General features: G+C 40.1%; 1 protein-coding gene across 1 annotated transcript; it reads right to left on the bottom strand.

The window, feature by feature from the left end:
- Positions 1-24,533: 24,533 nt before the first annotated feature.
- TRIQK (triple QxxK/R motif containing) lies at positions 24,534-65,893 on the bottom strand. Its single transcript, XM_082307003.1, has 3 exons — positions 65,818-65,893; positions 35,341-35,426; positions 24,534-25,494 (listed from the first exon to the last, which is right to left on the bottom strand). Exons 1-3 carry the CDS (start codon positions 65,876-65,878, stop codon positions 25,381-25,383), a joined length of 261 nt encoding a protein of 86 aa, XP_082163129.1. The 5' UTR covers positions 65,879-65,893; the 3' UTR covers positions 24,534-25,380.
- Between the last annotated feature and the right edge of the window lie 6,196 nt (positions 65,894-72,089).

Here is a 72,089-nt window from a genome sequence, read left to right as displayed (position 1 = left end):
GGGTTTGGTTGTGTTTTTTGTTTTTGTTTGGTTGGGTTTTTTTAAGGCTCTAGTTGCAACCTATTAAGGAAGTGTGGGCTTGCTGTAATTATAGATGAAATTCTAACTGTCGCTTCTAAAAAAGAGCACAACCAGTTCTTTTTGAAGTGATGTAAAGGACAAGTCCATGAGAAAAAGTCATATGTTGATGTAATAAAATGTTAGCTGCAGAGTTTCTTAAGAGAATGCTCAAAAAGCAAACAGAAGTTGCTTCAGAGTTGGATTTATTTTAATGAGCTTCCAGGAACATTTATGACATATCTACCCCAGCGACCACAGGTGGATATCCCTGCTGGGTAACACTCGGCTGCTCCTGAATAAAACAAGAGAGAGCAAACAAACAGAAGAGACAAAAGAAAAAAAGAAGAGATTTATGTCAGGGTACACTTAATGAACACCTGCACTTCACAGGCCTGGGTAACTATTTACCACCTTCTTCCCTGCAGATAAATATCTACTAAGAAACTACTCCTCTTTCTGTATCATTGACAAATTAAATGAAACCCTTGAAGAGTGCTTGGAGGCAAACTATGCATAGGTTAATTTTCCTTTTTTGTATGCCAGGAAAATAATCATCATGGGAGCACCTAATTAAAAAGGACTCAACCCTTTGTTCACGGTCATGCTTGTTGCTTCATAACAGAATGACTATTTATCTGGACATGGAGAATGCAGTTAAACAGAGCTTCCAACTTTAAGTGATCCAGCTGCTTGGGATCAGAGCACCCTAACAGTTATCCATCAGAAAATCACCTGTGTAAACTTCAAACTGGCCACAGTGAGAGAAATCACAAGGTATTGTTACATAAGGTCTCAACATCCTTTGCTTTACTGCCAGTTTAGGAACTTGGCCCATTTGTCCGGATCTGCCTTCCTTCCTCTCCTCATTTGCGATAAGGATTTATGCGTGGCCATGCTGGGCCTGTTCAAGACATTTATAAGCCCAAAACAAGCTACCCAAAGAGGCTAGTAGCCTATAATCAATCCTTGGCACTTTGCAACCTGAATGCTAGCTATATTTGCAATCCACATGCCACAGCTAATGGGGACCCTGATGTACAAACACCCCACCCCAAGAGTGCTCAAAAGCTAATTCCACGGAGAGTGTAGAAGGGCAGCAAAATAAGCAATGCATTCTAGATAGTGTTCCAAAAAAAGTCCCTCTCAGACCATGGAAAACAACCACTCTCCATTGCACACTGCAAACCAACTGGTAGCAGTTCAACAAGGTGAGGCCATAAGTTCCTCCAGAGCTTCCCAGACCAGAAGCTGAAATTCTGCCACGTTCAGCACACTATTGTTCACAGGCTGAAATCTTTCCCCAGGACAGTGTGCCATCCTGTCCATCAAATGCTTCTGTAAACCACCAGTGCCCTTGTGGTATGAAAAACATGTATGCCAACAGAGGACAACCTGTTTTTCGAAGATGCTTCCCCAAGGACTGACAGGAATTTGGAACATCTGAAAAGTGAAGCTTAAAGGCTAGAGGTAGAAGTCATCTTAATCAAATTCATTCAGGTGTCTAATCCAAATTTGTCATCTGAACATATCCAGGACGTTTATCCCACTTAGCTTGCAGTCCTGACCACAGGCTGGGATGGCAGTTCTTCAGGAGATGACGGTTCCTGTTCAATGAACATAAATGGAAATTAAACATTGGTGTGGAATAGCCATGGAGTGTCAAACTGTTTAGACTTGTTTTAGATTAAGACACTTGCATTTAGGCACTCAAATGTGCATGTCTTAATCCTGGACTGAATCCTGCCCTGAACTTCTAGCCCAGCCTAGGACAATATTGTCTTCATGGGTTGAGGAGAAGCTACATCTGGAATAATCTTCCCCAAGTCCTGCAATCAAGCAGAACTCTGTGTAGTAATTTTTTAGCTCCTGAATAATCCAAATTGGTAATTTTCAGATTTTCAACCTTTATGAGCAAAGAGCAACTCAGAGCAAAATCATAGAGCAGATCTTCCCCAGGTGTTAAACTCCTATTATTTTTTGGTTTTCCTTTAAAATATCCCAGAGGAAATAATTACTTTCTAGATATATTAGTGCTCTTTCCTTCATTCTTTCTATTAATCTCAGTCCCCTCTTTACTTTCTGCTACACCATAAATTATAGTGGTTTTTCTTCATCTTGTCTCTCTCCTTGTTTCATAGCCTCAAATGACTCCTTTTATAAGTGGTTACACAATCTTCTGCTGCACTGCCCCGGATCTGAAGAAAACAGACCTTGTATTCTTTATTTTAAATGCTAAACATGGAGAAAAAGGGTGAAAATTCTATTTGCAAAAGATTTCTATGCTCTAACTACTGAACATGCATTTTCTGCATTCACAAATTTTGGCTACACAGTCAGAGCACAATACTTAGAGAAAACAGCAGTACTGGTATTATTGCATTAATGTCAAAACAAATGTTCCATGCTCTGATGGCAAGAAAGTCAGTCCATCACCAAGGGTCAATTGCTTTTGCTAAAGGTGGCTTAGTTGTCATTAAAACAAATACACTGTTGTGACAAAAGCATCATAGGAATTATGCTCTGTGCCCCTTACAAAAGGAGCCTTGACATCCTACAACAAAACTGGACCTTTAGTACAAAAGGCCAAAAGCTTCAAATACTCTGTGTATGACAGAAGAGAACAGGAGAGGTCAAAGTGCACCTCCTGGTGTCTTATGTCCTCATAATAGCAGCTAGTGAAAAAATGGATTATCTTAGGAAATGGACCATATACTACAAAGGCAGAAAAAGGGCTCTCAGTGTTCTTTGCCAGCCTGACCAGGGTAAATCCTGACCCCAAATCCCCAGTGTGTGAGTGGACAGGTACCCAAGCTGCTTCACAGTCAACATGGGGCACCCCCTGTGCCCTCCCCAACATCCTGACTGACTGGGGCCAAACTCCAGCGCTACTGGGAAGCACATTCAAGAATGTGGGATTCTGTCTCATTTGGGAAGTGTGAATTTGCAGATTCTGTCAAACATATTGCAAGATGTTTATCTCACAGTGTGTTGATACCAAAAAGATACCCACTATGCTGTAGTCTTCACAAACAAAACAATATATTGCTTCAAACTGAAAATAAGACAGTAATTCAATAGAGAAATTTATAGACAACATACAACACTTGAATCCGTTTTAAAGACTACACTTACAGTCCCCCTTGGGTTAAAGCTTTTCTAACACATCGGGGAGAATCAAGCAAACAAAGTCTATATTTTTGCATAGAGTGTTTTATGTTCAATACTTCAATATTTATGTGTGGCATTATTTACCCTACACAAAAATATAGGCTTTGTGTCTTTCATTTATTCAACACTTCAGAATTGCTAATACCCATGGGTTTATTACACCCACAGGTTTATTCCTCTGACAATCCTTACCTCAGAAAATGAAATTTTTACATTTTAAATTAAAGCTAACTCTAATCTGCAATTGTAATGTACTGTAAGAGATTATTATACAGTATGTGTGCCAAAGGAGCTGCCTTATGCTGGTAAGGTACACTATAGTAAGGGCTGCTGTGAATGAATGTTACACATGAGAATGGGGGAAAAAATAAATCAAGTAACTCAGGTGACTAACTATAACAACTCCATACTGCTAAAGTAATTTCAGACATGGCTGATAATCTGCTGGAACCCACCAGTCTCTCCAACCTGGCAAGGAAACATCACACACACACTGCTCACCTGCAAAACAAACACTGTCTTTGTAACTATGGAGAAAAAGTGATGTCCCCAGGGTATCTCCCTTTTTTAATTGCTTTGGCATTAGCTCTTCTGTTGTAGAACAACTTAGCAAGAAATCTTTTTGGATATACTGCATAAACAGAAAATCCTCAGTGCATCAGTTGCAAATGTGCCCCTTCCTATTGAGCCTAGATCTATTCTAGCTGTCGATGTCAATGCTCCCTATTCCAAGAAGCCACTCTGAAACAAAGCTACTAGTGCTCTTCCCAGACCCCTCTGAAGAGCTAGCCTGCTAAGCTACCTTTGTTTAATTCCACTCCCTCACCAAGCAAGCGCCTGCTCCATCACCATCCTCCTCTTCCTCCAGAGCTGGAAGCAAGATACCAGCTATAGCTTGGCTGTACCATCTCCAGGACCCACTTCTATATTTTCAGTGGTGAAAAAAGGAAAGATTCACTCAGGATAACGCTGTACTACCTTATGCAGAGCTGCCTGATACATATCAAGCCTAAATTACTTGCTTTCTGCATCCCAGAGATCACTTCCACAGCCCTGCTACAGGACACAGAAGTTAATAAATCTTCAGAGTGCTACCATTTCTCAAGGTGTAGTTTGTTGTCCTTAATGCAGCAGGAACAACAGAGGTCATGCTCCTTGACAGCTTTAGGTGCCCTGCAGAAAGGGACTGCACATCCCTCCTGAACAACCACAAAGGTTCATAGGATTTGTGGTCTGAAACAGGCCAGATGTTCTCACAGAACATTTCCAGGGGTCGGAGGCAGGGGGTGCCAAGTGTCCTCTTACACTGGTTATGTGCATCGGCTGGCCGATATAAATCAGATACATAATTCTAATATAATTCTAATTCTAATATAAATTAGAATGCCTACCTACAAATGTGACATCTATCTACAAGAAGGGCCAGAAGGAGGATCTGGGTAACTACAGGTCTGTCAAACTGACCTCGGTGCCAGGGAAGGTCATGGAGCAGATCATCTTGAGTGCCATTACGCGGCACGTGCGGGACAACTGGGGGATCAGGCTCAGCCAGCATGGGTTTATGAAAGGCAGGTCCTGCTTCACTAACCTGATCTCTTTCTCTGACAAGGTGACCCGCTTAATGGATGAGGGAAGGATGTGGATTTTGTCTACCTGGACTTTACTAAAGCCTTTGACACCATTTTCCACAGCATTCTCCTGGAGGAACTGGGTGCTCATGGCTTGGACGAGTATACTCTTCGCTGGGTAAAAAACTGGCTGGATGGACGGGCCCAAAGAGTTGTGGTGAATGGAGTCAAATCCAGTTGGTGGTTGGTCACAAGTGGTGTTCCTCAGGGCTCAGTACTGGGGCCGGTCCTGTTCAATATCTTTATCAATGATCTGGATGAGGGGATCGAGTGCACCCTCAGTAAGTTTGCAGATGACACCAAGCTGGGTGGGAGTGTTGATCTGCTGGAGGGTAGGAAGGCCCTACAGAGGGACCTGGACAGGCTGGATCAATGGGCCAAGGCCAGTTGTATGAGGTTCAACAAGGCTCAGTGCCAGGTCCTGCACTTGGGTCACAACAACCCCATGCAACGCTACAGGCTGGGGGAGGAGTGGCTGGAGAGCTGCCTGGCTGAAAAGGGCCTGGGGGTGTTGCTCGACAGCCACTGAATATGAGCCAGCAGAGTGCCCAGGTGGCCAAGAAGGCCAATAGCATCCTGGCTTGTATCAGGAATAGTGTGGCCAGCAGGACCAGGGAAGTAATCGTCCCCCTGTACTCGGCACTGGCGAGGCCGCACCTCGAGTGCTGTGTTCAGTTTTGGGCCCCTCACTACAAGAAGGCCATGGAGGTGCTGGAGCGTGTCCAAAGAAGGGCAACGAAGTTGGTGGAGGGCCTAGAGCACAAATCTTATGAGGAGCAGCTGAGGGAGCTGGGGTTGTTTAGCCTGGAGAAGAGGAGGCTGAGGGGAGACCTTATTGCTCTCTACAACTACCTGAAAGGAGGTTGTAGTGAGGTGGGGGTCAGTCTCTTCTCCCAAGTAACAAGCGATAGGACAAGAGGAAACAGCCTCAAGTCGCACCAGGGGAAGTTTAGGTTGGATATTAGGAATAATTTCTTCACCAAAAGGGTTGTCAGGCATTGGAACAGGCTGCCCAGGGAAGTGATGGAGTCCCCATCCCTGGAGGTATTTAAAAGATGTGTAGGTGTGGTGCTTGAGGACATGGTTTAGTGGTGGACTTGGCAGTGATAGGTTAACAGTTGGACTCAGTGGTCTTAAAGGTCCTTTCCAACCTAAATGATTCTATGACTCTATGATTTTAAGAGTGTCTTAGAAAGGCATGTATGAAAACAGATCCCTTTTTGCCATCCTGTCTTGTTTGACAGCCAGTGACAGTGGCATGCGAGTTACTCTCCCTGATGTGGTCTATCAAGTGTTTCCTGCTTAAAACCAATAAGCTGTGAGAGTGTTATTTGTTCCTCCACCTCCCACTTTTTTAATTTTCACTGCAAACACAGCTTATTTACACTCTGCCTCTTTTAAAAATCAAGTGTCAACTGAGTGCTAAACTGCTGCTATTTGCCAATGTTTCATTAACACCTTATTAGCTTCCAACAGCTGAAGGTGACTGGACCCTCACCTCTGTTTATTTCCTCAAAGTAACAGTTAACTGAAGCATCAGGATAGAGGCACCCCTGTAAATATGACTGAAAACAAATATGCGTGCAGAATGTAATCACGCACAACTTCAGCCAGATCTGCTAACAGACAGTTAATTTTATGCACAGTCACATACTATCAAGTTGGGATCTCAGATTCTTATTAGAGATGATAATAAAGATCTCTATGTGCTTTTTTCCCCTTATCCATATCAGAAACTGGCTAAAACAGAAATATAAACACTGCACAAATTACGCCACTAGTAGCTTCCTATTTCAGTTTAAATACCAGGTAGGAAGGTGTGATCCTCTTGTTATGTAAATCAGCACAGCTCCACTGATTCCCATAAAGCTAAACCTCCAGCATGTATATACACATTCTTCTATACTGAATCCCAGTTCATATAGATATAACTGTAAAAGACAGAAAGAAGGGAAACGAAAAAGCAAAACCCTAGAAATAGGACTCCCAGAGCAGAAAGACAGGAAACATCCTCCTTCAGAGGGATCCCTGAGGGATTAAAACCTTTCTTTAGCTTTCCTCTATTCCCCTGCCCTACTGTCCCTCTTTCCCCCCCCCATCCCTATTCTCATCTAATTTGAAAGGAAAGGGACAGAGCAGCTTTAGATGTATATGTTTGCTACCGCTCTCTCTTCCTCTGTTTTTTATTTTATGAAAAATCTTTCCTGGTGTTTTTTCTCCCACACTTCCAGACCAGCGTTCTGCACACCTGGAAAAAGGAGACAACTTGGTGGAAGGCAATTTACAGAGGTTTCTGCTACCCTGTACCAACGGGTAGGGCCTTTTGAACTACAGGTTTTGCTAATGCTAGAGGAACTGGAGCTGTTCTGGTTGTTCTCCAGTTCATACTTCTATTTTTGATGGCCCATTGGTTTCTACAACCGCATTGCACTTGTATTAGCACTGGGAGCTTGGTTATCAGAGTACTAGTTACCACTTTTCATCATCCAAACAGGAAAAATTCAGATGTTTCCAATGAGGGCGATGTCTCTTCTATCATAATAAGCATTCAAGAAGAACTTGAATGAATCTTTTCTGATTTTGGTAATCATTCTCATATCAACTATAAAATTTTCATACTGTTCTTCATGCATATAATGAAAAAAAGTTCGCTTTCTGAAATATTCTCTGAAAAAGCTGACAATTCACAAAGAAGCTAAGGTGGAAAGAATAAAATGAAAGGAAGTGGCAGGTATTTGGGAATAGATACAAAGAATCATATGGGTGATTAAAAAAATATTAATAAAATAAATGGGATGTTGGTACCACTAACAAAAGTAGTGTACCCCAGTCTTTGCAAGGCTGGAACCTTGAATTATTCTTCTCATCTCAAAATATTATGTTAAACTAGAACATTTAAGAAATAATTGCTAACTCATAACTTGAGCATTCATGTAGCTCATCTGAGATGATCAATATTGTTTTGCATCTACCCAGGAATACTTGCAGGTTTTACTAGTTTTTGTATAGGTAGTGGATAAATTTTAATCTGTTATTCTTTTAGTGTTCTCTCTGTTTATTCTTATTGTTATACACAGACTTTTGTTCAAAGATTTAAACAAGTCTGCAGGGCAGTAAATTTTACTTGAGGAATGGAATGAATGCTTTGCTCTCAGTTCTATCTCCGCAAGTACATTGGACCACATTTTGGTCTCATTAGCACCAATATAAATCTGGAATCGTTCCACTAGTCTCTGTAATGTTACTCCCAATACATGCTGGTTTAACTGAGATCAGAAGCTGGTCCATTGACCTAAGTGGTGTCAGTGGGGATGTACTGAGAAGAAAATTTGATCTACTAAACTCAAATCCTTGAGGTGTTGTTCTAGCAGCCAAGTTATTTAGAAAGAAAACACTGAACTTGAATGTTGACCCTCCATCCCAGCTGGATCTCCATGTAAACTGTGCTCCTGCTGTAGCCTTTTAAATAGATCAGCAATTTACATTTTAAATAGATCAGCAATTCAAATTAGTGAAATGCCAGAATGTAGGTAGCATGGAGGGGGCAGAACTTAGCGCTACCTGAAATTTCATCAGTGTTCAACAGTGTAACTCTCCTTACATTTTCTGAGAGCAGGGACTGGATGTAAGGATTCAACTACTGCACATCTGTGCCCAGAGACGGCAGAAGTGGCTCTTAGGTAAAGGATGGGCAGACATGGACATGACATCCCAGATCTTGACCAGACGTTGACTGGCCATAGCAGGTGGGCTCTGGCCCGAATCTTGCTGGGGAGAAACCTGCCAAGGAAACAGTCCAGACAACTGTGGGAGACGCAACTGTGTTCTGGCCTGGTGTGATTTGCTAGTACAGATGTAGCCCACAAGTCTCATCCAGAAAGTTGGATAACCTGGGAGGAGCAAAGTGTACGGAGCAGGGATGCAATGACTCTGCCGCTGATGCTGGGCCCCAAACCAACACAGGCTCACGGGTCAGAGACCCCAACCATGCTTCGGTTGCCTCTTGGCTGCCGCACGTAGGCACAAGATGACGGCTTTGTGTTCCAATTCTTGCTCATTTAAATGCCCAAACATTTCTGAGAAGAGGAGGTGATTGTTACCCTGAGCTCTGGGGTCTAAAATGGATATAGGTGCCTTTAGGGTTAAGCTGCAATGGCCTGTAGGTTTTTAAATCATATGCTTAGATTTTAGCACCGAAGTAGGTGGTCTGAATCTCACCAAAGATAAATTATTGGCAGTGAGAGTAATGCGTAAACATAGGAAAATTTAAATGGAAAAGCCAATGTAAAACTGTGTGACTATGCGGCATTTGCTTCTAAAGGCCCGGGCCTAAGTCAGTCTGCGTTACACGACAGCTCACCAGGCCCCACCAGAGATCTGTCCTTAGGCCTTCCTGTGGAGCACCCCCCACAACAACAGTCACTTGTCAATGAGGGCCCAACCTGTGCTCCTTACAACAGGCTTGTGGGATTATCCGGGAGCTAGAAGCAGCCAGTTCTCCTGAACCAGTTGCGGGAAAACATAAGACTGACACAGAGTGAGATTTTAATGAGTTGTTTTGTTTGCTTCCTGCTTTTTGCTTTGCTTCCTCATTTATTTGTCTCTCCCTTCAGGTATTTAACCATTGCTGCTGGGCACTGAAAGGACTTTGAGCTCCATTATTTCCACCTTTGACATTCAGCGCTGATCTTACTCTGAACCCACTGGATGATTTTTGGGTGATAAAATGTTGCTGCAGTTCTCAAGGCCGAGATAATTTCCCTCTCAAGAAATGGCAAAGCCTCGGTGCTTATGTTCTTCTACATCGCTTGCTTCACACGGACAAACAGCCTTTAATTGCTGACGCCAATTAAAGGCAGGTAACGCAGGCACGCACACCTTGTCCCCGCAGCGCCGGGTCTGGCTGTCCTTTGCTGAAGGAATACCATTGCATTTTATCTGCCTGCCTCACGCCCTGACACACAGCGTACAGCAGTGTCACGCACTTCAGTGTCTGCCTTGAAAAGCATCTGTGCCGATCACAACACAATTATTCTTAATCCCTCCAGCTCTGATATTTGTTCACCTCACGCCAGGAGGAAGAATAGGGGGCAGTTGCTCGGGATAAACACGAACGACTGTGGGAGATCCCCTCAGGAGCAGCTCTGTCACCGAGGACGTTTGCTTCATTGACAGCCCCGCGCAGCCTGTCAGCTTGGCTGCTGCTCTCTGCAAGAGAAATGGCAGCATTTCAGGCTGTTAAAGGTGTGATTGATGGGTGCTGTCGGTCCCTACCTGTCAGCCCATCGCACTGACAGGAGTGAGATCCCCCCAGGGGAGACAGCCTTACACAATACAGCCCACCCATCCTGTTCAGTGAGACCCTAATGTCCTGCTGCACCGCTCCTGGCAGGTGGTAATCTGCTCGGCGGGGCTGGGGAAGGGCAAGCGAAGAGCTGGGAGCTCTGTTTTTGCTGGCAAGGGCAGTGACATCTCTCTCAGAAGTACCTGGAGACACCGAAGCAGGGCTGCAAGCGCAGCCAAGGCGAGCTGGCTGCTGCAGAGGGCTGGTTCAGCCCGGGGTTAGGATGGATCCTGCTGCCGCAGCTGCAGCTGCAAGGACGTCAGTGGGAGAAACTTGTGGGATGCTGGCACGACTCCACGGCTTTGCATGTGCAACATTAAACACGTGCAGAGGGTTTGCAGTATCTGCTCCTGAGCCTGAGGGATGACAGAGGTGATACAACCATTTACCCCTGCTTGGAGGAATCCCCCATGGATGCGCACAGTGGTGTTGGCACACGTAGGTGTGAATTCCTCACCCCACAGGAGCAAGGCTCAACGTCATCTGACTGTTCCTCTGGTTTTGCATCAAGCTAAATAAAAGTATCCGGTCAGAATAACAAATCACCCTAGGAACCAGGGATTTTTTTTTCTATTTTGTGTTTGCTAGCAGGAGATTTAAGGCTGTTTTTCAACATTGCAGTTTAAAGAGGATCTTTTCATCCACAAGAGCATCTAAATCAAACCTCAGACCATTCAGCCAGTGTCAACACAAGAAAGCAACAGCAAGAAAAAACAGTTGCCTTTCAGCAGCCCCTTCCCTTTCTTGCTGTCCCCTTCTCCTCCTCACCCTCTGACTCTCTGGACTGGCGGTGGTTAACCTTCGGCAGCTTGACCTGCCTCTCCCTGCATCTGGCTCACAGCAGCACCGGGGCTCTCAGGCCAGGAAACCCCAGCGGGGCCGTCCAAAGCCCACTGACGTCAGTGGAAAGACTCCCACTGACTTCAGGGGAGGCTGCCTCAGGCCCAGGTTGAAGCAGAGCTGTCTTTCCTTCCAAACTTGTACTTGACAGTTCATAGGCTGGCGCTGGCCGTGCATTAACTTTTGGGGACTTGCTACAGCGCCTGCAAGGCGAGCGCTGACGCCGCTGCTGGATCACTCCTTTCATCTGATGCCTCAGATACGAGCGCGTCTCACAGCTTCCCTTTCCCCTCCAAATCAAAGCCAGCGACTGCAGCTGCACAGACCAGCAAGTCTGTTTAGTTTCTGTGGGCCAACAGCCACCAGCTGTAGAGGCTGCTGTGCTTTTTTGCTGGATGGGAGCTTTTAATTCCGATAGACAATGTGTACAAATATTTCCTATATCAAAATTGTTCCATATCTTCCTAAGTTAATTAAATGCTAATTTTCTAATGAGGTGACAACAATGGCAACAACCTGATATCAGCATGCTAGCTAGTGCCCGTAACCAATGGGTGAACACAGAACCCTTGTGCTGTTATTAAACTGCGTTCCTATATTAATTAATTACTTTTGCAGCTGTATTATTCTGACGCTGGACAGAAATGTGGATAGTAATTAAACGAAAAAAACATTTACATTATTTGGAGATTGCAGAGTTGCTTTGTGGTATTTATTATTTCACAGTGTTGTTATAGAAACCCCTCACGCGTTTTCATGCCCACTGCATGCTAGTTTAGCAAGAAATGGTGGAAGGAAAACTCAGGATAAAATGTGCAGTTCAATATACATTGAGCATAAATTAAGGTATAAAAGTTTCCTGAGTTGTGCAATAAGAATGAAAAAGCTACTCCGAGTTCAGATTGAAGGGTGGCCATATATCTGTCACATCTTTGTACTCAGAAAAAGACTTAGGTGCTTAAGACCTGGCAGAGGTGGAATTTATGTGCTTACATCCAAAACAGAGATTCTGCTTTCTACTGCAGGAGGTTTCCAAACTCTCCTTGACTTCAGCTGCCAGTACAAAAGCTCCCCAGACATCTTGAATTCTGGTGATACCCAAGAGCTCTTCAGTCTTAAAAAGCTCAAGTTGCCTAACATGCAGTTCAGGCACCAGCTTAGTTGGGAGCCAAAAAATACTTTCCTCTGTTTATCTTCCCCTAGGGCTGGTTTGAGCACTCTGAAAATTCCTACCAAACAGCTCTGAAATTGGATTTTACATAAAACACAATGGCAGCTATCAATTGCTTTTGAAATATGGCCGCTGGAGTCCTCCTCTTTTCTAAGCTACTGCAGTATTTGAATGGGATATGAGAGGCAGTTCAATGCCTTACGCTGCCCAGTCAGAGCTCATTCCTCCTGTGATACACTCTAGTCAGGAGGCTTCATCTCCTTGGAAGTTAGTGTGAGACTTTCTCATCCCTTCTCTACAGAAAATGAGTGGTAATTTCCATCAGGTCTCTGATTTAGAGATGTGACGGCGGCTCCACCTTTGACAGAGATGGTTTAGGCACCCACCATCAAAAGAGCATTCAGATGGCGGGGAAACGGACAAGTCTTCATGATGGCACAGAAATTCAAAAGCCTTTCAAAAAGTGTGAAGGGCATGGGATTTCAGATGGGCTCCTGGCATCCACATCTCTCTGTTCGCTGATCAATTAAGGCAGCACGCTCCGTCTTCGTGCACCTGCACGTCCTGTTCATGAACCCTGGGTACCCAACCAAGGATCAGGGACTGAGAAATTGCATACTGCAATGCTAGAGTGTTGCAACGGGTAGAACCTTCATTGGTCTTGAATCCTTGTAAACCCTGGAGTTTGTATTTGGGAACTTCCAAATATTTTTCTGCCATCAGCCAGGATGGTTCAGAGGTGCAAAGGATAGATTTTTTTTCCCCACAGTTGGAGAACAGGCTATGTTAACAAAGACTGATCCAGATTTTATTAGGAATTAATTGTATGCACCATGTTTAGATAATCAGGTAGCGTATTTCCATGTAGAGCATTTTATAGCCATTCTTTAAATGGTATGAATCTTGTCACAGTGAGCAACAGGTGAGATGCACCTGTAAACCATTTCTCTGAGTGCTTCACACAGTCGGTGTAATGATGTCCTACAACTGAATAATAAAGCCTGCCAGGAAAATGAAGCCATAATGTGAAATTCATGTTCAAAACTGTTTAAAACAATTTGTTTACCGAATTCAGACAAATACCTCCAAATTGTTTTCATTACATTTAGTGCTAGCTGAGCCAAGGGAAAAAATACAACATTGATAATAAACTATGAGTCCATTCACATTAAGCAATAGGTAGACAAATGCCTTTGCTGTATTCCTCTGTGTGCTTCTTTCAACGCCAAATGTGGATAAATAAATTCTTATTATTCACTCCTAGTAGTTGACAATGATGATGATGATGATAATAATAATGATAATAACAAAATAATTTACAGTTAAATATGTTTCCTCCCAAGTCATTCTACAAACTTTGCAAAATGATGCGGTGGGACCACTTTATCCAGCTACTGAAACGCAGTCACCTCTGGAGCAAATCACAACACCTGCTTAAACACGGATAATACCATGCAGTGTGACAGATTAGGACCAGGAGAAGGGAGAAGTACTGTAGCTAAGTCATAATGACAGGGAAATTATTTAAGTTGAGGTTTGTAGGAAAACCACAGCTAAAAACCCTTAGCTTTGGAGAAAAGTTCTATGGGGTGTTTAGTAATTATTAGGTTTTTGAGATTTGCCTCATCCTAGTGGCAAAATCTGAAGCTGTACAGCTATCCCAGCACCATGCTGGAGGAAGGAAAAACCTGCCAGTGGCGGGCCAGCACTGCATCTTCCCAATGGCTGTGTAATGTGCTCTGAGCAAGTCTCGGGATGAAGCCTGCCGGCACCATGCAATGAGCGAAGTGAACCGCTTTTTAAGATGCCTATATTCATCCCAACCTATCATTTTTATCTTAATGAATTTAGTATTATTCAGCGTGGTGGATTTAATTAAAATATTTTAAAGTATTTAAATTATTAATTATTTAATAATTAGAAATAAGTATTTTAATCCATGACTGAATAATGTATACAACTAACTATTCAATTTATTTTTTAGAAATGAGGGTCTAGGTTTATTCTTTTCCCTATATTTTCAATTCAGAACTATTCAGAGGTTGCAACTTTACCACACTGGCTTCTTGCAAAATATAGCGAGTGCAAAACATCTTATTTTATGTAGCCCAAGAAAACACACATGTGGGTGGGAGACAGAAAGTGAAACAGTCTCCTAAAGTTCTGCTAAAATCTCAGCGGTGGTTAGAGATACAGCTGCGTGAAAAACATCAGAAAAAAACAAGTCACAAGTCATAAACAAAAAGGGTATAATTATGCCAGAGCAAACTTAGAACCTTTACACCAAAGGCTGAATTACTCTTTGAGTGTGCCCACAGAGTCTTTTGCAATGCAATATTCATGCCTATTCATGCATATTCACCCTTCACACGGGCAACAAACATGGCCTATCCTGGGAGCGGCTGGGGACAGCCCTTCAGAGATCACGGGCCCGCAAACCCGAGCACAGCCAGAAGTAAATTTAATATTGCCATGGAGAAACAAATACTGCATTTTTGGTGCAAAAGTCACCTGTGGTCCCATTGTGGACAGGGAGCAGACAGCCTGGAGGGCAGCAGCCCTTTGGAGGCACGTTCACGCGTGTGCAACTCCAGACTGCCTTCCGCTCTCCAGAGACTTCTGGTGTGGGCAGTTGTTCACTGGACGTTCAGGATCAGCTGAGAATCAACCCTAAAACAAACCAACCTCTGAGTTCCCTTCATTTGTGACTGGAGTTGGATTTAGACACTGTCCTCCTGACAGCTTAGCATATAGGCTCTGTGGCCCCTGGGGCTCCTGCTCTTCCTCCCACGTGCATTCCCTGCCTTGGTTTTGCCTCCAGGGTATTGCTTGCTCAGGTCTACTGCACGGGTAAGCCCTGTCAATACTTAAACTGCTCGGAGGGCTGATGCAGCAGCAGGGAGCACCATCAGCCGCCCTGGCCCTGCAGGGACTCAGGACTCCCAGAGCAGGCAATACCACTGGGAGAAGTGCGTCACGAGGGCATAACCATGAACAGACTCCTGCCTTCTCCAACACAAGCTGCCCTGCCGGAGGCACTGCACCCATTTCTGTGAGCAAGGGCCATCTGTGCCAGCCACAGTGAATCAAGGCACTATCTGCGTGGGCTGCTTTTTTTTTTTTTCAAAATGCAGCTGCCATATATCCAAAACACAAGTCATTAGGAACATTACAGTATTAGTCAAATCAATTTTGTTTTGCAGAGGGATGAATGCCAGTGATATAATTCACAAATAGTGGGTGTTGGTGGGTGGTATTCTGCAGAGGTTTTCAAGCTCTTTTCTCCTGTGTGAGCAAATTTTCATTCTTGGAGAGACATCTTGTGTAATTGCTGTTGAAGGGTCACACAAGGTTTGTTTTTCCCAAGGTCCCAGGCAGAGTGAGCTGGCTGAAGGCTTGGGCCTCATATGGAGAGGCAATGCTGCTCCTTTGGGCCACAGAACTGCTATGGATTCGAGGCTCTGTAAGAAGGGGCTGCTCCACTTGCTGGTTGCTGTCCTCATTTCAGGACCATCTATTCAGCCTTCCACATCACTGATTATTCCTCCACTGGGACATAGACAGTCCAAAACTTTTTCCACTGTGCTTTCCAAAGTGGAACAACAGTGTCTTTCCCAGAGTACTTTATCCCAGTTCCACCTCCAAGGATGGCTGTGAGATCTTCCTCTAAATGATTAAGACTAGCACATAACAGAGGTTTTACAGAATATCCTCTTTTTCCTCCTCATTAGCCTGCCAACTTCAGCTCTCAGCCTATGCTAAGGTCAAGGAACACTTTGTGAGAGGAGCAACATAAGACAAAATGTCTGACACCTGCAACAGCCTCTGTATTCCTCAAGACTTCTGAGACACAGGAGAACTTGTCAGGGCATGAACATGGTTCTGTGATTCTATGATTCAGTGTTGCTGGTGGATCTGTTTTTGATATTTGGCTGTGAGGCACGTAATAGCGGGGTATCTATATAAGCTATAATTTAATGAACTGAGAGCTTTATTTCTACAGCTCTCTAAACTGGGGCAGTTAGGTAGCCTGGTGTTTTGTAATCCCGTTTTACTTAATTAAAGTACTCCTGTTGGCTGGGTGGAAAGATGTGTTACCCTGTTACTAGCACACGATGAAAGAAGGCAGACATCATTAGTGTACATGACTCCTTCCTCAGACCCCATCAGAGCTATGGCCTCTGCAGTTCCTCTGGAACAGAATTAACATATTTCTCATTGAAATGTTTTTTCTCTCATATTCAGCTGCATAGATTTCCCCATTTCAAGCATTAAACTGTTTGGTTATCCATAATGCACCAAGACTTTCGCAAAGGTTCATTTACAAATGAACCCCTGCTGTTAGTTTAAGGCAGGTTTATTTTGGCACTTGCAGTTCCTGTAATCCTGAGTTGGTAATGAATTTACCAACTTTTTGTCATCCTTAGCACGAGAGGTACTTCTCACGATCTCAACTCTTACTCCTGAAGTGCAAGATTGCACTGGAGTCCTCTCATAAGTTTTCTTGGGTTTGTGCCATTGGAGGAGGGAGTGCATAAGAAGCAGCATCTGGCAGTACATCTGCATCCAGTCCCTGCTGACATCCTGAGATCCATCTGCCCGGGCTCACTCCTCCCTTTGTACAGAGCTTGACATATCTGGTACCCCACTGCCAGACAACCTCAGCAAATACTTCCCTCTCCAAGGGAGGCTGTGTCACTTTTTCAGTGTCTTCATCTTGTGTTGTCTCATTGCTAACCTGATGGAAGAGTATGCAGTCTCTTTTCAAACTGCTCAGGGCTCTCTGGAAGGAATCTGCCAAAGAACCTTGATCTGAGCAAGCTGGAAGGCCTGATCTAGGTGCAAAGATCAAAACCAGCCTTCTCCAGACAAATGACCCTGAGGTTTTAATTCTTTACAAAGGACACAAAAATAAGATAGTAACTGAGATAAATGTTGATGAGTGGATGTGACAGATCTGTTCCTCAAGGCTTTGCAAGGAAGCAGCAAGGAAGCACTGAAGGCCCCCAGGCCAACTCCATAGTTAGCTGATCGGTTGAAAGTCAGTTATAATTTTTTTCTGTTATGCTATATCACTTTGCATTATACATTATTGTACATACCCTCTGGTAGACCCTTTCAAAGCAACTGAATAACTCAAAGCTTAACAAGGATACTTTAATTTTCTTGTTTAAGTTCTGGGAAATACAAGATCATTTTTCATTCTGAGTTGGCAGTGATGATCCCCAAACTAGTGGTGGAATAGGGGGAGTAACAGCTTTGTGGAAACTACTCTAGAGGCCTGTACTGTAAGGAATGATGAATATATGACAGAGGGGTGAGGCCTACTTTTATCCTTTATAAATGTGCAATGTAATGAAAACTTCCTTTCTGTATTTGTATTATCTTTTAAATTTAACATGTTTTATGCCTATGCACAACTCCTGTGCTGCAGGAATGATTCTTGTTTCCAAATACCCTTGCTCACAGGGAGCATTTTTTCTTTCTTCTATCTCTATATTTTACAGGAAGATGTACAAAATGGAAGTTATCTTCTTCTGTACGTAGGAATTCATTTAGTAATCGACATCTCTTCTGTGTATAAGAGCGTATCAGAATGTAGCAGAAACACTTGCCCCTGTGAGTTTGAGGGTGCGACATTCACAAGCAAAGTAGATTGTCTCAGATGCGTTGCCTCTGCATCACCCCATAACACTGACATAGTCCAGTCACAGCAGTGTGTATACAAGAGGTTGAATAATGCATATGAAAAGTCTTTTAAGCATTTATTTTGTTCTTTTCAGTTGTCCTTCATGCATTACCCACTCCATCATGATATCAACTTGAAAATTTCTCAATACAGAAGGTACAACTCATTGACAAGGGGAAATCTTAAAACCGTTGCTCTTGTTAGAGTCATAGATCTGATATTTCTGTGGAGAATTTACCAAATTTCAGCATCACAGTCTTTGGAAAAAGTCATACATATTACAAGTAATTCCTATTTGGAGGCAACCCTTAACCAAACGGAGGTAATTATCATTCTGTAGCATTTCAGATGAGAAGCTACATTTGACCAAGCTTTATCACCCACAAACAAAGCCACTTTTCTACTAATTAAAAACAGCTAATGGCTGGTTTATGAGAAAAAAATATTCTGAGGTATTCTCATGAATAACACAATCATGTTTATAACTTGTCTTATTTTAACGTGAACTCACAAGCCTTCATGTATAAGGGCAAGGACTGTCAAATGGCATTCACAAGAACAGAACAGGTTTTAAAGGGCTGCTTTTCAAAATAAAAATCTATATAGCACACTGGGAAAATTTTCCCCACATATATTGCCTAACTTTAAATGAATTTGTGGCTTTGGTAATGATCTGAAGAAGCTGCTCTACTCTTTTCTCTGTTCAGCACATCCCATTATTACTGGAGCAGCAGAGACACTGTGGCACAAAGCTAAGTACTGCCTGAGAAGAGCAGCTCGAGAACGGCTACAATTAATGAACAGATAAACACAAATATGATTTTCTGCCTTTTAAGAAGGAACAGTCACAAGCTCATTAGGGAAGTGAGAACCCATGATACCGTTGTCAGAACAGCCCTGCTTTAAGTAGACAACCATAGCACCTTAGCTCATCTTTTAAATGAGAAGTTGAAGGAAGCCATCAAAAGGGAAGCAAGCAAAAACCTGGCTTTCACCGTGTGGGCTGCTCTGAAGGCTCCTCAGGCAGGAAAGGCTAAATAAAGCTGCCCTGAATTCAGAATTTGCTGTCCTTCCCAAACCAGAGCCAAGTCCTGCTGTATTACAATGTAATAGCTACTTGGGGCCTCTTCAGCTTCAGCCAGGGGAGATGGCAGGTCACTCCCCAGCCCCTCCTTGCAAAAGGATAACGTCTACAGCTTCCCTACCAAAAGCAGTAGGCATGAGCGTGGCATTCTTTGACTCGAAAGCAGTCCCACAGACACTAAGGGAAACAACTGTGCAGAAACAAGTTTCAAAAGGATAACAAAAGACAATTTTTCTGGCACCTCCCTGAGAACTTAATAAATAAAAGTAAAAAGCCTGAACGTTTCAGCTTCTATTTATTTGTGGTAACAAATCAGGCAGCAGTGATGGTAGGAGACTCACCCTGTAGGTTAAGCTCTGCTCTGTTCCTTTTTGTAGCCTGGCCAAAGCAATCCAGGACTGCAGTCCTACTCTAAACACCAGCAGCTCCCGACTGAGCAGGGGTGATGCTTTAGGAGTGCAGAATCAGCAAAAGGGCTCCCCTGCCATTTCCCTCCCTGTCCCTCCTCTCTGCTGATAGTATCACAGGAGAAGAAGGTGTCTCTAGAGAAATGGGGACATTGTCAGTATCAGTACATTTACATTCAACTCAATAACAGACATAGCAAGCTACTCTAGCTTGGCATAATGTGACTTTTTTTATACATGAAGGCAACAGCAGTTAGCCTGATTTATGCTTTGTGTGAATCTCCCAAATCCTGTTTATTCCTTACTTAAATAAATGAACCATTGATCCAATGAGAAGCTGCTTTGTTTCAGACATCTTTATCTCCTCCTGGCCCTTTTTTGCCCTATGAAAAATAAGCAGCTGAGGTAGTTCTGATTTGATATCAGAATCAGCTTTTCTTCCACCCTCTTCTTCTTGAGCAACATGGTGAGTTGTGAGGTGGTTGTCTCCTGGAAGAACTGGGTGGTTTACTTCAGTTTTCTTCCACTCTCGTTCCCGGAGGAACTGCGATAGGAGAACAACATCAGTTTGTCACCAAACTCCGTGCTCACCTCCTGTGGCTTCGCTCTTTAAAATTCCTACAATCTCTTTGTGAAAGGGCAAACTCCCAAAGATCTATACGTTGCTCAGTTTTTCCAAGGTTCAGCAAAATGAAGCTCTTCATAGCTTACGTTTATAACTGACCTGAACAAACACCTTTAGGGGAGAATTTGGGTAAGGCACAAACTATGCTGCAGGGCTGTCAGCTTTTATCTGCTTTTTCAGTGATTCAGAATAAGACAACAGAATCAAGCCTAATGTTTGACTAGTCATGTATTTATTTGTGGTTTTAACATGCAAAACCAGTATAACAATTATAGAAGTTAGAAAAAATATAGCACTGAAAAAAGTATTCATGCAGAATGAGCCTTCTACTTGAACTATCTTCCACAATCACCAGTTAGTCGATTTGTCCCAATATTTATAGTTCATCATTACAACTGCCAAAACTGGCAACCACCAGGATTGTTGTCTCAATTAAGGACAGTAAACAGATTGTCCCATTTTTTTTTAATGAAAAAATCTAAAATGTAATACTTCACAGTTTAACATGTTTATTCATTTAAACGAGCTAAAAAATAGTGGTGTGACATCTGCTTGAGAGACACTGGTACCTAACATTTTGGCTGTCTCCCCACCAATTTGGTTGTGATTAAGGGGGGATAAGAGGAAGAGTAGAGGATTCTGTCAATTAAATGCATTGATGAACTACAAAAAATATTTTTCCACTCTTGGAAAAGCGTAGAAATACATCTACAAAAGAATGTATTACAACAAACTAAGAGGATGATGGGGAAAAGTGTTGCAAAATATCTCCGTCGGCTCTTTCAGGGCAAAATATTCTAAGCATAAGATCACAGACAATCTTTGCCAGTTTATTCATCTCATGGATTCATTTCCCAAAGTGCAGGCATAATCCACTGCAAAATCTTTTAAGAAGCAGTTCCAACATCACATTTCTGCTGTCTTATTGATGTGCCATATTGTTATTTTCTTAGTCATAAGCACCACTAATTATTATGCTACTGTAAGTAAAACTTGAAATGCGATCAAGATCTGTAGTATCCTGTTTGTTGGCACTCTAACTTGCCTCGTCTGCATCTCAAGTACAGTCCTTTACTGAGAATTGTCCTGAATGCATTTGACCTTCACCAACTGGCTCAGCTGTGCCTTAAAGGCAAAATCCCACATCAGAGCAAAATGAATCATCGCTCTACCAGGAGCTGATAGCAACATTTTCCTCCCTGAAAGGGCAGCATTCAAAACTTGGCCCTAAGTCAGCAGATAAGCCTCTTCCATGGCAGCAGTTTTCATGGAAATGGGATGAGCGGTTTTGTAGGGCTTTCAGTGTGTCTTCATTTAGCAGGGTAGGTTAAAAACCATTTCTTTTCAAACACAACTTGTTAGGTCAACTACTCTAGATGACACCTAAACAGATGAGCTTGCTCATGCTGCGTATGTTCGCAGCTACGTGTTGCGGCATAACCTCAGAGTCTACATGTCATCCCTGCTACAGCTGGTCTGATGCATGGAGGGAGCTATGACAGATCCGGAGCACATGATGTCTATATGATATGCAACAGTGAACTTTAAATAAAGCGTTCTTCAAGAAAAGTTTAAATATATCTCTAGGGTCCATTAGGGAAATGCTTAACATGCCTCCTAAGCTTCCAGTAAAATATATTTATGGACTCTAGGAAACAGAGTTAAAGCCTTTCCTTGGCAATATTCACCAGCAGCACTAGTAAAACTACTATACCGAGGCTTCTGTCCTGAGATGGTCTACATGCTGGTTCTGCTTTTGTAGGATCAAAGGGAAAAGGCAAACTGCTGAGAAAAGATTTACTGAGCAAAATCACTACTGGAAGACTGTCATGCCTTCCTAGCCAGAGCCTCTTCCAAATGGGACATCCGCTCCTACCCGCAGCACGAGGACTCGGTACAGGCATCTCCTCCACAACCTCTGCTGGAAAGAAATCCAGTTTACTCCACAAGCAGAGGGCAACAACGACACTGACATCTACCCTTTCTCCAGAGTGAATACCCTTGAAAAAACCTGCCCCGTTAAGCCAGGGCTGCTGCATAAACAGTTTGATCAGCAATCTTTCTTTGAAACAAGCATATAAAATATTATTTCTATAATAAAGTCAATCTGTCTGAAGTTGATGGGAGCTACACAGAACAACTTTGTCTGCAGAAACAGATCTGCTCTATTGGTAATGGGTAGGATGCCAAGGGAAGTTCTCTTTATTGTCTTTTAAGTATTCATAGGCTATGCTTAGTTTTAATAGGAGCTTTGGGGCTAGAACTGCCTAGAATAATCCAGATATTCTAAAACTGGTGAGTATCACTGCTCACATTTGAACATTGTGCTGTTTAGATTGCTTTAATGTCCTTTCAAATGTATATATAATTCAGTGTGACACATCCAACATTAATAAGAGCACAAAAATAGTAAAAATACATTTATTATTAAAATACACACTGAGCAACTCATACAAAGATAGGTGGTCCAAAAACCAAGAGACATTCAATCTCAGATATAATTAAGGGCAAAATAAGCTGCATGTTTGCAAGATTAAAATCAGTCTCTACTTTAAAATATCAGGCATGAACAATGTAGTGCTCCAGAAAACAGAAATAACTTCAGCTCAGACTCTGATTTTCACTTGGAGTAAATCAGTTGTAATTTCAGTGAACTCAGGGGAATCATAAATTAGTAAGCTCAGAATCAGATCTCATTGTTAATATTGTTGTGCTTGTGCCTTTTAGAAACCAAGGATGAATAATTTGATGAAAAGTGGGAGCTTTTAGCTTTAAAAAACTATTGACATAGTCCCATTAGAAATTATTGTACTGATACGAGCAAAAGTGTATTTGCTGCAATATTTGCCATGTATTTCTATGTACAATGAACAGAAGTCTATCCAGTTTATCTAAGCAAAAGGAAATTTTCTTGTTACGTGAGAATATCTTTCATGTGAGTGAAAAGGCCTAACCTAAACGAAGCCAACAGACAAACTGCAAACTATGGCACTTCTGGGCAATACGGACTGATAAGCCACAAATCAGGGAAGCTGCTTCAATCACACATATACACGCTTCGGATTTTGTCTATGAGTCATAATTATGGGAAACACAATCTTCCTGTTCTAGGAACTTCATGTTCATAAATTTGACAGTAAGAATAGCTTGCTTTTTCATGTAACTGATTCAGAAAGCAAGTTACAAGACAACCTGCTTGAAGAGGATAGCTACACGTCATTCTCAAGCCACACATCACCCAGAGCGCTACGTGCAGACATTAAGAAAGCAATCCTTCCAGCATTTTAAGGAACAAGAAAACTGCTCATGCAAAGTAACAGGAGAGGTCTGCAGCTTCTGTGACATGTGGTGTGGCACTGGTGAAGTGAAAGGCATGTCACATCCAAGGAGACAGCTTGTGATATGCTTTTCTCTCCACTGAAAGTCGGGCCATGTGTCAGATAACGCCTCACCATAAATGCAACATGCTGCTGAGCGTTTGGTCATGTGTGCGAGTATTAGCAGACTATAAGTCATATGAATGCGTAGATGTTAGGATTTTGTGTCTGTAACAGTCATAATTAGAAAATGAGAAATATTTGCACATATATGTTTATGCTTCTCTTTCATATTCTTCTCGGAAGACTGCTGTACTCTGAATTTCTAGAGGAGTTGTTTTGCATTGCATAAAGTGAATGAGGAGTATGACAGATAAGAAGTGGCTCCTTAGAGACTCATAATGTATATGGTCATAGTTACTGTATGGTTTAAAAATTAACTGTATTGATCTAAGTTCCTTAAGTGGTGATAATGGGACTGTGTCAATTTAAAATAAATATATTTTCCATTATAATATTTGCTATGATTTGTATCCCTTTGTCTTTAAAATAACTATAAGAAATCTTAGTCAGGCATTTCTGGAACAAGTCAGCAAATATCTCACTTGCAACTAAACCTAACATTCTGCCCTGAAACTGGTATCAAAGATAAAGCCAAACTAGTTTGCTCATAGAATTTCAGAATTATGATAACTTTTCTGGAAGTCAATCTGCCTAACTCCCTTGCCACATTCAGCATCAATGGCTCTATGCTTTTCTTGGTATCAGTGAATCCGAACTAGAGAAAGACTGACCACATTTTTACAAGGATCAAAACTGAACCTTTACAACCACAAGCTCAGTTATATGCCAAAGCCAGAGTAGAACAGGATAAAGCCAGAATTTTACAGCTCCCTGCAGCTGCTTTGACTTACCGACTTCTTCAAGTGGCTTGTGGTTATCAAAGGGATCAGAAATGTTATCTACAGTGCATCTTCTGCAAGGTACTTTGCAAGAACTGAAGGATGTCACGAGGACAAGATTTTCCCAATTATTAGTAGGCATGAAAGAAAATGTTTCTTAATACTTACAACGTCTCACATTAGTTTGATGATTAAAATGATTGTATAACTGGAAAGCAATTTTTTTACAACATCCCCCTAACAGGCAGAGCAAGTTGATACCACAACCAGCAGGAAGAGTATAATTAAAATAATACTATTTTGACTTTATATTAATAATAGAGCAATACACTAATTAAAACCAACATCGACTGAACTTTCTATTTACACTAGTTCAGACAGCACAGGAGGCAAAGAACTGTGTTTCAGAGGCATATGCGAATGTTAGAGCTTCTGTCATCCAGGTGCCATTTCTGACAGAACACATGTGTGCTGAACAGTTGGCAAAAGAATGAAAAAGATTACTGCAGATATATGGGCACACAGAATCTGGGATGACATAAAATTAAGTCCATATAGGAGGTGACAGACTGCTTCTAAAAAGCTATTTTTTTCCTACAATTTCTTCCATCTTCCTGCGCGCGCGTGTGCACACATGCACAAGAAAGATTAAAAGGGAGAGAAAGGATGAGAGTTTTTTGATACACTTTAAATACAAATCAAGAAAAGACTTTCTATTTGGTATTTCAGCTTTCTTTTGGGAAAGGAAAAGAAACCTAATTTGGCTATTAGGAAGCTTTGATTCCTAAATTTAGTCAAGGCAGACTCTCCTCCTGTGAAGTCAGCATCAATACCCATGATAATAATAGCACCTGTCTTTTAACATCAAAGTTCTCTGCCTGAGAAAAAAATAATGTAAACAATAAACTTCATCTATTGTACTGCTGCTCCTGGCTTTGGTATTAACCAAATACACTTGCCAGGCATGAGTGTTCTCTTATTTTGGAGATCTGGAATGTAAAAGTGACTGATGCATTGCAAAACTTTCTTATGAACTTGGACTGCAAGAAATGGCATCATTTACTGTCTCACAGTGAAGGGACTGTGTGTTCCTACGTAGTCTTGTTCGAGATGAAGAAATCTTGATGATAGATTCATTGCATCTGCTAGTTTTCATCTGGATCCAGATCAAGGTCAACTTCATTGGAAATGTTAAGATAAAAGAAAGCATAGAAAGCCAACAAAAATACCAGTATAGCTGCAAGGACAAGGGCAACTTCCTGCAGAAATAAGAGAAAAAAAAACAAAACAAAACCTGTTATAAATAGTACCATATTTTCAGATAAATCAGAAATAAATATTATTTCCATTTTATAATGCACATCAGAATACCATCAGACATACATAATTGCATAAGGCATTGACACTTTAATGATTTCTTCTTTATGATTACCATTTCAGAATGCTATAAAATCCATTCACTCAATAAAGATTTTGGTGAGTCTGATATACTGCAAGAAATAGGATATTTGGCTTAAAGATCTTTGGTCTGACCTAGAAATAGGAGCTTTACGCCCTTTTATTATGCCATTCCTCCTTTTTTAAAAGAAAAGACAGAATTCACAAACCACAGTTTTGAATACAAATTTAAGTTATGAATTTACACTGTGAATTTTGATGTTTTCTAGCAATATGTTACTGCTTTTTGCCAACAAATTTGTAATTTTTTAATGAAGCAAACACAGTATGGTGGAAGTCATTGAAAATTGCTACCTCTACCTCCGAACCTCCTGGCATGCATTGCAATATGGAGCTACAAAATCCTTCAGAATTGGACAAAACTTTTCTTCCTTCCCCTCTGCAATAAGGCAAAAAGCACAACAATTTGCACTTGCACTTGCCTCTCTTCCCATAAAATACTGCAACTTGCTGCACCTTCCTTAATTAACATAAAAGCGTCTTCCAAAGTATACATGATTTATAGCAGCTTTCAGAAGCAGAAAAATGTTTTTGTACTACACGTCATACTCATTATGTGACTGCCTATCATCATATTCTATCTTAAGGCTGGACTCTGTTAAGCTCCAAGTTTAGATCTCAGATATAATAAATCATAGTATGATCTTCCTCTTTACAACACTACTTTCAAAGTCACAGTATTTCACATTTTTAAGTTTTTATTTTCCTGGAAAGCACAGCACACTTCCTATGGTGTTGACTCTCATTTTGCTAGACAATGAAAGAAGAAATACAAATTTGAGAAAAATCCTTATGTTCCTTCAGCTCACAGAAAGTGCCACTTCCACAGCTAACAACATGCACTGCTTCCTTCCTTGTCATCATGATGTACTTTTAAAATCACGCACTGAGGTGCTCAAAAGGAACAGGTTACTTTGTACCCCCCAAAACCGTTTCCCTCCACAAACAGAAGCAACAACCTCCCTTCCAAATCTGAGATTCATGTTAACCTACAAACCATCTGCATCGGAACAATCTAGCTGTATACTTAAAAGAGAGAAGAAAAACAGTTCAGCAACTTTATAACAACTAATCTGAATTGGTACAGAAGATACCATATCAAATCTACTCTGCCAGTGGGACTGAAAGGAGATGCTTACACCGCACCTAGACGATCAGACACCCTTTACCGTCCAAGTAGAGAATCTGACCCTCTCTGGTGTAAGATTCATTATGTCCTCTAAAAGAGGTCAGGTGAATCCTTCCTAAAAATGCCTATTTCTCCTCTTAGACTAGAAAGGGAGTGGAGATGGTATCTCTGGTGCGGAGACTTGCGTTGTGGGACAAATTCTGTCCAGTATCTCTAGATTGGTGGTGGCTTTGTGACCAACTTCGTGTGTCCACTGCCATGAAGGAGTTAAAACTGTGTTAGCTTCATTTTTTAAAGTCTAGCCCATAATCTGGCATTCTTCTATAGAACAGCATTTCATTTGCATTTACATGAATGCATTATATAGTTTATCAGAATGTTGGATCAATAATTCAACATATGCCATCTAATAAACTTTGAAATACTACTGCCTAGTTGGCGTATGCTCTATAGGAGTCTTTGTTCTATAGAAAGCTTTGCTTTACATTTTATATGGATGATTAATTGAGATGTACTTTAAATTTATTTTACCACATTAAAATTGCTACTGTAAATTTGCTGAGGCTGTTTGCTACAGAATTCAACTACATTTTCCTCTTACTATATCATCCTCTGAACCTCATCCTCCTGATTTCATATGATTTGATTAAAAAAAACCAGAAAGTACATCTAATTCACTAATATATTAAAGGAAAGTGATTTTTGCTTTGTTGCAGTTGCAACACGTCAGTATCTCACAAAAGGGCATGGCAGCATCAGACAGGTTTCATTTATTTCCTTGTATCCACAGCTGTGCTCCCAGACCCATCTGGCCACACAGCTACTAATCTTAAGAGGATGTAATAAACAAGTGACATACAACTGCAAGCTCCATCTGCTCAGGAGAGTGGACAACAAAACCGTACAATGCAGGCACCGTTCACACTTGACACAGAGAGCAAATTCATTCCGGTATTGAAAAGTTTTTTCCCTTGTTTGGATGCCACGCTTGCCACGTTTTCTGCTTTACAATAGGTTCACCTTTCCTCTCCCTTCTCCCCGTGCTCCCTTATGAAACGCTGTGGTAGCAGCAGCAAAATTTGGGGGAATGTTTCCATTAAAGATTTGTTTTCTAGGAAGTGGAACTGGAAAAATCTTCATTTTTATTCTCAGGTTGCCCAGTAACTGCTTTGATGGGAGTAGTTCTTTAATTCCTCTGCCTAACTTTTACAGTGAATAACGCTGAGATAACAATACTACCTTCCTTACACAGGCATTAGGAACTGAGTGGCTGGATCGGTATTTATTAACCCTGGGAATGAAAAGCCTTATTGAAATTCCAGGTTTGTGAATTATGCAAGAACCTTAATTTTGAATTACTGAAGAAGGAAGAGTAACAAAAATCTAAAATAAACGGCCTAACAAAGGACACCTGGCTCTCAGCTAGGGATATGCAGTCTCTTAAGAATTGCATCCAGTTTATGAACTTTTATAAACATAAATTTTTACATAAATGTAAATAGCAAATGAGATGCTACACCACTATACTGTCTTTGCAACAACAGTATATATTGTCATTTTAATTTGTTTTATACTTATCAGGCTTTGCTATTTGTATTTTAAGCCATGCATAGAAATGAAATGTTAAAATACTCCCTGCTCGGCATATATAGCTCCCTTTCTCTTGCACTTTATGGATCATCCCCATCATCCCTCTGCCAAATCCATTTACTCAGAGGATTTCACCATGAATAATTAACCAATATAGAAAAAGTCCTATAGAAATAAACTTAAAATGATCACAGGGCTTTTTCTCCTTTTTTTCTCTTATAACATGGTACAGAACACTAGGAAATAACATCCCTGCTCTCAAATCCCAAACTACAGTCAAAGACGCCTTTAAAAGGAACAGAATTTTCTATTATATTCTCTTATATTTAGAATAATGTCTGTAGAACCCTACTGATTTCAGCTTGGTTAAGTTTTTCAGAAACTTTTCCATAAAGGAAACACATGCCATTACAGCGTAACATAGATTTAATTCTCTTATCAATTTTTGTCAGTTTTATGTCTCTCATGCCAAAATACTTGGATAATGTCCTCAGATTCACCCTGATGGAGCAAGTTGCCGAGTCAGGATCTAAACAAGATTAATCAGGAGATGAAAAAACAGAGGTGAGGAAAAAATGTTGGCTATAATAACACAAATCCGGACACTGTGTATGGCAGTATCATATCCTACACATAGAGAGAAATATCACACTTTCAGGAAATTTCGGGTTTTTTACATGATTTTTATTGTCCTCCAAAAAGAATCGTACCTTTTTTATCCAAAACCAGCTTAAAACTAGGTGAAAGCGTACCACAAATTAGCGTCTTTGAAATGCCAAACTATCCCTAGCTATTTCTGAAAAGAGATGAAAAGAAAATCTTGCTGACCAAGGATACCTGTAGAAATAAAACAAACATACACGGACTTGACAGTCAACCTTTTTATCCCATATAATTTCTAATTGGAAGACTTTATCTGGACATGCACTGTGACCATTCTTTAGCATTTCAACAAAATCATATTTAAAAATGGACATCTACTTCCTTAATGCAGGACATTCTACATCTAATACAAGGTAACAAAAGTAATTTATTAACTTTTATCATCAATTTTTATGTTATAAATTTTTTTATTGTAAAAATTTCAGATGGAACAAAGATCATTATTGTCTCAAGTAATGAGAACAAGATACTATTACAGAGTCATCTAAAAGGCCTGGCTATATGATCACAAAGCAACAGGATTCATTTTAATATACCTAAATGCAAGATAATATATGCAGGTATCAAAGATGTAGATAGTACTTACAAAGTGGAGGACTCTGCCTTGAAAAACTGTGACTCTAAAAAGGTCTTTGGATTTAAGGGGCAACCACTCCCTCAGAGTAATCTCTGCATGTGCAAAGGTGGAGGGATTTCCAGTAGGGAGATAACTGGTATTTATTTTATCATAGAGAAGAATGAGAGGTAGTTTCGTTACAGCATATAACTATATATGCCATACACCTGTATTTAAGTAAGGCGCTTCACAGTGTGGGGTCCTGTCTTGTTTACAAGAACCTCTCAAGGTCCAGCTGTGGTTAGATAAGCTCAGTCTTGAAATAAGATGCCATTTCCTAGGAGCAAGAATGATTGAACATTCCAGTTCTCTCTTGGGGAAACTATGGACTTCCATGGCTGTGAGTCTTTTATGGTCAGATCTCTCAAAAAAAGTATGTTTTTATTTAGCTATTGGGAAGAATACTTTAACTTGGGCTTGTGTGAAAAGAAGGCTCTGGCTGCCAGCCTTGGAGTTGGCAAACTCAGCCCTCCAGACTGCTCCCCTCCTTCAGGCCCTGGGAAGACTGGGATTACTTACATGGTCAGTGTGACATTCTGAACCCCTGAAGCACCAGGCTGTTAAAAGTAATGGCACCTCATGCTTCAGTGCTTCACTTTTCTATATAGGATGAAAAGCAGTTTCCTTCTTTTTCAGGAAATTTACCTCCAATTGTATTGATTTCATTTCTGGGATTTGAGGTTTTGTTGCTGTCAACTGTCCTTTGAAGTGTTAGAGATTGGTCAGAAGTAGAGACCAAAGCCTGAGAAAGACTGCTCCGAAACAGTACAGAAAATCCTCCTAGGCTCCTGCTTGGTGCATCTTGTTCACATGCTCAAACCACCATGATTACTGTACTTACGTGTACAGGTCAGGCCAGGGTCAGATGGGAGCAATCTGATTTTGTTTTTCTCTTTGTATGTTTTTTTTCCCCTTCCTTCCATTTCAAGGTCAGGGATCAAAGTTTGACTACTGAGATCACTGGGAATATCATACTTTGTTCACTGGTGGCACATTAAGCTGCCCTGCTCTTTATGTGAGGCACATAAGCTGGTTTGAAGACCCAGTATTTTGGCCGTTATAAAGTGCTTGGACTTCCTAGAAAGTATTTGGATGAAATTTTATGATCTGTAACATATAGAAGGCCAGATCAAATGATCTAATAGTCCCTTGTGGCCTTAATTTCTGCAAAGCTATGAAACTATATTCCCAACTTATCTTCGCAAATGCAGTTTAACTTAGCAGATTATGAACAGTGTGAAATCAGAGAATACCCTTTGCCAAAATACACTAGGAATGCCTTGTTATCTATTCATACATAACTTGTTCCAGATGAGATAAACTCTTAATAGTGAGCTAGCTGGCTACACAATAGATTAAGTAGATATGCAAAAGAATGACAGACAGTAAGCTCTCACTTTTTTAGGAAACATTTTTTCCTTAGCTCAATTGATGTACTACATTGCTAATAATTCTCTACGGAGTGGTATTCTGTAGTCGATTATGTCTTTGCAAGTGGGTGTAAAATACTACTGTTCAGATTTGTGTCTACCTTTCAACAAGAGAGAAAACTTCATCATCTATCCCACGGACCACTGATTCATTCTTGCAGCCTGTGAGAAGAATCTCTCCCCAAGAACTCCCATTACTTTCAGGCTCTGCATACCAAACTCCAGCTATCTGGGGCTGAGCTTCCACATTCCTCAAACCGTTTTCTGCTTGCCACCCTCCTGCTGGCACCTCTTCCTTACCCACTGAGAGCAGAGTTAGCACCAATGGTGCAGACTCCTTGCTGCTCCGCCTGGTAAGGAGGAGCAGGTGGGCTTCCACCAGCACGAGCCCCCCACGGGGGGACAACAAAACAACCACGCAGAGAAGGTTCAGAGGCTCCCTTTTTGGTACCGCTACAAAGAATTTTGTCTTACCCAAACACCTGGAGACATACAGCATACCTCTTTCTCTCCAAGTTGTTTCTCGAGACAGGGGTCCTGCTTTTCCAAGAGACACCATATACTTTGGCACTGTCGGCATTAGTGTCACATACACAAACAGAGCTAGCACAATAGCTCTGCTACAATATTTATTTTTTAAAGATGTTTAAAGAGCAAATATTACACACCAAATACTAGCATGGTCACCCTGCTTGAACTAACTTTTGATAGTTATTAGTGCTTAGCTGCTTCCCTGACATTATCAACATGGATAAAATCTCTCATTGGGGAAATTAAAAAGTACTAAATGCCAGTGACTGAAAGAAACTTTGTTACTTTAAACCTTGCATTAAAATGACAAGGCAATCAAAGTTTGACAAGACAAGCTAATTAGTATGCCAGCGATGAAATGTGAAGGATCTCCAGGGGACTGGTTCTGAAAAGTTTTATGTCATTTATAGGGCCTTTGTTTTTAAGCGAATGTTGTCAGCTCTCATGGTGAAATACACAACAGTTGAATTTCATTATCATCATAGAAATTAAGGACTAAAATCCCTTCACTATTTTCCAGACCTCTTTTTTGTTCTTCCCCTAAATACTACACCAAGTCTTAGTTTAGAGCCAGGATTATAAGCTCTTCAGGACACTAGTGCAAAACAACTCTAGAGGTACCAATGAGCACTAAAAATCCTAATGTTTTAAGTGGTAATATGGTACTTACTGTGTTAGGTATTTCACAGAATTATAAAAATATTCCTCTCTCCCAGAGAGCTCGTACTTTTACATGTATGATAAGGATATCCTCCCTCTACAATATTTTTATTAACTGTAACTTAGCTTTTTATAAGCAAATGTTAATATATTTTGAAATGCTGCACACCGCATCATGTACTGAAACCTGGATAAACAAATAAAATATATAGTAAATACACCTATGTACATGTTTTCTCAAAGATTTACAAGAACTTTGGACTTTTCTATTTAAAGTGCTGCCTACTTATTACATTGTACTGTAGTTACACCACTTTTTTTTTCCTCAGCACAAACAGTTAATCAGCTGTCACAGCACAGTATCGGGGCCTACATCATATAAAAAGAATAAAACCCCAGCCTTTGGAAGGTGAATCATGTCACTTATCACCATCAGAAAACTTTGTTAATATGAAGTGACAACTGTGACGATACCTTCCCAAAGGAAGATCTCAGGCACACTCAAAAGCTCTGAATATTAGGAAATAATTAAAGGATTGCACATTCAAGCTTCAAAATAGTTTCACGAGTGCACATAACCTGATGGGACCTCAACTCTGCTGACTCTTCTGACAGCCACAGACATGAGGAGCAGTTTAACACCCTGCTGTCGCACTAAGCAGGAGACTTCAAGAAATTCTTATTTAAAAATTTATCCAGAAGACGACAGAGGAGTAGCTGGGATAGGCATGGAGGATGAACGTGAGAAGATTGCTCTTGGACAGCTGGAGGAACTTAATAACGGACTGAGCAAAACAAGCCCTGCCTGAGGGAGGGGGAGAGGTTACGGGGCTTCACAACCAAGCAGCCTCTCCTGGGGTGTGGAGGGCCATTTCCCTGCAGACACTCCAGGCATAGCCACTGCCCGTGGTGAAGCTCTGCTGAACTGGAGGGATAGAGCAGGGTGAAGAGTTGTCACTGCAAGAGGGGAAGAGGTGCAATTTACCCCGAGACGTTAAATATGCCTCGCTTCCATGCTGAGCGCTGCAGTGTCTGTCAGCAGGAGTGCAGAGTTTTATTCTACAGGGATTGCCCGCATTCTGGTAGAAGTATTGTAACATTTAGTAAGCCTGAGGTTGTTGGCATTAAGCAGGCTCAGTGAGAAGGATGCATACAAAGGCCCTGCTTTCCTTCCCCCACAAGCATATCCCTGGAGGGAAAGGTGCCCAACTTACCTTCCCTTTTGCTTCAGCTCTGCCAGCTTTTCTCAGTAATTAGGAAGCAAAGCAAATGACTGTGATCTGTTTGGGGATGATCCAGAGTCATATTTCAAGGTCCAGGCATGCAAAGAATATTACAGCCGGAAGACAATATTTTAAAGAATTTCTTTCTTTTTTTTTTTTTTAAAGGCAGAGGCAAAATTGCAAACCTGAGACATTGCACACTGCAACTAGCAGAACCCCAGAAACACAACATCCCATGACCTGGAGAGCACGTGTGTGCCTTGATGGCAAAACTCATTCTTATCTAGAAGTCAGCTAGTGTTCTGCTATAAGACGCAGCGACATATTTGTACAAAATAAGCTGTTCTTGATTTCTTTACTCACTAATAAATGATTCTTCATTATACATATGATTACACATATGCTTTCCTATTCTCCCTCATTTTTAAGTAAGAATTACTTAAGAAAATATGGAAACAGAACAAGTTTTGAAGGACCAAGTTTCATATTTTTCTCACTTGTGAAAGACATGAAAAAACTTGCACATTTTAAAAGAACTAGGTTGTACAGCAGAAGTCTCCAAGTAGAACATCACTTTTAAAAGGTCATGTCATTGAAAGCAACATGAAAAGAAAAAGTAAAATCTAATAAGAAAGAAAGGAAAAAACATTGAACTCAAAAGGTTAATAATCTATCCTTTAAACAAAAAAGGCAATCTACTTTTTCTCATTAAAACCTGACACACAGCACTAACTGAGGAGATTATGTTGTGAAAACATACTGCATCGCACAGTAATGCTTGATCGAGATCAGCAATCAGGAGCAAAAAGAAACCACCGTTTCGTGATTATAATAGCAAATTCTGGAAGACAACCAAATACATCATCTGGCAGCTCAACAGCTGTTACAGCTTGGTAGTAATACCTTGGCATTTGCTATAAGCTATAACTTGAAAAAATTGATTTCTCATCTGCCAGAAACAAGAAAATGTTCTTGTTTTAACAATTCTGAAGTTTCCTTCACTAGAATACCCAGGTATTTGATCCACTTTTTTATTTTGCTCAGTTTTTACCCTTGCTGCTAAGCTAACTATCAATTTGATTCAAAAATAAGTTTGAGGGAAAAATACCGGATGCAACTTAAATAAACAATGTGTGTTCAGATAAATCCCATTTTGATGACACACTGGGTAGCAGATAGCACAAAATATTCCTAATTGTCCTCCTTGCTCATATTCACAGCCATGATCAAATAGTCATTATTATACTTCATACCTGCCTGAAAAAGGGACATTTCCAAAATAAAGTTCAGTGCCTTTTCATGTGTTTTGCTGTTAGTTAAGCCTTCTTTTTCCGAGTCACAGGCATTACACAAGGTTATAGACTGAAATAATAATGCTGAGAATTTACAATACTTAACAAACCCAGTCTTTAAATTACTCCTGGGTATAGGATAGGAAGAGGAAGAAGGAAGATGTTTATTGTAATTTTTATAACTACATGAAATCGTTAAAGCATTTGTTCTGTGTGTAGAGAGGCTCCCTGAAAAGATCAATTTTCTAAGCATACAGTACTTTATTGACCTTAAAGTAAGTATGCATCATAACAAGGACATGGACTACTTAAAATCTTTTAGCATTTCAACTATTTCAGTTACTTTAGGATTAAGTAAAAGCAATCCATCATAAATATTTTAGATTCTGGCATTCCACTTAGATTTTGAAGTGTCATAATATCTCTCAGAAATCAATATTCACACAGTACATCTATTGGGAAAAGAAACAACATATACACAAAGGTGGTATAAGCTATCAAATAGATCTCTACCTTTACGCCTAGTGCAGTTTTCTTGGCCTCTGCTTTTAATCTTGTAGCTCTTAACATAGGCCTGGTTTTCTTATAATCTTGTTTTCCTAGAGTAGAAAAGCACATTTAATGAAAATGATGCAAAAAGAAGATAAAGAATGTCTGCAATTATTTCAGTTGAAAAGTCAGATCTAACATTTTGAAAACATCCCACAGTCCAGCACTTTAAGCAGGAGCTACTCTGTAAGACAGGGGCCCGATCTGTGGAACAACGGTCCTTAACACAGACAATGACAGCAACAAGCAAGAGCCAACAAATCAGCGTAGAACCTATCACTCCAGAGAGACATCAAAATACACGTACGGATAGCCATCCACTAGTAAAATGTTTATTAAATTGTTCAGTAAGCATCAGACAGCAAATAAGCAGATTAAAGGTGGATGGTGTTTTTCCCTCACATTTCAATCAAAACAAAATTTTCATTATAATTTTTGTTGGTTAGTCATCTCTAATGCATATATAAATGTGTAATACAGGACATTATGGTGAGTATAAATGTTTCATCATTCCGAACCAGAACATTATTTGCGAGCAGCAGAACTCAGAGACATACAAGTCAGTCCAAGTAAGCGCTAATAAAACCATTGCTTCACACCATCTGCTTGTAGAAACATGTTACACAAAATTGTCTAGAAGTGTCTTAGATGGACTTTTTAAAAAGTTACAGGGACTATCTCTTGCAGTCAGAAAGACTGCAACTAAGTGCTTGGTTACTGTGAGTCCATATGAACTGAGTTCAGAGGAGGACATGCAAGTACTTAGAAATGGCATAAATCATTTATCTCAACTTAATAATAAAGCATAAAACACTTGATATCTCTCAGGGACATTTTTGTTGTCTGAAGGGTCTGTTACTCTTGTACTATCTACTATCAACCACAGCTTCTTTAAATCAACAGAAGTCAAGGTACAGATCCAGTCACAAAAGGAGAAGAAGGAAAAGAGGAATCTGTGAAGAAACTGCTCAGAGGGGCAGAGCCTCAGTACAATCGCTTTGGCTTTTCAAAAAGTCCTGTCCATTCCCCCCCAATGCATAAATGCCTTTTTCTCCTTTTTGCCTATTTCCAAAGCTGAGCTACAATGCTTAAAGCAGAAATCTTTGGCCATTTTTAACCACTAATTTTACCTAGGTTTACATTTAGCTTTTGTCATTGTTACGTTCAAATAATTTAACCTTTTCTCTAAAACTCTGCCCAATAGTTTTGTGCATGCAACATTCCCATTTGCTCAACCAGATGTGTTCTTACATTCATGACCAATAGTGCAAGCTTCTCATTTTATGGTCACCTTCAAAACTGGGATATTATAGTGCAGGGGTGAAATTCTGAAACATGAACTGGAAAAGAAAGGTCTTCTCCAGTGATACACTGGATTCATGGAAACATACCTCTACTTTTGTCCACTCTTTCTATCACTGTGCTCGTATTCAATACAGAGCTCCTCTCTGTTGCATATTGTGGATGCTGAACTCTCATTATGAATTTGCTTTCATTGTATAATCTCTCTTCAACCCTAGGGATTATATATTGTGAAGGTCTCCGTATTATCCTTTGGTCAGATATTACTCATAAAAGACCTGAAATAACTTAGAAAATGCTCAATGACAAAAGAAAAAAATAACTGAAACCATGTCTATTGGGAAAAAAAAAAGCGCATATATCCAAGGAACAGAGGACGGAGTGAAGAAAAGGTGACAGAATGACTATTTAGGTCTGAGGCTCCAAAATATTCATCCAGTCAACATATCTCATTTGCAGGAAAGGACCACTGCAGCATTATTCTTCAGAAGTCAATGATATTCGACAATAGGATGCATCAGGAGTACAGCAATTTTTTTGAACAGTTAGGGAAAGAACTGCAGGAACCACCAAAATGGCTAAGTCATGAGATGAAGCCAGCCAGAAAGAGAACATGTTTCTTCTCCCTAAAGTACTGCAGTCTAGTTTTGCTACGAAACAGTTAAAGAGCTGTCAGAATTTCCATTATAAATGGCAGGAGTTTATAACTCATAAAAATTCACTCCAGGCTGAAATTTGGCATAGATATACCCCAGCCTTGAATTTTTTTGTTTGTTTGTTGGGAGCCAACTTTCAATAAAGTGATGCAGCTGTTCTTACTTACTTGCGAACAAACTATAGAAATTTATCCGAGATGTTTTAAGCATGACAAATACCTTTGTTTAGAAGTCTGTAACTGACAAGGACTAAGTTCAATTTCAGTTCTCATAATTCAGGTTTGCTGCTCTCCCATCTGGGGTAAATAAAGCAGGACAGCCAGAGGTTCCCCATCCAGTGATGCAACGGTATTAGATAATGAAAACTTGAAAGCTTTGTAAGGCCCGTAAGAAATGGGAAACAAGTTGGCTACTGAAACCCACCTCCCTTTTCTCCCATTGCCCAATCTCCCTCCTCCTCTCCAAGGATCAACTGTGAAGGTGACATGAGCAAGGGTAAACATCGCACAGGAGACCCAGCCTAAGAACTAGATCTATTGGTAGGACCAATTCTATTCCTAGAAAAGGGAAAGCTTATTGGTGTTCTTCCCCTCGCTTTCAAGCACTCTGGTCCTATTTATTCCAGTATCGTGGCTATGGCTAAGACTGGATTCTACTTATCTAGAGAATACTTCCAGATATATATTAAATCTGATATGAACAACTAAACCGCCCTATATAACAAATAGGCTATTTTAATGACTCTAGAGCTGGTAGTTCTCCAAATCTATGCACCTGCCATTAATTTACCACTCTCCTTGCTAAATGTGATAGCCAAAAAGGGGAAAAAAAATATGGTAGGGAAACAGTCTTAGTCCGCCAAGTGCAAAAGTTTAAAAAGGGCATCTGTGGAGTCCTTTGTAATGAAAACCAGATTTAGCAATTGTACTAAAAGACTCTTAAAGCATCTGAACTTTCTGAGGCCTTGGGAAAGACGTCTGCGCTACAGGACTATAAAGAACTATGAAATGCAAAGCCCCTGCCACGTGAATGCTGATCATTACCACCTGGAAAACAAGGAGAAATAAATAACACAAGCTCCCTGTGTTCTTTTGGGTCTGCAAATTCAACCAGTTGGAATACATATATTCACACTCCCAATGACTTCTAGTTTTATCTCACTTATCCTACACGCTTTCTTGTACACTTATCTGTCAGAGTCATCAGCTTAGGCTGTGTCTTCTTCCCAGGAACTAACCGTCAAAGCCAGTTAAGATGGACTCATCAGACAAAGCCCCATTTGTCTGCTTTACCCAATGTCTATTCAAGACAGACACTGAGTTTTCCTGAGGGAATGTAGGAAGGCAAGAAGAAGAAGCCAAAAAGATAGAATTGGAAAATTTCCAGACCAAATTTTGTATTACTTAAGCAAAATCCTTTCCTCTTCTACTTCTCATTATCATTATCAGTTCTTCATCTCATCTCTTCTCTCAAACTCCAATGTCAGCTTTCCTTAACTTTTCTTATAACTACCCCAATTTCCATTTTTTTTTTACAAATTTGGCACTTCTTTCTTTACAACTTTTCCCAAGTCCATTGCTTTCTTTCCATTTTTAAGACCAAAGATCTAGTCCACGATAAGGCAACTTTTCTTACTGACTACAGCCATCATCTCCCTGCTTGTCTTGCCTCCTGCCAGTCCCTCCCAAGACCAGGTGCAAAGATCATCCACCTTTCCATTTCGGCGCCTGAAGTTGCCTTTGCCCTTTGGAAGCTCTCCAGAGCTCACCTTTCATCCCGCCCCTTCCTTCCATCCTTCTTGCAGTTTTTTCTACTCCCTTGGTGGCAGAGTGACCTCAGCAGCAGCTGAACTGAGTTGTGCCCTGTTTACAGATCCAGCTTTGAAAACTTTCCACAGGTAGAAATGAAGACTATCCTACTAGCTGTAGAATTAGAAAAGGGTGAAGATAAAGGTGAAATATAGGTACTTTTTGAGCTACTAAACAAAGCTGTATTGTGAAAAATGCCAAAGTGTCTCCCTCAGAGTGAATATTAGGGATTCATACAATATGCAATATGAGTTTGTTTCTCCTCATGTAACTAGGATTACAAACCTACAGATTTCAAAAGAATTTTTGTGATTTATCTCTACTCACAAGGGAAATTGAGATCCCATATATCTTCTATTCAATAATTTCAATAACAGATTAGAGACGATCCGATCTGGTATGTTCAGTATTCTTTTTAACTAAACCTCCAATGACACCCTGATTAATGCAAAACTTAAACTAAATAATACATATGAGCTAGACAAGTTCATTAAGTTCTAGGTGACCGTTTTTTTTTTAGTCTACAGAAATACTGTGACATTACCAGGTAGCATGCATAACATTGTACTTCTGCATACATACCAAGCTCTGTTATACACGTAACTGAGAATGCAACACGCTGAGCATTATATTTAAGAAAAGTGACTACATTTAAGATTGTGTTTAAAGATGCTGCCATTTAAGATACAACCTGAACAAATCTATAGAATAACTTCACGACAGAAAAAATTAGATTCCCAACACTTCTAGATATTTACTCTTTCATTCTAACAATCGTTCATTAATGGAATTGAATAACAAGACTAAAGACTGTCTCTCTGCTTTTCAATTCATCAGGCTTTAGCAGAAACGGGACTGCATCTTTGGCCTTTGTTGATGCTGCTGTCCAATCTTATTATCATATGAATATCTAGTTATTGTTTTATAAATGTTCACATTTCGGGAGCTCCCTGCTTTCTTTTCTCTCAGTAGACTTTACAATATCCACCTTCATTATCATCATGTGGCAGCATTGCTCTTTGCCTGCATTTGCTACTTTAAAAATTAATGCACTGCTATTTTCTGAATACTGTACTGTGTAAGCTGCTTATGAGTACATTATGCTATCAAGCAAGCACATGCAGAAAAGCTTCCTAAACTGTTATTCTTTCAATGAAAATACAGCTGGTTCTGCTTCAAAGGCACTTCTTTTCACCTGCAAATGGACTTGCTCCTACACTTATTCCTCAATTCATTGTCTTTTATTTGTGTCTGCAAATCTTTAATTGCCTTTAATTAGAAAAAAGTAAATTCAGTACTTTAATCTTGCAAATACATTCAATCATAATTCTGCCTGGGATGAATACCAAGTTCTATTCAGTGACTGATCTTTATAACAAAGGTATATAAATTTATTGTCCGTTTATATAGACCACACCAATTAAGCCACAATGGAAAAGCAAATAGATAAGAGTCAAAATATTTGAAATGAGAAATGTGCAATCTAAATTTAATTACTCAGACAAATTATTTGAAGATGAGTTATTTACAGCATGCCAAAAAACCTGACAGATAGTAAAATTTGCTAATCAACATTACAGATTTAAAATTCCTTTCAACACTTTCACTATAATTCGTAACAACCAACAAACTGCTGTCCTGAATCTTTCTGTGCTGGTATTATAGTCATAATCAAAACATTAGTAAGACATTTTCCATACAGTAGCAATCCATTTCATATGTTAAAGTATTCCTTAAGTTGTAATAAAACTACAACTATTGGGTAAATTTTAGTTACCAGTAGTAGTTTAACTAAAGTACATTAATGTAACTGATGCTGAAACCTATATTAAAATGTATACATAGCTAGTTAGAAACTAGAGACAGACTGCGGCAAGCTTTACTGTCAAATTGAAAGTGTGAAATCACACACCTAGTTAAACTGAAATCAATGTTCTTATTATGATTATTGATCTGAATTAGCAAAGGTTCCAGGAACCTTCCCATGAAATCCTACAGATGAACACAGAACAAGAAAATGGTCCTCTGGTCTTTTCAGGGTTTTCACAGTCTGATTTCGAGCATCCCCTCCTTTTGCCCGCTGTAACAGGGGGAAGGGAAAAGTTAGATCTCGCTGGCAGGGATGAAGGTCCAAGATGGAGGAAGGCTCAGTCACACTATACTCCACAACCTCCTTACATGCGAGACATAGAAGGTCACAGCCATTGCACCTGACTTCAGTTTTAGGTGATTGCTTGTTTAGGTCCCTCTTTACTTCCCATAGAGACACTTCTCCAAAGAGTGACTGACAGCAGTCTAGGACAGCCTAAAGTGCTCCCTGGTGGCACCTATTTTACTGTCATCAACAACAGAGAGAGCCTAGAGTTGTTCAACACCCAAGTCAGGCAGGTTGGTTTCACCTCTAAGGTTAAGCAGAATGAATCTGAGCCAAGGAAACTAGATCCAAAGGACAAGTGGGGAAGGAGAATCGGTTTCCTACATGATTTTATCTGGACTCTCGGGACATTTGCGGACATGGCCAAATTACCTGTGAAGTAATTATCTTAAGTATTATTAGCACTAGAGAGAGAACATCAGAGAGCCATGAAGGGACTGTAAAATGCATCTAAAACCACAGCTTAACTGGTGGTTCCCATTGAATTCCACCCTTGCTCAGCTATGCTGTGGTGGTTCCCAAGCCAGCTAGCTACATCTGTACTACAGAGCCACTGTTGAGAAGATGTACCATAATTATCACACTGCTTCTTCAGAACTGTTCCTGTGTGCCAGCTATGGTCCCTGGCACTTTAAGCTACAGCCTCATAGGATAGTTTAGGTTAGAAGGGATTTCTGGAATTCATCTGGTCCAACACTCCACTCACAACAGAGCCAACTTCTAAACTGGATCCAGCCTGAAAGTTAGCTCCAGTTGCTCAGGGAGCTAGTCTAGCTGAGCTTGTCTAGTTGAGTTTTGAGTATTTCCAAAGGTAGAGATTCCACAGCCTCTCTGAGCAACCTTTTCCAACATTTGACCATCCTCCTGGTAAAAACGTTTTTCACTACTTAATTGGAATTTCCATGTTCTAACTTGCCTCTTGTCCTACCATTGTGCACCTTTGAGAAAAGTTAGGCTTCACCCTGTCTGTAGCCTCCTATTATTTGTAGACAGCAATAACATCTCAGCTGTCTCTTCTTAGAGCTGGACAAACCAGCTCTCTCAGCCTCTCCTTGTACATCCCGTGTTCCAGACAGTCATCTTGGCCCTTCACTGGACTCCAGTATGTCCATGTCCTCCTTCAAGTTTTCTTGAAGATGGGCATGGCATTTGTCTTTTTCCAGTCATCAGGGAACACTTCCTTGGAACCAGATAAATGGCTGACACCTCAGGGAGAATTTGGCCATAAAATCACATTGTCTGAAATACCTTAACATAGCTATAGTAGTGTAACTAAAGCGCACCAAAGGAATTCAGCAGGGCCTATAAACAGCAAGTCAATGGACTAAAAAGTTCAAATCAGTTTGTACTTTCAACAATTCCATAACTTTACAGTAGTTTGTTTTTCAATAGGAGGGAATATATTTTTTCCCTACATGCCCTAGGACTCCTCAAATCCAGGTTCTATCACCTCATACACAGTAGCAGAGTTTTTCTTTAAGTGCCTTTATTAATGCCAGCAAGTTAGGTGTCTGGCATGGGGAAATAAGTGTTTTCTCAAGTGCTTTGTAACATCACCCAGATCCATAAAGGTACCTAGGCACCTAGCTTCTAAGGTGTGTGTACAGAAGTATATGATTGAATATCTTTGAGAGATTTTAAACCAGTCACTGTATATTAATTAACAGCATTTCAACCTCATGAAACTCTACTCACACATGACACATCTTAAACATGCATGCCTCACCCATAACACTGTAACTGTAAAACTGGAAATAACTATTTGTTCAGGATGTTAGAGGAACCTCAGAAAAACAAAATTCCAAAGGAATTTCAGGCCTAACCTCAATTAACATCAGACAGCAAATCGCACATCAGCAACGGTGTTACAAGCTACGTTTGAGAATCGGCATCAGAACTCTAGCTCACATCTACAGAAACAAGACCAAGTATTTATTATTGTTTTTTTGTGCTCTTAGTGTCACACAGCCATATTCAATGACCATTCTTTTCCTGAGAAGCAAAAGTAAGATTTTCTTATTTTTAATTGCTGTGATTCCAAATGGTGTTTTTGGAGTCTTAGGTTAAAGGAAACATTTTGATATGTCTCATACGTACTCAGGAGTATGTCTGTACTCAGAAAAGGCATGAAAACCCCCCACAGCCTCTCTCTTTTTTATTCAGGTTTAATGGCAGCTCAAATCACTGACCATTTTTCAATCTTGAGAGACGGAACAGCTTGACACTAATAATACATTTGCAAAGGACACATCATCATTTAACACAACATTAAGTGCTCAGGGACAACTTTTTACCGTAGACACAATGTGCTCGGAGCTCAGGGTTGACATTTAATGCTACAAAGATAATCCAACCAGTCATTCATGAGGGGTAAATTAATTTTCAAGCAACTATATTTCAGCTTTAAGCCAACAAGAAGGATGCATTAAAATGAATAATTGCTTTTTTTTTAATGCTGCATGAAAGATTAAAAAAAACCCAAAATATAAAGCATCCTTAAGTATACCAAAATATACCCATTTCATTATTGCTATCTTTCCCTGATTCCAAAACAGAAGTCTGGTAATATTTCTTAAATATAATATTCTAACTGAAAACAGAAAATCCCTTGGAATTTGCTCTGAGTTGCCATGAAAAGAAGCATTTCATTAAAGAAATGCTTTACATTTAAAATTTGTATTATGAATACGTTGAATTAAAATTTGTATTATGAATACGTTGAATATAATGAGTAATTAAGAACATATTTAAATTAGCACCTTTTCTGATACTTGTTTTAAGGAATATTTTAAAAATCTATATAAGCATTTAAGAAAAGAAATTCAGAAAACTGGTTACCAATAATGTACAAAAGAAAAAATAACATCAACACTTTAAATCAGCTAATTAGTCAGGTAATTTCATTGTTTTCAATACCTGTAGAATATACTCAATTAACTGTAAGACCATAATAAAAGATCTGAAGAACAGCACTAAAAATATTGATGCTTAGTAGATACTATTTGATGGGCAGTCCTTTTTCACACCTTTCAATGCTAAATCATCTTTTACAATCTTTTGCTCAAGCCCAACAGGTGCATGCCTACAGCTATTAAAAAGTAATAGCTCCACGTAAAAGGAGTATCTTCAACACACGTGATGCCAGTTCTTCAATTAACCTTTCCAACAATCTCCTTAACATTTCCTACTCAAATAGACAACTATGAAAACATTAAATACCTTTCTTAAATTAACACAATTAATTTGAAACAGATCACTGGGTGGGTGCTTTGCTTCTTCTCCACTTACATAATATATACATGCATCAATGTGCACATGTAGTTTTGAGCACACTTCTATTACTTTGCTATGAAACAACTACTAGCACTTGCACTTTCATATAAACAACCATGTTTTAGTATAAATTCTGAAAAAGAGAAAAGCAAAACAAAAATACTACTGCTTAGGAGTGAAGTATGCCCCAATAACACAATTAAAAGCCACACTTTTATGAAGCATTTGATTAGATGATTTTTGGACAACAGAAACTATTGTGCTATTTCTTTGATGCCGAGAGGTGTGAAAAAGGCAGCATAACGCGTGGTAAGAGCGACACAGGGCACACAAAGGATCTTTCTGCCTTTGTGAGACAGACTGCACCCAGCTCCAATTTGGCTTATGCTGATTTTATTAACTTTGTTGGCTGCAAATAGAGGAAAATGTGATATAGCCTGAAATAAGTGGGAACAGACTTATGGTCAGAACTTTGTAGGAAGACAGAGGTAACATGCAGTGCCATCGTTCCAGAGCTGTGCAAGTCCTAAGCGTGCTCTTCTGGTCTTTGCCATCTCTGTCTCTAGAGGCCTCAGAGTTTTTTTAATATATCCTGTTTGAAGGTGTACTCATAGGTCACTTAATAGCAGAAAAAGCTGAACAGGAGGGGATCTGCCAGATAGAAGGTAAGACAAGAGAAAGAGATGATTACACTGTTGTCACAGATACCGACCTGGAGGACACAACCAGCAACCATGTTCCACACAGGGACTACAGAGTCACAGAAAAACAGGTCCTTAAAAATGGAGATAGCACAGCCTCACTAGCTTTCTCCCCATGCTTCACTAGGTTTCTCATGAAAAGTTTCCTCATGTCCAGTATCTAACTCAAATCTCCCGTACTGAATTCTTAGCACATTACTTTTTGTCATATCCACCACAGACTTGGAGGACAGTTGATTTATTCCCTTCTTCTCTGCATAAGGCTTTTATATATTTAATGACTGCCCTTACATCTCTCAACTCTTCTGCTCTCCAGGTTGAACCAGTCCTTCAGTCCCAGTCCTTCAGTCTTTGTTCTCTGGGCTCCTCTTACTCTCCTCTGGACTTCTTTTCTGATCTTTGTACAAAATTGAACACAGCACTTCACCTGAGGCCTCACTGGTGTCTTTTATGTATATACTCTCCTTACACATTCAATCACAGTCTGCCTGTGACTCTGCTCACTTTTATAAACCCTTTCTCCAAAATTATTGCCTAAGCATTTCTTATTCATATTCAGTCTGTGGGTTCATTATTTATACCAAAGTTAAGAATCTTGCCCTTTTCCTTGTTGGATTATATTCTATTTTTCCAAGCCATTTCATCAATTTCTCAAATTCAGTTTGAATTTTAATCTTAAACTCTTATCTCTTTACTGCCTCCCATACTGGTATAATTTGCAAACTAAATTCAACATCCCACTTGCAATTAAAATATTGGGTCCAGGACAGACCACTATGGATCCCTCATTACACCTTTATAAACAGACAATAAACCATTAATAACTACCGAGAACAGCTTTCATACCAATTTGGTAGCCATCTCGCAGTAGCTTCATATTCATGCATCTCTAGTTTGTTTACCAGAATACATTGTCAAAAAGCCTTAACAAGGTCAAGGCATATGGCACCTCTTCCTCTTCCCCATCAATAAGGTTTGCTACTCTGCCAGAGAAGAAAATCGAATTGATTTGACAAATCACATTGGCTGTTGCCTACCTCCTTGATGTACTGTAGGTGCCTACAAGACACTGTCTGTCCCTGTCCTGAAGAGCTTACTGTGAAGGATGAGGAAGCTGCATTCAATAATTTATGAATATTATATGTCCCATCTGTTTGCTTGTTATTGTGATGTTGGCTTTATAATTACTAGACGTTAGCTCCAATAAAAGCTAGCCTGTGCTTAGGCAGGAAGGTAGAAAAATACCACTAATAGTTCTCCACTGAGAGTACTTAAAGACAATAAAGGAAAATACAGAGACTGATGACCAGGTCATCCAATTCAGTTGCCCACAATAAAGCATATCCATGTAACAGATGTTCCACAAAACATCTTCTCTGTTCTTCTTATCCCCGCAACTACATATCCAGAAATTTCTCCCATTGTCTTACATAAATTACTTACTTTTGACCTTAAACAGAACAGGAGCAACTGAGGCCACAGGAGAAGTCAAAGATTCCGTACTAGGGTATTTTTTGGGGGAAAAAAAACAACACACATGCAAATGATTATAAGACCATGATCAAAAGGAAAGCAATACCCCCTTCCCTCTTTTCCCACTGAAGAAAACCCCTTTAACAGCCCTACCCTATCTGAACCAGCAAGAAAATCTTCCAGACCACGTCTCTGGCAATAAGTTTAACCTCTAGATCACATGAACAGGACCAAACCAACTGCCTGAAAAATGTTTTCAATACCACTAATTTGACATTTATTCCCAATTACTCTGGGAATGCTCCAATCATGCTACTGCCAGACAACATCATTGAGTCATTCACAACAGTGGTTGCTGAGTAAGTACCACAACATCACCAAGTACTGTAATAATAATATTAAACTTTCTGGATAAAGGGTCAGTGGTGTTTCAGGACAGGAGGATCTCTCTCCCTCTCCTGTAGTTAACCCCATACTACATGATGTGTCCAACCTTATTAGGTGACCAGGGCCTGTCCATGGGGGAATGTCACAAGGGGACTGTGGCACCACATGGATCTGGAGTCATCCCTTCTCCTGTGTTCCTGCTCCTCCACGAGCCCCCTCCAAGGAGCCACAGGCCTCCCCAACCAAACCTGACAGCCATTCTGCTGTGGGACTTTGCTTAGAGGAGGGATGGGAACAGGTAGGCCAGGAAGGGAAGGACACAACCTGTCACCCACAGCTTTCTTTTCCCTAGCTGGAATAGTGAGGTCTTGGGGGTGGCACAGAAAACCTGAGCAACTCGGAGAACGGACGAGGCCATATGAAACAGAGTACAGGACTTCCACTGCAGATACCACACTGCATCCCTTTCTAACAGTTTCACAGTTTTCTGTTCTCACGCACAATAAGATGGCAGTATTTGAACAGTATTAGTACATCACCCAGCATTAAATCATATATGCGATTTTATGAAAAACAAAAAAGCCTTGCGGCAAACAAAGAACATTGACAAAGTTTCATGATGAGCCAGGGACAGAGCCTCAGAGACAGTGCAGCTCAGGAGAAGCCAGGGCCACTTCTCTCCAGTGCCTGCCTTGTTGAGCTGAAATCCCTTTTAACGTTGGCCTGTGTCCTTGCTGCCAAGATAAAAAACATTATTTGCTTCAGATTGACTCATCATTAATTCACCACTGGTCACAACTTGCTAAAGAAAAGCTTCCCAAGTCTGAACCAAACCAAGCATGGACTGGAGCTAGAACTTGTGGGTAACAGACTAAATTTATGGATATAGTCCAAGTATGGGATTCATGGCATTCACCTAGGAGCGGAAAAGTTGCAAGAGCTGAGGGGGACACCCTATGAACAATCACAGCCACATCACACCCCAAGGACAACGGCACAGTCTAAAAAGGGAAAGAGTGGAGGAAGGAACAAGAGACATCTGGGTGAAGAGACTTGCATGAGGTCGGGCACCAGAAGAATAGCACAACTGTGATCCTGAATGCCTTAACTCCTGATGCAGTGTCTTAGCCAGTGGATAATGCTTTTCTCAGAATTGAAAATAAATTGGATGCTGTCTGCCAAGATGCAGTAATTCCCTACTAGTAAGTCATATCATTCTGGACCAGCTGTATATTACGAGACCATCCCAAAATACAAGTTGTAATTTATTAATTCTGCCTAAGTAAAAGGTTTCCAGTAATACTGTCAGCATTTGCCGTTCTCACTTCAATGAAGCATATTGCGAAGGATGCTTTGTCAGACCTATATATCACTGTCACTCCAGGAGTCAATGCACCGACAGTCTTAGCAGAGGTGGATGTTACAGGATACTGTGAAAGTGATTATGTAAGATGGAAAAGCAGGTTTTTGGAGTCTCACTCCAGCAATGCAGAAATCAGAGGCTTTTAATGGAATTAGCGGAGAAGGGAACATCTCTTGTACACATCACCATTATCCCTTGGGATCCTAAAATTACTTGTGAGGAATAATCTCTCCAACTCACTCATAATTTTAGCACTCCTAAGAACTACATATCTTCAGTTCGCCCATAATTTAAACTTCTTTCCTTCAACAGAAACACCACCTGACAGGTCTTAACTAAAAGTGAATGACAGCAATAGCAGCTTACTTAAAAGTGTAAAGGAAATGCATATTTATGAGCACCCAGAGTAATGGTTTATGGACCTCAGAACTAAAGGTGTAATAATGTCTTGAAGGCATATTAGGAGACATAATTTTACATTCAAAAGCCAAACTGGGCTACAGCCAGTGATGAGATCTGTGTTTGTGTTAAGATAATAGGATAGAGAAGCCTAGCTAACTTTAAAATTTATCTTCATTTTTCCAGACATACTACGCCATCCTTTTCCTTTCCCTTTCTGAAGGCTCATAGAAAAGGAACTACATGTGTATGCATGTAGCGTATTGAAACGTGTAAAATAATGGCATCTTACTCCTGACTTCAGGACTGGACTTGCTGCCTTACAGGTGAATGTCTGGTATCATTCACAAACACTGCAATCTTCAATATATAATGAAGAATAGCTAGGCTTTACTTCACATCCTCTCTGTAGGCATATAAATTTGTCAAGTAACTTAATTGCTGTATTTTTCCAATCACTTTGCCATCAGAGTGATGGTAATGAGTTTATCTGAGACCTTTTGATTTTATTTCATCATTCGCACCAGCATCAGTGTTCTGTTGATATTTTAATGAAGAAAGTCAGTCGGTTTCAGTAATAGTCTTATTTTGAACATGACTATATTATAAACAATTTAAACAGCGAAAGACACGTATTAGGGCAATTTATTCAAAGAAACAAGGACTGCTCCCAGCATAATTTTTTCTGAAACCTTATTCCACGGGATGATCTTTTAAGTACGGTACCTCTTGTAGGAAACATACAAAAGCTGGAGAGGCTGCTGAGGAAAATAGTCTAACATCTGGAAAACTATTTGATTAGAGCAGATAAAGCATAGAGCTGTTTTCTATTCCTGAATCTTCCATAAAATTACTGTATGACCCTGGGAAATTTCTTTTCCTTGCAAGACTTTGGTACTCATCAAAAACTCTGAGATCCTGGTGTAACTCTAAGATCTAATGGTGTAACAGAAGTGAAAAACACTCATGAGTGTTATCTATTAGAGATGATTCTCTGATGGCCTATATTAATTTCTTTTTAAAGATTTTACAATTACATTTACAAATATAATGAGAAACAATTAAAAAAAGTACCTGAAAAAGTATCCGAATCTACTATTGACCCTTAAAGTCAATTTCTTATTCATTAAAAATGCATGTTAAATATTTATAAACCCAGGCACAAAGCAATTTCAGTTTCTGGAATTAAAAGCATGCAAAATTAAACAGAACTAAACAGAAAACTGACTTTTATCTATGCCTGTTTCCTCACAAACTGTTTATATGGGCACTGCTCTGATCACAAAGGTCCTGTGTAACCGCACGCCCCCCCCTCTGTCTCCCCTTGCTGAAGAAGTCCCTCTGTGCAGAGTCACCTAGTCTGTTCTAGCAGGCGATACAGGACGCAGAACTTCAGCCATGCACCAGTGACTTGGTCCTAATTCAAGTGCATCTCCTGTGGGAAAGTCCTGATGTGCAGCATCAGCAGAGAAAATCCCCCACCTCCCATGGTGGTGGGCTCCCACCAGACAGGACAGGCATTGCTCACGACAGATGAGAGAGGTTATTTGTAAACTACCTGAACAGTTCTCTATTAACATTTCTCGCTCTGACTGATTTCATTATTTAAACATACCAGAAAGGACACATTTATTATACACAGCATGTAGAGTGAAAAACAGCCAATGTATTTCTTTTTCAGAGTCATTTTTCAGTTCCTCACAACCTAGAGGTTTGTCTCACATTTGAAGTGTATTGTTTTTCTGAACGTCTCATTTCATAGATAGATAGAAATAGAAACACAGAACAAAACAAAGCCACACCCCCTCCCTATGGCCTGTTTTTCAACAGCTCATTTCCTCAGAAGAAGAGAGACACAACTTCACTTTCAGTAACAACGCAGTCCTTATGACAGACATACTTTTCCAAGATCCAAGAAAAAGCCAGTGGATCTGATTATGTCAAGTCCTAAGAATTTAGCAAATGGATTTTGCATATGCAGAGCAGAGGACACTGAATTATTAAAACAAAATTACTGCAACTAACATTTGAGTGAAACACGCATGAAATGAAGATTTACATTGAGTTACTTCTTAGTTCTTTTGGTACAAAATCCAAAGGTGTGGCAGAAATACAATGCTAATTTAACGCTCATGTTCTAATCAGTATTTTTTTTTTCTTACAATAAAAGGGCTACAGAGTGTGGCAAAAGGACTGACAGTTCACCCTGTGGTGTGCTAGTGCTTCATTTTTTATTATTTTTCTCCACAGAAATATCATAGGAAAAATCTTTAGGCACTCACCTGTATTTTTAATACAGATACTAGCAAGTTCAAAGGCAGGCATTGAAAAGTCAAGGAATAAACATAAAGTTTTCTGCTCCTAAGATATATACCAGAATACAGACTTCTATGAATTTTTATCATTTTATGATAATGTATGCTGCTCAGAAGCCCCTTTCTCTTTCAGTAGCTAAGTAAATATGGATGATAAGACTCATTGATCAAGTTGTATGAAGTGTAGTAAATGAGGCAAGGGACCAATGGAAGGTGACAAATGCATTTATGGTTAGGGTAATAGATGAGAACCAGAATATCGTTTCCTCTCTCAGCCATGTGCTTTGGGTATGACCTTGGACAAGACATTCACATTTTGATTCATCAAGTGTGCAAGCAGTCCTAGATAACAGTCTTCCTTCTACTGGGTTAGGAAAAGTGCAGAGATTTGATGAGGTAAAACATGCCAATAGTCTTACTTCATTCATCTCTGAGGCCAGCATCCCACGCCATGATCAAATGGCAGCCTTCGCTGATATGTCCCTGCGATATGTTAGTGACCAATAGTCCACATAAATACATGTGCCTTGATCACTTTCTACTCCAGATGTTTACCCAACTATAACCCACTCTAGCCAATGCATCGACCTATTCCAAGATTTACTGGGAACAAAGCTCTTTCAGTGTCCCCCGTACTGGTGTGCACTTCCAAGATCCGAGCAATTTTATGCCGAAGATTTCAGTAATGCTTAGTGCTGCACACACACATGAATTTCTTTCAAAATGTGCTAAGCTAGGTTAAAATAATTCTTGGGAAGTGACTGATTTTGCATACGCTGTTCAATAAATAAATACATACGTGGAGAAGGAAAACTCCACCTAAAGAAAGGTCATACATCAGTCAGCGATGTATGCAGTGGAGACAGCCCATGTTACCGTGCCCTTATACCACAGCCTTCGGCACCTGCTGTATGCTGTTTGCGAACTCTTCCTATTTACTTACTGAATGAAATATGTTCCCAGGTTCCCTGACAACCTACATATACATTGCGTTTCTTTTCTGCCCCCCTGGAGATAAGCTAATTGCTAGAAGTATTTGGTGTGAACCATTTTTTAGTTTCCCATTGACATTTTTTGATGACAAGAATGCCTGAGTCACATCCTATTCCTACCAGTGGGACATGTTGCAACAGCTAGGGCCAAGGGGTGACATAAGAAAGTCCTGTCAAAAATGTACGACTGGGGATCCTCCGAGAAACTGCACACTGTACTTCCTACTAGACTGTTAAGTACTGCACTTCTACAATATAAAGAACAAAAAGAGCAGCAACGCCAAATGTACACCCAGCAGTTTATTAAAACACCCCACAAACAGGAAAAGATGATGCTGTGGAAATATTTTGATAGTTTCACCACATTATGTTGAGAGCACAGGCATGGAAAAATAAAGCTTAATATTACCATCAAAATATGCCCCTTTTCCCTCATCTCTCTCCTTTCAGCCTGGACTTTCAGCATGAATTTCATATTCTCTTCAACAAAAAGGAAAAAAAGGCTGTGAAATTCAAGATTATGTTTTCAGTTCTCCTGAAATCTTGATTTTGGTGAAAATAGTATTAATTTTTCCACAAGTAAAACTACAGTCAGAAAGTTATGGTAATCCTTCCAAATGCATTTTCTAGCTATAAATATCTCAGAAAGCTGCTCCACTTTTCAGTGAAATTTTGTCCATATGGAACATATGACTAGGAAGGACTTGGTGAACTACTGAAATCCAGTACTCTGTTAGTGAAGGCACCCATAGCATTCAGTTTTGTTCAAAACTTATCATAGAAAACCATCACTTGGAAAACAAGTTTGAGCTTTGGGTTTTTTTTGTCTTTAGCACTACAAGTAGGACATTACTCAAGAAGCTCAATCTCCTATTGGTAATAAACCACCTTCTAATGCCCAGCTATGTTTCTTTACGGACAATTTATACACAGTTACAGACTGGATATATACGGACTGTTGTCTTTCCCAAGTGTTTATTCCCAGAATGTTCACTGAAAGGAACCATATTTGTCTCAGTTTGTGTTCAGCTGTGCTAAACAAGACTCTTCTTGGTCATCCTAGTAGTTCTTTCAGCATCTCTCTCATTTTCAATTCATCTTTCTTAAACATGGATGAGCAAAGCAGTACACAGTACTTCAAAGACACTGTCTCCAGTGTCCTATTTAATGGCTTTAGTATTTCTTGTATCTACTTTAAATACATACAACGATAAAATACACTTTTTTTCATGACCATAATTCGGGTGATCATCAGAAACAAGGGGACCTTTCCTCTAAGATTCCCAGCTGATGAATTGACAGCATTGATATTGAGCTAACTGGTCATCAAAGTAAAGAGATTTGCCATGTTTTAAGATGCTGATGCAATTCACCCTGACCTTCCCACACAGAGATGTATGAGCAGTACCATATCATTAGTTTTCTGTTTCTTCATCTGCCCATGTATACTGAGCGTACCGAGCAGCTCCAAGAACCTTTTCTGTGGTAGGACTCTATGCCGGTACCACTCCAAGCAAATATTCCCAGCATTTCAGAAACAAATGAGAATAATGGCAGAGAATGTCAGAATAATTCAGGATTGAAGGGACCTCTGGAGGTTACCTACTCTAACCAGAAGCTAGGCCAGGCTAAATTCAAAGTTAGATGCCATGGCTCAGGTCTTCATACAACTCAGTTTCAAAAATTTCCAGATACGGAAATGCCACAACTTCTCTGGGCAACCTGTACTGGTGTTTAGCCTCCTTTATCATGAAACTTTTCCAAAACTATTACTAAGTTAGCAACATGAACAGTTCTTCGATAGTACTTTAACAACAGACAGCAAACAATTTGTGAAAAAATGTAATAAGCTTTTCCAGTATCTAAGTGTTATTCATTTTATCTTCACACTTACAGATTGGATTTTGCTCCCAGTTACACGGATGAGCATCTGAAATAACTTTGCTAAATTCAGTAGTGTGATACCTGTCCCAAATCTCCACCACCATAAAATCCAACCTTCTTACTCATGGCCTCTTGACTGTAGGAAGTGTTTTTCCCTTCAGACTAAAAATTACCTGAAAGGTAGCTGGATAAAGCAAAAAAGTTAACACTACTATGCTTTTTAATGTCTCTTTTTGCATCAGTGATAGAAGTAAGATGGGAAAGACAGTCCTCTGTGGACTACATTTTTTTCTGCTTTTGCCACAGCCAAAATATTTTATTCTCCCTCTCTCAAGAGTACATGAAAGCACTTCCCTTTTTGTCCTTTTCATGATGACTACTCATTAGAATCTGATAGTTTTCTCTACACAAACACAACAGGTCATATTTGCTTTTTCCATTAAGCCATTTGGACAGAAACTCTTCCATGGAATATATGCTATGGGGTCTGTGGTTTTCCAAGCTGCCTATCAAGATACACGGAGCCTCCTGTGTTGCAGACATGAGTCTGATTTTCTTGTAACTCTACCAATCGTTTCCATCTGGTATTGTACTTAACAGGTTGATTTTCTGAGACACTTCACACTATGAAGTATGTTAAGGATTGTACCTTCATTTCTATTTGATTTGCAATTTATTCAATGTTTCTCCCTGTGCAGTTCATTCTAGCTTGCACAGTCCCCATCTATTCCAGAAAAGACACAGAGGACTGCAGCCTATTTTTTCTGGAAAAGTATTTCTTCAGAGATAATCCCCCTAGTCACTTCACTCCATTTCTTTCTAATATTCAGTAGGCAAAATACACTGTACTGTACCTGAATGTTATGGAAAAGGCTGTGCCAAAAAAAGCACTGCATTCAGGTTTTGTTGTGCCTTCCACATGTATGGAAGACATCATTGTTCACTGCAGACAGTGTAAAATACCTCTAAAAATACATGGATTTAAACTATCGTAGTTAGTATTTATAAAGTAATTCAGCCAGTAGGACTGATCTGACCTACAGAGGCCACTGGACTGAAATCAAAAGTGATTCTAAGAAGTCAGGGGAAGCCTACACAAGAAGCGAATCCTTCTTACATTTCCTAATCTGTTCAATCTGCATGTTATACGGAATAAAGACTCTAGACTCACTCGAGGTGTAGCTTGGCTTTGCAATATGTTCAACAGCAATACTGGCTTACGGCACTTGTTGGGCTGAGTTTGCCATGCACTTCAGTCCCTGCAGTGTGCCGTCCTGCTCTTCGATGCATATTAGCTCAGTTTGTGCATGCAGCCAGATGATGAAGATGATCAGGGAATTGATTCAACTGAAAAACTGCCCAGCACATCTTTTTCTTCAAGCTGGATCAAAATGGCACACAAACAGCTGTGCCATCCCAGAGGATGTTATAGTATACACTGTGACACGGGGACAGGAACAAGTAGAGACAGGTAGGTGTTGCCAAAGGTCACTTTGTAATATCAAACTCTACCCCCTGGCTATCTGGTTGCAGGTGTACCCTCCAATTGTTACCACAGTCCCTGGCACAGTTTGTGCCCAGAGTAGACCTCTCCCAAGCAATTCCTACACATGGCTCAAGAGTTAACATAGGCCTGGAGCAATTTTCAATAAGCAGTTTGCAAGCAGCCACTCTGTTTTAGGGATAAAAGAGTTTAACAGTGTGGTCAGGGTCATTCGATGCCAGTTGGCCTCTGTGCCAGAAAGCAGTACCAGGCTTGTTTAACCTGCAAGTGCAGACATGAATCACCAGCCCAAACTCAGACTTTTTACCCGTTAGAAGAGAAGCCTACAAAGCTGATTCTTACACATCCCCACTCAATGCCTGCAAAACTCCTAGGAGGCCCCACCTGCACTCTAACTTAAAACTTCTTCCAGCTCTTCAGTGACAGTGACTGAAGGTCCCTCAGGCCAGGTCTACACAAACAGCTGCATACTCATTCTGCCTGTGATGTGAACTGGTTAGGTGCAAGCCAACTTCAAACCAGGAGATGCACTGCCATAATACACAGCATCGTGGCCAAGTTAATTAGTGCAGCTAAGAGGCAGGTCAACACGAACACTATGCTCAAAAGGTCCAAAGCTGAGGGATTTAATGCACCCTCTAAGTTCAGACTTAGTCATGACAGCTTCAGTGAATCTGGGCCACGCTCTCATCAGTATACTGCAACCTTGAGCTGAAGGGACCATGTCTAATGCTGAGACACTGTTTCACTCCATATGCTAGTTCATTATCCAGCTCCTCTCTGTTTTGACTGCCAACAAATAATGATGTTTTCCAACACTTCTCCACTAGGAACTGAATGCACAAACATCGCATCATAAATGCCACCCAACATCTGCCAGGCAGTTACCATCTTCCCATGACTATCACCTAGGCTGAACCTGAGCAAGTGATTTAGTGACAAGCTGTGTCAAATCCTCTTACCTATCACACCCTAGATCATCCAAACCCCAATTCTTATGAACAAGAAAGCCCACAGGTATTCGGTTAAAATACCATAGGAAAATTAATTCTAACAAAAAACTCATGCATTATAAAATTACTGTTACCTTGTTAATGAAAAATCAAATATCACAATCGAGGATATCAGTATTGCTACAAATCTTACAGAACCAATGCAGATATGGTGAGAATGATAAGATATTAATAGAAAATAAACTAAGGAAAAGGCAGGCTTTTTCCACCTTTCCTATTTAACAGGCAGACAAAAGTCTTGAAAATATTATTATTTAATATATGAGTTATTTTAGAACAGTACCAATAGCTCAGCAGAGCAAAACTCACTCAGTTGGTCCCATGGTAAACAGGGTATCTATGTAGCTGGGATGATGACAAGGAGCAGATTTCAAGTAACGTATTTCAGAGATTAAACAACAGATTACTGACTTGCCTTATATTATCTGTAAATTTATTAACTGCAACCAGAGCACTCAATCAGGGCAGAGTATTTGATTTCCCACATTCCACTTCTTATTGTAGAGCTCTTTGTTCACTTCATGGTGCTTTGCTGTGCTGATCCAACTGCTACACAAATGAAACATCTCAAAATAACTATGAATGTGTGAATACTTTCAATAGTGCTTATTTTTAATCAGCCTTTACCATCGAGTAAAAGCAAAAGCTAGTCACATGATGTTTGTAATTTCTGTAACTGTAATTCAAATTAAGCAACTGCCTGCTTGTATTTTCATTCTAGCAGTTTGAGCTTACTAAGATCATACTCCTGCTGCCCTGTTACTTCATTTCCCATCCAATGCTTAAAGCCTGCAAGTAATATGTAGAGCCTAGCAGACAATCCCATAAATAGTTCAAGACCTTGAAAACCACACTGTAGCCAGTTCCCAACTTTCTTCCAAAATAAGGCATAATAGACGCAAAAGCTTTCACTGAAAAAATATTTTTAATACAAACCAGTTACAGAAATCCCTGACAACGTGCAATTAATGGACCGCATGATAGCAATCACCAATGTGAACAAATTCATTACAAAAGCCAGATGACTGTTCTATGGTCATGCTTACCCTGAACACAGACTTCTAACACATTTTTTTAAGGCCATAAATAGGTGCAATACCTGCTGAACCACATAATGCACGTGGTCATGCCCTGAAGCATGAAATACAAAAGTCCCTTCAGTTAAACCTCTTGAATTGAGCCAAGGGGACTCTGTATCTTTCTTCTTAGACCAGTGTCCCCTGTAATGCTCACCAGACTCCTTGTTGCCTTCATTTCTGCTGGTCCAGAGAGTGGAGGAGCAGTAGAGGTTTAACAGACTGCCACCCTCCACTGTGGGACAATAGCTGGACAAGACTTAACTGCACCAAAAAAATAGTGCTACATCTCATAGCATTGTAACTGAAGAAATGCAGTGACAACTGTGCATTATGTCCACCTTAAACATCTATCAAGCACATCTTGATAGATGCATGTGCAATAGGCATTTCATTTTTACGCCTTCTGAACTGCTGCCTTATGATAAAATAAGAGATCAGATTTGTAGTTCACTGCCCAACTCTCCTTGCATTTATATTGACATAATATTACCTACAAATACAAGCATATGCACCACACACAGAGAAGGCATATATATGAACACTGTATACATAGAAAAATTATGTCTGAGAGTTTTTAGAAATGGGTGTCTAAAGTTAGATTTACAGATTCACATTGAGATATGAGTACTTTGAAGTCCACCCTTCACACATACGAACTAAGATTTTCAAAGCCTGGTGAAAGAATTTCTAAAAATGTTAAACTGCTCTGCCTCTGAATGTAATATATACATGCTTACGTCTCTATTGTGAAATTTTTCTGTATTTTGGAGAGGATGCAAAGAGGTTGTTTTTGGTTGATTTTTTTGGACTGCAGAAATGAATCTATTGAAGAATGGATCAGAAACTGAGAGTAAGTACAAGCACTAATATGTATCATTGCAAGAGCCCTGTAGACACCAGATAACTTAGAGGAATTGCAAGTGCTTGAAATAACACCATGCTGAAATGCAGTTCAGCAATTGGAAACAGCGTGTCAAATTTCACTCTCATTTACACCTACAAAAAAATTCGTAGCAACTCCACTGAGTGAAATGGTGATATTGTTGATGAGATTAAAATAAGAGCAGACTATGAGCCTCCATCTGTATAAAAGTACTAAACAAGTGTAGAATAAACGTATAGTAAAAGTAGTATAATCAAACAAGTACAAAGAAACTCTAGGCCTTTGCTGTGGAGAGGAGATGGGAGCCAAGGGTTAGATACATCACCTTCCTCCTTAGCATCTTTGCACGGTGTGTGTACATGCTCCCACAGCCCCCTGGCTCTGCAGCCGCCCCTCCTGTCCCTGCTCAGGCTGGGGCTGCGCCTGCCTGGCAAATGAAAACTAAATAATATCCATGCAAACACAAGTACATATCCAGATCTACCATCACCTTTTATGCTCTAAGCCAAGGCAATAAAATATAGCTTTACTGCTTTGGACTTTAAAAAATAAGTGATCACATACTGTATGTGCTGAAAATCCACAATCAGCCTTCATAGAACGTATTTAAAAACATCCCAATCATCACAAAATGTGGATTAAATTAGTACAGCCAGGCTAAACTTCACTTCACAGCAGTGTTTTCATCAGCTGCTCCTGCTTTAGCTTCCAAGAAGTAATGCCACTGGCATAAAACTGAAATCAAAACAACAATCACTGACCAGAAGATCTAGTTCAATTTTTGTGACAAAGGAATTCATTCTTCATAAAACCTCCTCCCAAACAAAAGAAAAGTGACTACACGTGGTATCCGTGGCCTGTGAAGTACGAAACTCAGCATAGGAAAAGATTCCAAAACTTGCCAACAGTCACACATAATAGCAAAACGAGGGGTTTTTTCTTACTTCTCTTTATTATGTGCTTAATAGTACATTTTTATTAGAAAAAGTCAAGCGAGTAAATGTAATGTTCCATATGCAAAAAAAAGGGGCACGTTGTGCACTGGAACTGCCTATTTCTTGGGTTGTTTTTACACTCTAAATAAATAGTAGGAGAGGTCTCTTCCCTTTTTGTCTCAACTTCAAATAACAAGTATTTGTTTCTGTACTTTTCCCTTCTGTACCTTTCCCCCAATAAATAGGTGACTGACATCAAATATAGGGAAAAAAAACAGGTTGGAGAGTTTTCATTCCATTGACATCAGTCCTCCTACATCTTTGCTTGTGACAGAGGAGAGCAATCTCAATGATGCAAATGCTGCCTGCTGGTCCTGTGCCTTTTCTTAACAGACAAAAGATATAGGGATTCCTGTTTTGTGACAAATGGTGTGATTTTGAAACTTTCAGCACAAATTCAGTCCAAACATTTTTTGCTGCTGTTGCTGTTGTTTCAGAAATGAAATCTAAAATTTTGATGCTGATAACAAACATTTCCTGATCCAAAACAAAATAAAACAATCACATTTCCCTTCAAAGTATGTAATATATTTCAGAAGAAAGTATCAAAATCTGACTTTTTCCTTTTTTTGAGCTGAAAAGGAAGACTGTTAGCAGCCAGTTTGATTTGAGCACATAAGGGCACTACTCAGGATAGGGAAGGCAGAGGGACATTAATTCTGTAAAAAAATAGAGAAGGTGAACAATAATGGAAAACAGAGAAAAAGGTGAGGTGGTAGAGAGTAAAGACACTTCTTTTAGCAGTAGGGTAAGTGGAGATGGCAATCTGCCACAAGAAGGGCTTCCCTCCAGAGACAGCGAGGCAACAGGTCCATGCTCACGACTGAGCTGGTAGGTGGAGGTGGGAACCCCAGAAACATTCTTGCTGCCACTAGTCCCCATCCATCCATCATTCACCCATCCATCTCACCAAGGTCTATGCCTTCATATTGTCAGTGCAACCATATTACCACAAATGACTCCTGGTGTGGGAGACTGGGACTGCTTTCCTTCGCAATCACCCAGCTGACAGCTGAGCTACTCTGTGCAGGAGGTGGGGAGGCAGCAGAGCCCAGCTCTGCCCACCACGCTCGCACTCAGAGACAAGCTCTTCTCCATCTCACTGGGGCTACAGTGAGGCCGTAGCCCTTGGCACTAGTATGAGGCGCCTTTCTTCTGGACAAGTCACCAGTTCCCCACACTGAGGAGTTTTAAAAAAGGGGCAACTTTACCCACAGAGTTTTATCTGTTAATTCAGGTGGGCAGTTTCTCTCTCCCCTCCCGCGCTGCTACAGCTGGGGTGACCCCCACCCAGTCCCCTTCATCACCCCATTGCTCTGCGTGTGCTATGCCAATGAGCACCACCTCCTCCACCGAGCCACCGTGCTCAGCCTAGCACCTTGTGCTTTCCAAAACAAAAAGAGAATTTCTTTTCATTCACAACTTTTACTCCTTCCCAGGGGATGTGAGGAGCTTTGTTTACTCCAGAGATCCCCTGGGCTATGCCTATATAAGCTCCAGCCCCTAAAGGATCAAGCCAGCAAGTCAGAAGATACAGAGCAGACAATAAGCAGACCTTCGAGTCTACAAATTGGAGGTTGAATGATTGGCAAACAACCTCTCCTCATGAAAAATTATGCTACAGCAACACAATAGTAATGGGAGCCAAAAGTATGTCTATTCCTGATTTGTAGACCAGGTTTTAGTTATGCTATAATCCTCTCAGTATGCCTGCTTAGGATCCCACAATCACACGAGTCATGAACACTACCCACAAATCCTGCAGCTTCCATGCCGAGCAAGCGACACACCAGATGAAGAAGGATGGAAAATATACATGTGGAATTGTTCTGGGAACTTAAAGCACACATAACAGTAAACAAAGCAAATATGGTGCAAAACCTGTTGCTATTTTCACAGCATTTGCAGAGCAAAGCTGCATAAATGCAGAAAGATGCATACTGCCTCACACCTTTCCTCCGATCCCAGCAAATTAAGCACAGCAGCACAAACAGCAGCAGTGAGAAGGAAACGCTATGCAGAAGAGCTGCCCCGTTTGCTGCTGCACTACAGGTATATGTTTGGGTATGTGTGAGAGAGCTGAATAAAGAGCGTAAAAATTACTTTTCCTCATGCCTCCTCCAGAGCCTTGGCTGCTCACGGGGAACCGAATGGGGAGAGTCCCTCAGCGCCGTCCTCCCTCCTCCAGGTACAGCCTAAGCCAGTTTGAAAAGGTTACTGTTGTTGTTCCCTGTCCCACTTGGGGACAGTCTTCACAAAGCCAGTGCCAGTTTGGTCTGATAAAGGCTGCCTCAGCTCCCCACGGAAAAGGCAGTGCCACTGTCGGATACCGGAGCACTTGCTGAACGAGAGGCACTACAGACAAATTTTGGCTGGTGGCAGGAGAGATGGCTGAAAGCCAGCTGACAGAGAAGAGCAATATCAATCTCTATGCCGGGGGAATCCTCTGAAAATGCTACTGAAGCAAACAGCAACCACTAACAGCACAGCGGCAAACGAGACACGTGCGATCCTAAGCTCACGGAGGAGAGAAAAAGGCAAACGGCTGAACTAAAGTGATCAATATGAACTTGAACCGTGGCACAGGGCAAACATGTGGTGTGCCGTATGGAAACTCAGAACAAAACAGAAAGCTTGGAACAAAATGAAATTAAAAATCTGCTTTTATTTCAAATTACTCCACTAAACATCTAACTGAAAATTGTGTTGAAGTTGACATGACTTTGTGACATGTTGTTCTTTGAAGACTGCCATTTTCCATCAAAAAAAAAAAGTATTAAAAACGTTTCAGTCTGGTTACCTTCTATTCTGCAAGGCTAGACAATATTAAATCGTGAGCTGAAAAAAAACGCCACACCACTAGTCAGCAAGAGATAGCTGTTCAGCCAACATCCATCACAATATTTTCAAGAATCCATAGATACCGAGCACCTGGAAAAGAAGGATGACAACCACTCCAAGCATGGATTTAGAACTTTAAACGGGTTTGATAAATTAATTTTTTTAAAGACAGGCCCCATGCAGCCTCCCTTTGCCCACTGTTTCTAGATATAACCTATCTGGGAAAGGGTGATCAAATGTCCACCTCCAAAACAGATGAGCCTTCTGTCTCTGTTCTCCTACAAATGAGAATGACCCTCCCACAGGCTACACGGTCCTGGAACATGACGGCGTTCTGTATTCTGGGAGGTCTTCTACTGAACAGCCTCACACTAAAGCATCCCTGCAAAAGTACCTAAGCTGCCAAATCTAGGGCTTATTTGATGAATGGGTTGTAAGAAAAAAAAGAAATTCTTCCTGTATAATTTCTAATAAGTATCTGAATTAAATCAGATCATGAAGAATTAGATCAAGAGGAGTTAAAATTAAGGATCTGAAGCGTCTCTCCTATGAGGAAAGGCTGAGAGAGCTGGGACTGTTTACCCAGGAGAAGACAAGACTCAGGGGAGACCTCATCAATGTCTATAAATACCTGAAGGGAGGGTGCAAAGAGGACAGAGCCAGGCTCTTCTCAGTGGTGCCCAGTGACAGGACTAGAGGCAATGGGCACACACCGAAACACATAAGGAAAACACTTTTTACTTTGAGGGTGGTCAAACACAGGAACAGGTTGTCCAGAAAAGTTGTGGAGTTTCCCTCCTTGGAGATATTCAAAAGCCATCTGGACACTGTCCTGGGCAACTGGCTGTAGGTGGCCCTGCTTGAGCAGGGGGGTTGGACCAGATGACCTCCAGAGGTCCTTGCCAACCTCAACCATCCTGTGATTCTGTGATAAACAGATGAATTACCAACACTTACGCAAAACTATATAAAAAGAAAAAAAATTAAGAAGTAATGGCAAAAAATTAAAGATTTCCATACTCATTATGGCAAGAAAAGCTCTTTATTGGACAATATTTGTCAATAATACACCTATTTGTCCTATAATACACCCAGACACATAATGAGACTAGAGGGATAGTTCCACTAAGCTCAGCTACCAGCCCTAGAGCTAGCCCAAAATGCTTATACGTAAAACTCAAACATGCTTGCAACATTACAGTATAAAGCCGTATCCATAAATTTTCGACTCCCCCCTCTCATTAAGTTCACTGGTGAGATCAGAGAACTCATTTCCATTGGCAAACGCTATGGCTATATCAGTGAATGACCAGAGTGGGAGCTGAAACGACCATCATCAGAGCAAAAGGCAGTGGATAGTCTATTTTAGTTCTTGCTCTCTGTCCTCTAAGGAATACTACAATCACAGAAACACCTCCTAGGTTATATAGTTTATTTGCCTGCTGGTGTGAGATTCTTCCCTATGATAATTTTTAACACTTGCTTTTGCCAAGTTAAGGGCAATGCGTCACATCTAAGGAAAATAAGCTTATTATGAGCCCCCTCAGACACTGCATTTTGCAGTACCCAATGGATCACGGTGCTGCATCATATAACAGGGAAGGTGCCAAAGTGTTCAGACAACAAGCTAGCCTGAAACTGAAGAGTCAGCCACATAACAGGATCCCTCTGAGTGCTGGGCCGCAATACAAATATGCTTGCCCCCTTGCTACAGCACAGGGTCCCCTCCCCTGCTCAAGGCACAGATGATCAGTCCTAGCATCTCACGGGTGGGAGATGTGCAACCGCAGTGCAACGTGGTAGTAAAGTGCAAGAAATAGCCCGAGCTGTGAAAAAGCAGGAGGTAATTTTGTAAGTCTCATACTTAGATGCAGCTTTACAATCCCCTGGTCCTCCAGCAGCCCAGCCTGCTCTCCAGGAATCCCACAGAGGACTTCAAAAAACAACTCCAACCGTGATCACCTGAAGGTGTTCACAAAAGGAAGAAAAGCAACCCTAAAGGAGGTGGCTGAAAAAGAAGTGACTGCGATGAAAAACATGTGGAGAAAATGCCAGAAGGCTGATGCAATCATCCTCTCTCCCAACACCCAGTTACACGGGAGGCGTTGTCCTGAAGATGAGCTGCAGGGCTCCCACTTCTCACCAAACCCATTTGGGTGAAATATTTGTGGTGTCATCTTCTGCTGGTAATAGTTTCCTTGCAAGGTTTTCTACATGAAACCTAAATTGCACAGAAGTGGAGAGCCCACCTATTTAAACATTTTTCCAGCGTATATGCTTCCCATCTGTAAAGGTACTCGGAAGTTTTCAGCCACGTTTCTAACTATCTCAGAGAATGAAATGAGGAAGTCAGCCACACAAAATGCCCAAGATCAGGAAATATAGAGCATTTCACAGCTATTTAAAACAAATAAAATACAAAATAGTCCCTTACTTTCAATTTTAAATGCAGAAAAGACCATTAAAACAGTTATATTAAAATAATAAGGCAGCACTAAAAAAATTAAGACCTGATAAAAATAAGATTATTCACATACATCTAGCTCTTTCACCGTGAGAATGTACATTATAAACAGCCTTTTTTTCCCAGACACTTGCTGTTTTTCTGCATATTTAAACACAGATGTGGGTGCTTAGCAACTGTAAAACAAAGTCATTTACTTAAATAACTGAGTATAGATTAAGGTACTTCATTTTATACATGTACTTTTAAAATATTGTGTCTGTTTTATAATATTATTTAACACCTAGAGAGACAGAATCCTCATATATGCATTCCAAAAATAAGTCACTTACCTTTGCATTTAAGCAAAGAAATAGGGATTTGAGTCTCCTATGTAGGTATCTGTGTGAGTGTACATGTGTGCATTCGTGTGTGTGCATTTTCATACTTTGTATACGTTACCTATATATACAACAGGTAAGAACAGAAAAAGACCTAGAAAAATAAACTATTAACATGTTAAAAGTATTCCATTAGTGTGAGAATAAATGCAGGTATACAATGTTAAGGTCTGTATCATTCAGCGTATCAAAAATTGTTACAAAACAGGAAGAGTACTTTGTTAGAAATGCCCATATTTTAAACTGGAGACAAACAGGAAAATCAGGAAAGTTCCAACAGTGAAACATCACGGAACTGCTGCCCTGCAGTATTTCACTAGTATTTCCAAACACAGAACATGGGCTTTTTCAAGTTACTCGAAACACTGTCTTCATAAAAGGTTTTGCTGAATGAATTAGTCAACAGCATATAAAAAGATGTTTCCCTGGAGTGTACATTGTTTTGCACCACTCACAAGCGAAATAAAGTTTTTGAAGAGGAATAATACATTTTGTTACACTAACTGAAAGAGTTCAGCCTGTGGCTGAAAAGAGATTTTTTTTAACCACACAAACTTTTCTTCAGATCTCTTACCTATTTGTTTCCTGTACTGGTCAACAGGCGTCCTTGCTGTAGAAGCATCTTTTCTACCCATTGTTTTCAATCCAAAAATCACTGTCAGTATCAGAAAAAAAAAAAAAAAAAAAAAAAAAAAAAGCATTATTCCTCAATAAGTTACTAAGGAAATCAATGACTTACAACATCAGAAAAAAACTGTAACAAGCAACATTTACATGATTATACACGAAGACATAAGCCTTCCCAGAGTACAATGAGACATCGGAGTTAGTTAATCATCACTATTCTGAAGACTATTAGATAAATTCTAAACATACCTTTTTCCCCATTGCATGGGTTATTAACATTACAGAATGCCTGTTAGTTTGAATAAAAAAAAGAAAAAAAAAGGATGTAAACTGATTGCACTGTAATTCAGCATTTGGTACCACTGAATTACATTCCTATATAATTTTTTTCTTTAGTAAACCAGAGAGTGAATGTAGCATTGTGAGCTGCTTCTATTGTTGGCAAACACATTTACACTACACCTGGGAGTCTGAGGCAGGACTAGGCATGTGTGCACCCACAGGTGTAACTGCGGAGGAAACCCACCTGCAGACGCAGCCCTCCAGCCACCCTGAGCAAAAGAGAGGAGCAGATACCTAAAACACAGCACCCCCACACTCTCCTACCCTCCCATCATGGGCTCTAGAGATCTGCCAATGAAAAGAAAGTGGAGAATAAAGGTGAGAGCTGGGGCTGTGCCCATTTTACACCTCTCAGCCAAAGTACTGAGAGTTTAAATCACCTTCGATGCATTTAGCTAACAACCATCCTGACTCCTGAATGGGCTTCTCGCGTTGCACGGCACAAGCAGTGACACTAGGATTGCACAGGGAACTGCACTATCATTCATCCAAAGATGCTTTTTTTGGTACTTTGGTGCTCCCACACCATCCATGTAACTCAACAAGCATCATCTGAGCAGTGTTCTAGTGACCCCCCGATCTACCCGTTTAATGTGCAAAACCTTACGGTCTCTTATTCATCCGTTCACAGGGCTGCCACTCAAAAGATACAGTAAGATTCTACAAACGTGCTCATTTCACCTCTTTTTCCATAGTCAAAAAATACCTGGCTTTTATAGTCACGCTTGTTGCTCAAAACGCTGGTTTTCAACCACTTTGGCTGGGCTGACGACATCGCTCATCACAGTGATGATAAGCCCCACTATTTGACCATCTTTATGACACAAGCATCCCAACATCAACCTCTGCGCTCAGAAGAGAACTGACATTTTGCAGAAGTGTCAGGCTTACCATTCGAGCGCACAAGATGCACAACAGCCAACGCTTGCCTTTTCCCAACCGGCCTTGGCGAGCACGGCGCCAAGGGCAAACTTTGGCTGAACTGTCCCGGGTAGCCACAAATCGTCTGCAGACTGAGCACATATCGCCTTGAGAGTATCTGCAAGTTTTACTTTTCTGTTAGGCATAACGACCTGCGCTACAGCAAGACGAGCTTCCCTGGGCTCTGCCAAGGCACTCCGTCTGGGAAACGCAGCCCTTGAAGGCACTGCAATGCCAAACCATGGGCCAAAAAGCATGCCAAAGCACTGCTGAACGGACAACCGTCAGCATCACAACCTTAAACATCCACCATTATTTCCTGTAGAGTTTCAAACAAGGTTTAAAGTATAGCTGCAGGTTATTTGTGCATTTTAAAACTACAAAGTTTCTTCTTTTGTATTCATCTATTCTACAAGAATTACTGGCATTTAATGCCAAGTGGCAAATCCAGAACAACAGAAATGGAACCAGGCTCCTTAATCTAAAGTGTGGGACACGGCATAAAATGAACTTTGGTGCTCAAAAATCAGCAACCTTTTTTAAAGGAATTCAGGAATAACAACAAGGTATAAAAGACTGTTTTTTATTTTTTAATCCAAACTGAAAACTCAATGATAGTGTTCTAATGTCTCCATACATTACTTTGGTTTAATGCAGAGAATACTCCCATTTTATGTAAAACACATAAGCAGTGGACTGAAATCCACTGGGGTTTTTTTTCCCCTCTATTATGTTTCCCAGCTATTCTCTCAACTGAGCTGTATTTCTCACATAACGTTCACAGCAGAACAATGAGAGTGCAAAATAAAAGTACCATTTGAACTTTCAGCTAGTTGAAGAGATAATATAGACATTTTACACTGCAAAACTAGTTCTTGGCTTTTTTATGCCACTGTTAGGCACTGTTTTGTCTTGCCTTTTGCAATTCCAATAGCCTACTAATGTTTTGTAACAAAACGTCAGCTGTGAAAGATGTTTGCAGTTTTAGCAGTGCCAATAAAACACAAGAAGAAAATGCAGGCAAAAATTATTTCCCGACTTAATACAAGCCACAGAGATGCTCGCGTTTGCCCGCATGGCTCGGTGTCACCGACTCCCGCATCTAGAACCTCGACTCCTCTTTGTTCTTCAAAGGGATGCAGTAATCATCATTCATTTCCACCGCTTTGATGGTTAGATAGCAAACGCCCGAGAAACCCATGGAGACATTAGCACATACAGCTGCAATGTCTAATAAGACAGCTATTTGCATAAAAGATCAGCCACAATTTAGAATGTGTTGTGATAGATGTGGAAAGGGAATAACAGATCTATATCAGCATGTACGAAACCGAGATTGTTTTCACAATTTAATTCCTCAGGGACTGTGGCTCATCACCTTCTCTTGTAAAGAATCCTGCATTCCCTGAGGAAGCAACTTTCCACGAGCCAGAGTTAAACTAAAATATGGATTAATAAGAGACAATATTTATTATTTATGAACCTTGCTGTAGGAGTGATTTCCAACGTAACTTTCTGATCAGTTTCTGTAAAGGAAAAGCCTGGAACCTTTATGAGTCACAAAATGATTTGAAAAGCGCCTTTTCCACATTTAAAATAGCAGCAGTCATCCTACAATAATTGGTCATCTTTACTGTAAATGAAATTTGCACTCAAGTCCTTCCCTGCTGTCTCTGGCCGCTCCTCTGCCTCCAATGTCAGCGTGTGGAGGATCTGGCCTCTCCTCCGTTTCCCTGCCAAACAGAAGGGATAGGCAGCGCGCCGTGCTGCGTGTACCCCGAGCGGCCTTCAGGTCCCTGGAATTTTAATGACTACATAACCATTTATAAAACACGTAAAGGAGCTTGGCACTGCTCTTTTTACAGGCTACTAAAAATACTTTAAGAGTAATTTCAGATCATTTGAAGGCGACGTGAGCCCTCCTCAACTTTCAAGCTTTTACAAAAGATGGTTTTAAGAAATGAAGTGAGGCCGAATGGAATGATTTTTTGTTTATTCTTATTTCAGAGATACTACAAGGTCAAAAGACACCTTTGTTTTTGTGGTTCCCTCCACTGTTTTTTCACCCTCTTTCTCTTCCCCTCTAGTAATTCACCTTTGAAGGCTTAAACCCTCAGCAGAACACATTTTTCTTTTCCTCCTCTTTTATTCATTAGCAGTGACTGATAATAATTAATACACACAATGAATTGCCTATTATCACCTTCAACTGTCAATAGCATTTTGTGAGACAAAAACCAGTTCCGAATGTCCATTCAAGGTCTGGCCACAGGAGTGTTTAAATCCCAACTCACTATCCTTGATGCATACACAGCCTGTATCAACCCCCCCAAAAAAAATCTAAAGCAATTACTTTAATGAAATAGAAACCTACCACGAATGACTTTAGAAATACTAATAAAAAATAAGTACAGGGACGATATAGCCCAAAGATTGCACTTTGTGCATTTATGGTGCGATACAAATGATTAATAACAGTGATAAGGCTTAAAGTGTGAACCAGTGAACACTCAAAGATCTACCTATGTGCATGTGTACAAACTTTCTTAGTGGTGATATTTGATAGTATGTCTGTATTCTTCAACAACAAGCTGCCTAAATATTAATAGAGGGCACGTTAAAGAAATAAAAATAATAAGTGAAATGACTGGTTTTCTAGCTGAAATATAGCTAGTCAGTTGAGAGAAAAGCAAGTAAAACTTCAGGATAGAAAAGAACCACTACAGAATGGAAAAGTACTGGACCAAGTCTTCAGCTGTAATTGAAAATGCAGGTGAATGCACACTGAATATCTGCATATATGCAGAAGTACCTTATCCTTAATTGCAAATAGATATCTAACTTAAAAATCCTTTTTTTCTTGTTGTTGTTGTTGGATGCAATGCAGGTTGATAATTTGAACTCATAGCCCAAATCATTCTTTAATATGATTCAAAGCTTACTGATGTCAGTGAAAGAACTGGTCTTTTACCAGTCAATTCCATAGCTCATAGTTTAATAAATAATGGATATTAAAACCCTTAGAAGTTACAAGAGTGCAAAAATAGCCTTTTATCCCCCTCGGGTAAAATCCAAGGAGCACATCAGATCCTCTGCGAACATCAAGTTATTCCAAAGAACTGGTAGCACTGCATTTAAAGTGGGAATCTGTCTGCATGTAGGTATTTTGGGAATCATTGCTGTTGGTTATTTTAATTGGCTTTTCTGGTGTACTGCTGAAGTACAGTAACTAAGGTCTGTCCGTACAGCACTGCAAGAAATGCAGTGGAAGTAACCTGCAGCCAAAAGTGCAAGAATAATGCAGCTGAATACTTCAACCATACTTTAGCCAAGAAAAAGAATTTAAAAACCTTTACTACTACTACTCAAAAAACCCATACAAACAACAAAAAGAAAAGAAAAAAAAAACATTTATGTTCTATTGATAAGTCTTAAAGTAGTCTCCACCATTCCTCTGGAAAGTCTTTCTCAAAGGATGAGACTATTATTTCAAAGGAAAGAGTACCTGCCCATGGTGCTTCTTACAGAATCTAGCTCTACTTTCTTTGGGCATTTATTTAATTTTCTTTTAATAAGAGGAATTTAACTTTTTTTTTTTTTACTTAATTTAACCTTGAAAGCAGCAGAGGTGATTTAAATTCCATTAAATTTGAGAAAATGAATCAAAAAAACAGGATCCATAACTCCAGCTGGAACAAATATTGCTAAAATGATGTTAACTTTCTACACAAGGACAACAAACACTGTAACATATTGCAAGATTAAAACCATCTAGGAATTACAACTTTTATTCTGACATATATCAGGCTGTTTCATAGCTTCATGTAAGCACTAGAAACAAAATGCACATTGTTACTTCCAGTAAGTGGCCTTTGCACTCTAAGGAAAGGAGGTGCTCTGTTGTTTGTTAGTTATACGGTGCCTACAAAACGCATGAAATTAGTTCTAGATTTATTTAACAAAAGTAGTACACAAGAAATAGTCCATATGAATACTCAGCATATTCTCCTGGACATTTCAAAATCCTGAGGCAATATATTATGAAAAATAAATTTCATCAACAATCCAGATTAGTTCCACCTGAATCCAGGAAGATAAGTGAGACACCCAAGTTATGCAGGAGGTCACCTCCACTCCCTTTACAGTGAATGAAGAAAGAAATCCAATGGTAAGGAATCCAAATCGCCTCCGGCAATCTTCCTTTCTTGCTATACTCCTAAACCTCCCCTAAGTATCTAAAATTTGGTGGGGTTATTTAGGACCAAATATTTGCATTTGCTCCTCTAACAAAAAAGTCTACTTACTTTTGCTAGATGTAAAATGCTTTTGAAGATTTGAAAAGATTATCATTAAATGTATTCATGATAACCAGGAAAACAGCGAAAATTTCAAGGATTGCAAAACCTGACTAAGATTTTTTTTTAAAGACTTCATACTTATGTACATTTGGTTTTTTTAAGCAAAAAGAAGCTATTAGAAATGTCAAAGGTTCCTTCCATTCCCGGTAGAGTACAATTTGTCACAGCTTCTATGGAAAGAAGTACCAAAATGTACTAGGCCAAAACTCACTTATAAAAACAGTACTTATACAGAAGATATCTGCTTAGCAATTGTCATTATACTTGTTATAAAAACGGTATGACATTTTGCAGAAGAATATTCCTATTTGTAGCGATTCTATGCACCTTACATTTACTTTTCATTATTAGGATTTGTTATTTCTCTTCAGAACCAAATTCCCTACTCATTTCAGAGCCGAGTAGAGTTACACCATCTGTGAAACATATATTCATTTTAATATGAAGACAGATCTTCATCTGAACAAATTTAAAATTCCAAACGTTCAAAGATGAACTTTTTTCATTTTTATGAATATAAGATGGCATTGGTGTGTCAAGAACATATCCTTAAAGAAGTTCATGAAGGAAAAAAGGATACATGTGGTTTGATTCTGCA

Source organism: Platalea leucorodia, assembly GCF_965183815.1.
Source record: "Platalea leucorodia genome assembly, chromosome: 1".
NCBI lineage: Eukaryota > Metazoa > Chordata > Aves > Pelecaniformes > Threskiornithidae > Platalea > Platalea leucorodia.
The sequence above is the reverse complement of the archived record's forward strand: the minus strand, read 5'-3'. Positions and strand labels throughout refer to the sequence as shown.

Bases quoted from the DNA above. Each gene is read 5' to 3' on its own strand.
- TRIQK (XM_082307003.1), bottom strand. From the start codon at position 65,878: ATGGGTAGAAAAGATGCTTCTACAGCAAGGACGCCTGTTGACCAGTAC. The intron at 35,427-65,817 runs GTAAGAGATCTG...TTTCTACTCTAG, and splicing joins CCAGTACAGGAAACAAATAG to GAAAACAAGATTATAAGAAA. The intron at 25,495-35,340 runs GTAGAGATCTAT...TTATTTCTGCAG, and splicing joins AAACTGCACTAGGCGTAAAG to GAAGTTGCCCTTGTCCTTGC.